This window comes from Chlamydotis macqueenii, chromosome 4 (assembly GCF_036417535.1).
Source record: "Chlamydotis macqueenii isolate bChlMac1 chromosome 4, bChlMac1.mat, whole genome shotgun sequence".
NCBI lineage: Eukaryota > Metazoa > Chordata > Aves > Otidiformes > Otididae > Chlamydotis > Chlamydotis macqueenii.
The window spans coordinates 7,444,116-7,516,204 of NC_141559.1; the positions used below are offsets into that span (position 1 = coordinate 7,444,116).

Genomic DNA, 72,089 nt, shown 5'->3' on the forward strand with positions numbered 1-72,089 from the left:
GATGTGCCAGTACAACTTTGGCTTTCTGTGGCTTATACGTCATGTATATCTGAAAAGCAAAACATCAGTCAGCCCCTAACTTAACCGGAGACTTCAAAAAAGCTCCCATCCTTTACTTGTATTATCAAGATTTCAACACTTAGATGTTGGGTTTGTTTTGTTTTGGTTTGGTTTTTTCCTTCCCCTGCCTTCAAATGGACTGTGAAGCTTTGCATACTTTGGTTCTCAATGTAAGTGCACTGCAGACATTGATCCAAGGCACCATTTTCTGACCTTTTCGTCTGTCACAGCTTGTTTGTTGGTATCATTGACAAATTTGTTGGCACAGGGCATTGGCCACAATTGGTATACTCCACAGCACTTGCTATAGCGGTTGGATACCAATGAAGAATGTTCTATAGCAGTGGCAGTGTTACAGCATCTCAGTGGTTTTTCTTAATGATTGGACACAATCCAGTCACAAACATGTTAGGATACAAATGTAATCCGTGTTCGTGGAAAAATAAGCATCCCAGCTAAGACCTAAGTAAATTCTCCTCCATACTGACTGTGACCAAGGTATGAACCACATCAAGTATGGAGAAGCAAATGCTGTCCTCATACAATGGTTCACGTGAAAGCTGTACTGCATTAAATCTGTAGGTGTTTTACATTTGATTACCAGTTCATGATGCCACCAACTTAAATCTATTAATTACTGCCTTAATTTTTTTTAAGTTGGGACTCTCCTTCCTCACTCTCTCCCAGTAATTGAATTTTGATCCTGTGGAACCAATTTTGGTCTCTGTGAAGCTCTTGGGAGCCCTGTAAAGCTACTGTAGACAAAGGAACTACAGTCGGTCACTTACCACACACAGTGTACTTTTTTCAACAGTTTAATGCAGAGTCAAAATAAAAGCCACATTTTTTAATTTTAGCATGACAAGTCATCTGCACCCGCAAATCATGCTGTTGGCATCAGGGTCTTAAAAAACCATACTTCTTGGAAAAAAAGTAGAGTAATGTAGTTAAACAAAGTACATTACAGGAGAAGGAGAGGAAAATCCACAGAGGTGGAAGGGGAAATCAGTGTACTAGTTATTAGTACCTTTTAAAATCTCTCTTCTGTGCCTTAAATATTTAATAGTGGGCTGGAAAAATGTAGTGTTCCTGCAGGAAAGTATTGCTTCCTTCAGCATAAATATCAACATCTTAAAATGTAGGTTTGTCAGTGTGTGAATTGTACTCTTATTGTGGTGCAAGCAAACGCTTTGTGCTGTTGAAAGAGTTTTCCTTAATAAAATGCAGAGGCTAGAATGGTAAATCTTTTGAAGTTGCTCCGAAACGTAATATTTAGCTTGAGAAGCAATAGCGAGGAAATGAACGTGATAAGAGCTCGTTCAGTAACAGCCCTAAATTGATTATTTCCTTCCTTATGTAAACTTAGCAGTCAGCCCTTTGGGCTCACTTCCGAATACCAGCTCAGCACAAGAGTCTTATCGCGAGGAAATGGAATGTAAAAGCCCTGACAATTTTGATAAGGCACGTACTTTGGTTATGATCCTTTCTCTCCCCTCCTCCCTTTTAAATAATTCATCCCCACTGAAAGGGGAGATGCCCTCCCTCTAACTTTTGTACCATATAAGTTGATGTTGTTATATTCAGACTAAGCCCTGGTTATTTATTCTGCTGGTTTCTCAGAACATTCTTGGGTAAGGAGACTGGACGATATATCGACAATGATAAGCAGCTTTGGAATGGGGTGGCATAGGACTCTGAATACATTAGTTCTGAGTTTTTAGAGACACTCATATGTTTTAGACACAACCTAACGATTCTCAGTAAAGAGAATACCGTAGGAAACTTAAGACTCTCCGGTTTTATTTGTTGCCTATACCCCTTTACCCCATCCATGATGCTGTGGGTCTGGCATCTCCATGTGACGGCAGAACCTGGGCTGAATAAGGATCCAGCAGCTCACAGTACAAAAGCCAAACAAGCAAACCAAAAACTGTACAGATGTACGTATGGCAAAGGAAAACTGATGAGCAAGCTCTACCCGCCAGCCACCACAGCCTAAAACTTCACAGTTCTAGCAGCCAGAAAAACAGCGAAGCAGCCCAAACTACAAATCTAACTTCATTCACTTGTCCCAGTAAAGTAATAATTTTAAAGTGTATGTAACAAGTTTTGTGGTTCATTGCATACCCGGACAGCCAAGCTTGATAAAAGTGCTCAAGTGACAGTACTGTTTTTGTCTGAGATGTGATGACATGCTCCTTAAGCAAATGTTATAGGCAGCAAATCCATGACCCAGTAAAATACACTTCAGACCATCAAAGTCGTTCTGCAGCTTGATGAAATCCACTCGTCTCTAGCAAGAATGACCTAAAACTCTTTACAGGGGAAAAAAAAAAGCGTGGTGGAATTCAGAAAGAATGTTTTTTAAGCAAACAGTGACATACCAAAGTTGAGTGTAGCTTTTCCAGTGAAACCTAAAACTTACCTGATTTATTTTTTCCACAGAACTCAAATCTTGAGTTGTTTTATGCAAATTACGGAAAAGTCGTGACTGAAGCTGGACTGACATATGATTTTGATAGGCTGCTTAGCAAAATCTCCTCTAGGAACACTCATCATCAGGGCAGCAGCACAAATCAAGAGGGGGTTTAATCCTGACAGTGTTCAAGTTCATGGCAAAGAAACCATTGATTTTAATGGGGTTAGTATTTCTTCAACATTTTCATGGTGCTTTGCAGGAGAAAGCCTCTAGACTTCTCCACAAGACATCCTAAATGCTCACTGTTGAAGGTCTGTTGCACATCCCCACCCGGAGGAAAGGAAGGCTTTCTGATGGGAGAGCTGGGGTCAGAGGAGATGGATCTGTCGTGCCTTTGCTGTATCTTTGTGATACAGCAAACTCTTTCCTATGAAATTTCATAATTCTGTGCTTTCTATGCCATACTGATACCACCACACCTGTCCCAAACTGTATGTACCAGCAAGAAAATCTTGTTAATATTTTGGGAAGAAAAAAGATCAGAATTTGAAAAGGACAAGGAAAAACTATGAATTTGCAAAGTTAATGCTAGGTAGTAAAATAAAAGAGGGTGTAAGCGCATTGCCTGTCATTTATTTTTTTGGCAGCAAAGTCCCCAGGGAAAGGAATTACAGTAGGAGATATTATCTTATTTTAGTGCTGTGTTTCCTATCTTAAATTAATAGTGCGTAGGATTTTCATTATAATTGATATAATCGTTCATGAGTCTATTTTGTTACACAAGCGAGTAAAGAGCACTTTGCTGCTCGGTGAAGCCTGGCTTGTTTTATGGAGTTTAAATGAAGGCCTCCAAGATGCCAGTGAGGTGGACAGATACTACTGCCGAGATTTTCAAGCCAGCGACCAAACTGGTGTTCAAAGCAGGCAGCAGGTGGAAGGGCTGGGACTTAACACACATTTCTGTAATGCTGATGTTTGTATTTAACTCCATAGGGAAAAAGTTAGGTGACTTTAGGTACTCTACAGCAGCTGGCTGTATCATGCGTGGGTTTGTGTGGGCTAACAGATGCTCCATTTTCTGTAATGTTGCCACCCTTGAATAGCTGCTGTGAAAGATTTAAGTCTTGAATCAAAAAGCATTTGTTGTATACTGTAGCTGTGGTGCTAGTTATGGATTTATTAGATCTGTGAAGCCGCATCGTACATTGTCACCTGCATTTCCAACTGGCAAATAAGAGGTCAGGTGAGCAACGTATCTTCACTTTGCCGGCCATCAGAAGATTCAAAGGAGTGCGAGTGCTATAACTCCGGAGTGCCTCTGCCAGCTGGTGCGATAAGCCATGAGGTGATGTAGAGGTGGTGCTCTGTGCATGTTGGCCTTTCTATGAGAGCCCTTCTGCTTGTTTGAGACCCAGCTATTTTCTGTCAGCCTAGGGGAATTTAGCTCAGGTTTTTGTTTCTGTGGACATGTAACATAGGTGAGACAATGTGGATCTGATCGCTGTCAATATAAGTGGTAAAAAGAACCTGGTGCAAACCAGATTCTTGTCCATCTCAGGTGGCATCGTGTGATCAGCCAAAGATAGGATCTACAGCGGCTTCACAGGCAAGCTGGAGATAGGCATTAAATTGACCTCTGGCTTAATATGGTTGTTCAGTCTGGGTTTTTTCATGAACCCATGAGTGGCATAACAAAGAACATTGCACACCAGTCTCTGAAGCTGCTGTATTTTAACTGTATGTTAAATTCTCCGATCTATAGAAGCTATACCATGGAGCAGGTACATTTCCTCTTTTGGAGAGTTAATATCATAAATCAGCATTACAACAAAGCCTGAAGAAGCTACCTCCCCTTCCATTTCCTTTTTTTTTTTTTTCTGATGGAAACAAAAAATTTTTCAAAGGAATTGACTGTGCGTAAGATGTGATTCAGGCTCATGGAGAATGGTGATGTGTTTTCATTGAAGGCAATGAAATCGGTAGGACTAAGATAAAAATAATGATTATTTTTAAAAAGGTCGGTAACCTCTGTGTCTCATCCTTATGCACCTGTTCTGATGCCACATAGATGGTTTCTGCATCACGTCTGTTCTATAGAAATGGAACATGCTTTTTAGTTGTCTGAGGGCTTGCTGAGAAATTGGTTTGTTAGGGTTACTGTGAATAAAAGAAGATTTCGGTAGTCAATTATTTCTTTGTCTAAAAGAGGTCATTAAATTTGATGATAGAAGCTGTCAATGTATAAAAATACACAACTGAATGGGAGGTGAGGACGAAGGCTGACGAGTGTCGTGTACAGCCAGAGCTCTTGACAAGTCACAGGAGTGAGCTGAGCAAATGGCTCATAAAGCTCATGTAGCAGGAGGACAGTACAATCCTTCCTGTAAGGTGATTTAGCTTTTTAGTAAGCATTTATATGGAGGCAGGGGTCTACCCTGCTAGATGGGAGCGCTTGGTTTTACTAGGCACGGCAGACAGCACTGCAATATAACTTTAATTTATTATGGCACTAAAACTATTAAACTGTTACAGTCTTTTTTTTTTTTTTTTTTCACTTGAAGTGAGGTTGTCTCTAACCAAAAGGGGATTGGCCATTATTTTCCTTATGCTGGCTGTTGTTTTTGATGGACAGTCACCTCTCTGTCTTTCGTAAAAACATGAGTTCACTTTGTACTACATGACTGTAAGGGAAAATAATACAGTTAATTATAGAGGTTGATCAGTAACTCACAACTACAGTAGCTCCACTTAAAAAGAAAAAGTTAAAACAGTTACTCCATTGTCTGTCTTATCGATTAGCATCATCCAGATGGTAAAAATTAACGATGGAGAGCCACAAGGCTGTCCAGCTTCCTGGGGGACAAGACAAGACCTGTGGTGGGTGCAGAGAGAGCCCAGGTCAGGAGTCCTCCCAGGGGGACAGGGATCTGACCGATGCCCCAAGTAGCAGATAGCTGTGGTGGTTGCTGCAGGACCTGCCCCAGGAGGCAATTCCGTCTTTGGATAGGTGTTGGTGTTGGATACGTGGAATCCCCAGTTCCCTTGTAGTCAAATCTCGATAAGGCAACTGACCATGTTGGACTGAGATGGGCGACTGTCTCGGCAAAAGGCCACCAGACTGCTCCTCAGAAGCAGCAGACCGTCTGTCTGATGTCCTGGCCTGCTTGTGTCCACCACTGGACTAGCAGGTACATTAGGAGAACGTGGCGGGCTTGCATAGAATGTAAGCTCTGCTTCTTAAGCGCATGAGATAGATAATTATTTACTATATTTTGAGAGCACCTGGCTCTAAGTCTGTTGGCTGTGAGGACAACTTAAGTAAAAGTGGTGTTTATCACAGTGCCATGTTAAGTGGGTTTGAGTGCAAAAGAAATAAACAAAACAGCCTCTGGAAAAGTTTCAGGACTTTCAAACTCGTGAGTGTTCTGGTGTTGCAAGCAGCTCAGGTCATTTATTAGGAGCCAAACAGTCAGCACAAATGACAATATGTGGTTTGATATTTGTTGGTTTATTTATTTTTTTTTTTGTTTCCTTGTAGAGAAGGTGGATTTCATACAGCTCTATTAGTGTGCTCTCTCCCCTCTCACTTTAAAAACAATGTCTAGCCTGCCCATCTTGACAGATCCTTCATCTTCGTTCAAATATGTTCCTTTGCTCTCCTCCTCGTAAGGACGCCTTTCCTTTGCTGCTCTACTTTTTCTGATCTGACATGAACATGATAATTCTGGTTTCCTGTAAGTGTCGTAAACCATTTAAATTTCTACCAACCATTGCGATACCCGATATCAGAAGTCACATTTCTAGCCATTTCTTCTAGCCAAATAGCACTTCTTCATTTCAAACGAAGAACATCAAATAATTTCCGAGTTCAGCATGTTAACCAGTTTATCAGACCCAGCAATTTCCAGAAGTGCAAGATGGACATCCAGGACTTTGTTTCCAGGTCAGTGCTAGTGGTGGAGAGTTTGTAAGACATCCCCTTAGCTTCTCCTTTGATCCACTAAAATTTCTAGATGTGGAGTGTGTCTCTACGTTGCCTTAAAGTTCTCTGTTGCAGAATTAAGCACTCTGATGGGAGAAAGCTCATGGAAACATTTTTTTGTCAGCTGTCTCCTGTGACAGTTCCAGTTGTTCTCTCCACATTTGATGTGGGAAGAGGAGTGTGGATAACTAGGAAAAGGTCATAGTAAAAAAACAGTTCTGCCACACTTGTTCCTCCGCTCCCCTGAGATCCCTGGTATACCTTATTCGAGTGGCAGAAAATACTACTGGCCATGGAAAGAATCTATATTCAGGAAAAAAAAATGTTAGAAACAAAAGTAAAAACCACGAGATATGAACAACTTTAGAATGTATTTAAAAAAAAAACCAATGAATTTTTACTATCTTGCCCTCTGTCATTAAAATGTGAATGTTATTATAGTTTTCTTTTTTAATAGTTGAGGATTTTACATTGACGTCTAACAACGTGTTCAGAAGGTTGCTGTTAAATACCTTTTCTCAAAACTTTGCCTGCTATGAATATCATTGCTATCAGAAAAGAAAAAAAAAGTCAGAATTTTCACCTTTTAATAGCATAGTATGAGGCAAAATGTAGTTTGGATTCTTAGCTATTTCTACTTTTTAACGGAAAATTTATTTGCATTCTCCAAATTTGGCTTTGAAGTCCAAGCACGATATTATGCCATGAGAATTTTATTGTCTAAAATACTGCTTTTTCCTGGTAACTGTTTCAGTGCATTTATGCTAGGTAGAGCATCTTTCTGGTCAATGGTGCATTCAGACTATCAATTACAGAATCCTCTAGAGTTTACAAATAGGAAATCTGATGGATTTAGTGTCTCATATGCAGCTAATTGGTAATCTGCAGTAACTTATCAGATAACAATTATCCCCAGTAGTTTTACACAGTATTTCTGGGAATTATCCGTTGACACTTTATTTAGAGCATCTGTCAGCATATATGTTATTAATCTGTTGGACATCACTCAGCAGCCACCATTCCCCTGTCTGCAGAAGGTAAAGAAACCTGCTCAATTATCTGTAGCATAGCTTCTTGAAAGATTCTTGCTTTCTCCTGTCTGTGGTGGTTTTTTGGTTTTTTGTTTTTTGTTTTGTGGTCTTGTCTTTAGTGAAAGTGAAAACACCTAGCATTGCTGGCTGCTTAGCTTTGGTGTTATTCTTGAAATATTTGGTGGTTACAATTAAATTGTTCAAGCGATTAAAGAAGTAAAAGAATTCACTAGACAGGGAATGTACACAAAGACAACCTTAGGATGGAAAGGATCTCCAGAGAATGAGTGTGCAGTCTTCCTGCTCAATCCAGGTCTAGCTAGACCAGGTTGCTCAGGGCTGGTTCAGTCACGTTTTGAGCATCTTCACGGATGGAGATTCCTCAGCCTCTCTGGGCAATGTGTTCCAGTGTTTGATCACCCTTGTGACTAAAAAAAGTTTTCCTTATATCTGGTCTGAACTTCTGGTGTTCCAACTTGTGTTTATCATTTTTCAGTCTATCTTTGTGCTAACCTCTGAGAAGAGTTTAGCTTGGTCTTCTCTGATCAGGTAGCTGCAGATGGCAATGAGGACTCCCCTTGGTCTTCATAAGGCTGACCAAAGCCATTTCTTTCAGCCTGGCAAATACTGAAGCCCTCAGAACCTCTGGGTGGCCTCTGCTGGACTCACTTCAATATGGCAATATCTTTCTTGTACTGAGGGGGCCCCGAACTGGACACAGCAGTCCAGGTAAGGCCTCACGAGGACCCAACAGATAGGAGTAGTCACCTTCCTTGATCTGCTAGCTGCACTCTCATACAGGCCAGGCTGCTGTCGGCTTTCCTTGCCACGAGGGCACACTGCTGGCTCATGTTGCTGCTGTCAGGACCTCCAGATCGTTTCCTGTGAAGGTACTTTGTGTCAGGTAAACCTCCCTGCCTGTACTTCTGTGGCAAGTGTTGTGGTTTTATTTCATTCCAGATGCAGGACTCTGGTTTTGACTTTTTTTAACTTCATGAAGTTCCTGTTAGTCCATTCCTCCAGCCTGTCAAGGGCCCTGAGTAGTAAGTACCTGGGAAGTAAGACAGGTTGGCAGACTGGCAGATCCTTCACAAGAATCTCCAATGACTGTCATCTGCCTCTTCTTGATGCAGGCTCAGGCTCAGCTGGCTCTGATGTATCCCTTGATGGGTCTCATTCCTCCTCAGTTGTTCCTAGGGCACCATACATGTTTTGCAATTGCAGATCTGCAGAGATACAAGATACCTTTCTTCTGTTGCCAGGAGTCACAAGTTTGAAGCATGACTTGTTCCAACAGCTGAGTTAATAACGAAGCTTTTAGCAGTTTCAGTAGCAGAGCAAAGCTGGCGTGGGAGCGGTGCAAGACGAGGATCATGCTGAGGGCATCAGACCTTGCAAGAACTCTAGTGTGTGTTATTGGGCCAGGAAGACAGTGTGGAGAGCATAAGGATGAAGAAGCTTTGCAAATCTGGGGAACTACCAGGTGCACTCATTGAATCCGCTGTGGCTTCTGAAGGGATGGGATGAGTAAATGAATCTGCTTTCAAGCGCTGAGGAAGATCAGAATTAGGATGGGTGTCATAGAAGAAAATAATCTCCAAGCAATCAGTTAAAGCTTTCCTTGCTTATTTCCATACCAGAGAAAGGCAAAATCTCCAAATTTCCCAGGAAATTCCACCCAAATAAGGTCTTATTGAAGAACTTGAGAAAATATAACGCATGATGTTTCATTCTGATTTTGATTACTTTTGTATTTCCCCCTATATGATACATAAAATTAAAATAATTCTGAACAGGAAAAATGAGGAGGAAACCCTTCTTCCTTTCCCTGTATTTGTAGGTAAATACTAACTCAATTTCAAACTGAAATGCAACAGAAAAGGATTTATTTCTACAAAATGTGTTTCTGTTAATGGTCCATATTAGCTGTTGATGAATATCTGGGTAATTGTACTTTAGACTCTCCTCTTGGAAGAGAATGGGATATCTTTACTGGTGTGATGAATATTAAATACTCAGTCTTGAAAGGAGCGTTCTCTGTTCTGCCTTAAGTCCCCACAGGCTCCACGAACACTGTTTACCCTTTTCGATTTCTCTGTTTAAATCCTTTGATGACTGGACTGCATTCTGGTAAATCTATCTGTAATGTTAGTGGCCTAAACCTACTTTTTCTTTTTTTTTCCTTTAACAAATTGTAGTTGATAAGAGCATGGAGAAAAGAGATAGAATTGAAAATGCATGGTGTACTATAAATGTATCCTATGTACTTTACATGCGTATGGTCCTTACGTAGTCAGCACCACTATGAAATATTAGCTTCTATTTTGTATGCTGTAAACCAGCTTCCTAATAATGAGTCTGTGAGATTTCGCACGTTAGAAGCCAAAGCTTCCTAGTGTTTTTCTAAATTGTAAATTTTTTTTTACCTTAAATCACTGAAGATCAAAAAAAGTGTCTGTGCCTGAAGTGTGATGCCACTTGGACACCATGACTTCAATGATACATTGAATTCTTGAATTGCAATGAAGAAGGCTACTTAGAGTGGCTATCTGAAGTCTTGTGTGCTTATAAATTTAAGCAAGAAAACTTTGGATCTTTAAGTAATTTTGGAAGATTTCGTCAGGGCCCTGCTTCAGCAAAGTCCTTAGTCTTATGTTTAACTGTAGAGAAGGGAACTCATCCCTTGTAATGTACGTACTAAAACCTAGCAGTTTGTTGCAAACAGACTGTGTTGTTACAGCAAACTGTTGCGAAAAAAAATCACAGGTGACCCCCTGGTTCATCTGAACCCGTTTCTCACATTTCTGTAGACTTTTCCCAGACAATGAGCCCATGAAAAATGTACGTTGCATTAAAAAAAAAAAAAAAAAAAATCTGACAAAGCATCTAACCAAAGGCAAAGTTACAAAACCAAATCCACCTTAATGGGAAATGAGAAACAAAACCAAAAATCCAAGCCTGGGTCATAATGTTGCTTTTCTGTATCGCAAGCTCATTATGAAGGTAGCTTTTACTTAACCTCTTAGTTCTCACATCACTCATGTTAATGGCCCAGTTTCTGATACCGGTGACATTTATCAACTGATCATCTGTGACTCCATGAGTCACTGTCTCCAGGCTTGACATAAACCACTCCGACTCTGCGCTAGGGTCACCTGGACTTTGTCGCTATTTAACAATTGAAAAGGAGCAGTATTTTCTTAAAGCTTAGGCCAGGCCCTCCCATGATGTAAAAGAGCCCAGGAGAAGCAAAGTCAATAGGAGCACTGACATTTCCCAACGCTCCAAGGCAATTGAGCAAATGGTGAAGCTCTGTTTTCCCTCTGCGCTTTCTTTACTTTTCTGTTCCTTTGCTCTCTTCAGTTAAATCAAACATACCTAGATTCGTGCGGCAGTTGAAAAGCAGCTGTTGGTTTATTGCATCCAAATACTAGGCTGCGCTGACTGTATAATAGATGAAAAATTCCAGGCTTTTCATCTTTTGCTCTGCCTTTAATGTCAATCTAGAAGTAACGACAAAATTATTGGGTTTTCTGCTTTTAAAGAGAAGGTCTTCTGAGTGCAGAGAATGGGTATCTTGATGCTTTTTTACAGAGTATAGAAAGGAAATGCAGCACATAGGGAGGAGGTGCTTTGTTTACCCTGCTTTTTAATATAGTGTTGCACTGGCACAGGTTGCCCAGAGAAGTGGTAGGTGCCCCACCCCTGGAAACATTCAAGGCCAGGTTGGATGAGGCTCTGAGCAACCTGATCTGGTTGGAGATGTCCCTGCTTCTTGCAGGGGGGTTGGACTGGATGACCTTTAAAGGTCCCTTCCAACCCAAACCATTCTATGATTCTATGAAGTCTTTAAAACATTAGACTAGATAAGGAGAGTCTGGCCACTGACTCCACACAGAGAGTTTCTCATTGTCAAAGCACTGTCTGAAACTTCTACTGGGAATTTAGTACTGCTGCTAGTGTGCAGCTGCTGCTTGGTCAAAGGACGTGCTTATCCATGTGTCTCTGCTACTCCACTTCAGTCCTGCCCTGAAACAATGTGTCACAGGATCTCTTTCTGGATCAATGGCAGAAGTCACCAAACAATCCTTTCAAATTATTCTGTTCACCAAACGAAGTCTTCACTCTCCTCCAAAGACAACAAGGCCAATGTAATGTTGAGTGCCGTAATTAGCTCCATATGTTTTGAGGCATTAGCGTAGAGTGAAATGACCAGAAGTATACTAATAAATAAAGACCATATCCTGGTATTGATCTGCATGTGGAACTCACCTCTGAAATCAATAGGGAGCACTGAAAAAAATCAATGGCAGGATATGACCCTTAGATAAGCTAGTTTCAAATCACTCTGTCTCTCCACCACACGAAGACAGGTTACTTTGTGTTATCTAAGCCCTCAAACATCCTCAAGAAGTTTGGGAAATAGGAAAAAGCCACACAGAAGGGAACTGATAAAGATTTACATGACAAAATACTCGTGTTTTGTAAGACCTCAACTAGTCGTCGTGTTTTAATATCAGCTCTCTGGAAGAAACGTTTAAATGGTTTCTTGTAATCGAGACTGAAAGTCTCTGAGAATACCTTGGGGAAGGGTGAGTGAGGCAGTAAAAGGAACCAGTGTTTATGTGCCCTTCCTGCTTGCATTATCGATAACCTTGCCCTGCATTATTACAAGGGGAAAACGCTACAGGAATTAGACCTTCAGGCAATTGCTCTGCAAGAGAAGTCAGCCATGTGTCGAAGAGAAAACGGAGCTGGGAAGCTCAAGGGACACAGCATAACTTCTTTTCTGAGATGGAGTTTTGACAGAAGAGCATGGTATAGTGTGGTTATTTATCCTCTCCTGGATATCAAAAAGGCCTGGTTTTGCAACACATAGGTTATGTTTCCTGGCTGCATTTGCTGTGTTAGTTCAGTGCTGTGTGGGATCTTCTGAAGCACAGACTTCAGGGGCCTCACTGAAGCATGTTACGGCTCCCTTCAGGCTCACAAACTTGATTTCTTTCCTTCAGAAACCAAAGTGAAGGGATGGGCATATGGATGCCTGGATACCTGTCTAATATGGCATCAAGATGCAGCTGAAACTTACTCCCAGACATAAGTGCACCAGTCCTGGCTAACTTTGATGGTCCCATGACTTGAATCAACAAATAGCTTTGAGCTGGCTGCATGGATACTCCTCTCACTAATTCTGTACTACTGATGTGAGTATTCTATAGCTCTTTATTTGCTGGGAGAGAAATCCTCAAGCAAATGTTTCTGGGAGCAAGAAAAACTATTTTTAATACCCCAAAGTTTTCAGATTGGCTTACTCTGATGAACATTGTCCAACTAGCAATTTGGTACAAGGCGTGCTTAATGTCAGCTGAAAAGAATTGCTATAATATGGGGAAAATTGTAGATTTTAACCTGAAAAATACTGAACCAAAGGCATTTACCCAAAGAGTTTCTGTCTTTACTTGCCCTTGCTTGTTTTCTGACTTTTTTAAAAAATTGCATGCACATTTAATGCATGTGAAGCATTTCACGTTGCCAGACATGGTATAAGCCTGCACTCAGAGCCTGGTGGACTTCTTGTTCCCAATACCGGAAGATGTAATCTAGCCAAAATCCCCTCTAGATGGCTCCGATGCTTTCATTACATTACCAATCTTTGCTTAGATCCTTGTCTGACTCTTTTCCCTATCTGTAGCTTTGTTCTCATTTAGAATTGTAAGTCTGAAGGTTCCTATTTCTTTTTATCCATGAAGGAGATCTCTCTCAGTAATACAAGCTTTTGCATGCTGCCCCATTAGTGTCTCATCTTCATCCATGCCTTGAGGGTCGAAATCTAGGGAGGATAGAATAATTCAGTCTCCATACGGATCTTGGACTCTTCTCAGACTGTGCCAACAAGTGTGCCAATTAAAACTGTGTTTTCATGACATTGCAAGCCAGCCCATTGCAGAGAATGTGAGTGAGTAAAATGGATTTATAATTTAGGTTTCAGAAAAAGGATTATTTTTCCCTGCAAAATTATCTGACTTCTATTGTGTCATTGTTCACGATGTAGTCAGAACCTGGAATGCTACCTTCAGATTATGGAAGCTGGCAAAAGGGAAAATATTCACATAACTCTCGGCAAGAAACCAAATCAAGCTATCCTTTTTAATTGCAGGTGAGTAATAGCGCTCTTACATTTCATACAAATAACGTCAGCACTCTCCTGCTCTGTGATTGATGGGATGTTTAAGTGGAGCGCTTTAATTCAGCACAGCTGGATGTCTCTTGTTGGATTCCCCTCCTAGTTTAAGAAATTTTTGGTTTTAGATGTATTGGCAAGAACTTACCCTGTTAAGGCTGAAAAAAATATCCCTCAAGAGAGTAGATGCTGAATTGTCAGCTCTTTGCTTGGTCAATATCTCTGCTAATGAAAATTGGGGATTACTGTTCGGTAATTCACTTGGTCTTCAAGATCTTGTTTGAACTTTTAGATAGAATTGTAATGGTTTATCAGAAGTAATGTGTCTGTAGCCCAAGTGCTTCCTCGTAGTACTTTCACAAGGAGTTTTTCCTTTCCCAGGATCTCTGCCATTTTGTTGTTTCCTGTGGCTAGAATTAAGCAGCTGGCTGCAGACTTAGGAGACCTTAGTGGAATTCCCCACACTCCTTTAACCCAGGTGCATGGCAAGTGGCAGAGGAGGGCTTCTGTGGGGGTCACAGGAAAGCGCTGAGAGGGAAAACCACACATTTAGCTCATGTAGATGCTTGAGAACCTAGCTTAAATCCAGTGTGGACTCGAAGAGGGGATTGTGCAGCACCAGTGTATGGTCCTTCATCCCATGTGCAGACCACGGTGCTTTGCCAAGCCAACAAAGGCTATCTAGAGAAAGAAATCTACTGGGTATTTTGAGAAAGGAGGAAGACTTTAAACCATTTCCATTAAACTTCCAAAAGGGAAGACTTTAACTGTTCAGAAGTGGAGCACAAGGCAGAATTCTTTGAGGATCTTACCAGGCTACCAACTACGGAGTTCGTTTAAGCTAGGCTTATATCCACTTAGTGTATTAAGTTCCCTAGCATCAGGCTCACATGGATTTATTTACAGCCTCTGACTAGAATCAACATGAGCTTTCAGAGCCCTGGAGTACATAATAACAGGAAAATCATGGCTCTAGTTAAACACATCCCCGGGGAAAGCCTGGTAAATGTCCAGGGTAGTGATTAGGAAAGGTTAACTTATGATGTGACAAGGAAAGTAGTACAACTTAGATAACACTAATAAATGACACCGGTGCTGAAAAATGATAGATTATTCTGATGGGTTCTGTTAAAAAAGAAATAAATAAACCAAGAGTTTTTTAGAGGAATATCCTGAATCTGTTGGTGACTAGGTACAGTTAGGGACTATTCTAGCATATCGATTTTGATGTCTATGTCTGGAAAATTTATTACAGGAGGAATTATGTCATATATAAGGAATCATCTGGTGTGCTCCGTGCAGGACAGGACATTATACAAACTTTCAATTTTTGCAGCTGTCATGAGTGAGCACCCGCAATGCCATTTATATTGGAGGAAAATACCAGTAACACAAAACATTTACTGAGTGACTGAAAACAAATTTGCAAGGGAGGGACAATTTGCTCTTTGCTCTGGTTGGTTTTATGCTCTATGCATTGTAATCCTTAGATTACGGAGTTAGTAAATTGAATTGTGGGGAGTTTTTGCCATAAACAAGCAAACCTCTAAACTTCTAACATTAAAAAGCCCTCTTTTTCAAGGATTAGCCATTTCATTATTGTTGATTTTCTTACGTTAGAATTCACACCATCATATTCCTTTCTGCTTTAGTTGTATGAATTATTATTGCTGGGTTTCTGGCAAATACATATTTTTAGACTTTTTTCCTTGTTATGTTGCAAGCTCTCAGCCTTGCGCAGACTTTCAGACAGCTCTCCCTCTTACACAGTGATCTGAAATACACATTGCAGCGGGAGAGCTCATAATGAAAAAAAAATTAGGCAACGCTTTAAAATTTGGAATATCAATAGTTCTGCCTTGCTCAGCAGTTGACTAATTGCTCAATATTTGGGACATCCTGTTGCTCTGATGGACTCAGCACGTCTATCCAGCGCCAAGGACTGTGGTGCGCAGATATCTGATCCGTCTCGGAGAAATCCTGGTTTGTCTGTGCAGTGCTGTCTGGAAATTGCAGAGCTGGTCTCACAACTCAAGAGCTGGATGTCACTGCATTCCGCTCCACTACACCGTGTAGACGTACTCAAGTTGTGTCTTTTAGGGGCGTTGATGGAGACATGGCTTAGCACAATGAAAACCAGGGACTCCAGATCCGGTGGGTATCTGTACAAAGCTCTGTTTCCTCAGGTCTGTTCTTGAAGTCTGAAACAGATGTTACGCTTTCATTGACTCTAAGGAAAAAAAAATAAATCTCTGCACTTCCAGCAGGAAGATGAAGCCTGCTGACAACAAAATTTTTGTTCCAAATAATATAACATGTATTCTAGGGCACATAAAGTAAAAGGTACTCAAACTGCTAACTAGGGAGACGCTTTCCCCACCTCTCCCATAATGGATAAACAACATTTGCCTGGATGATGCTATTATAAATCATACATCTATTATGCAATAATGCCAAAATGTTAAAACTTGAGTGTTTGTATCCGGAGAAAGTTAATGTTCAGCAGAGTCTACAAGACATCTCACTGAAGTGTACGCAGCTGACCACATAGCATGTCCCTGACTCCTTTCCAGATTCCGGCACTTAGTCTAAATTTGGCAGTCAGTGAGATTTAAAGACTTCAACATCTCTGCGCATCAGGCCAGTTCTTCAAGGCTTGCTCAGGCATAACAAGATTTGTATCAGAAATAAGAAGCTGGCTACAGATGTATTTACCAGTCGAGAAGGTCTCCATGTTACGTTAACATAGGTACGTACCTGTGGTTGCTTGCTTTCTGGCGTGGTTTCTTATTGCTGCTCTTACTCTTCTTCTGATACAATGGTAAGGATTTCAGCATGTTTGCCATGTTAATGGTGTTCTCAGTATTGCTGTGCGAAGCATAAATAGGTGCCGAGAGCAGCCGCCAGCCTTGCTAGGACCACAGCCTTTCATGGAAGTGCTGCCATAGAGGCCATGGATCCAGCAACCACGGGAAGCTCCAGGGCAGCTCCTGTCTGAAGTGGCTCTTTGCACAAACCCCAGATCCCATCCCACGTACGGGGAGCTCAGCCAGGTGATGCCTGACTAGGCTGTGGGAAACAAGGGCTTTCCCTGTGGAAGTTTTTCCAAGACAACTCTCAAGGTATCCCCTCGTGCCCAAAGTGCTGCCATTTCTCTTTCTTGAGCTGTGTTGTCTGGGCAGGGAAGCAGTTCCAAACAAACTGGCTTCTTCTCTGGGCTCCAGGAGGCTGATGGTCTACAACACAAGAAGAAAAAGAATAACACGATAAAAAGACATGCTCTTCAGCCAGCTAAAAATGAACATATTTGCCTAACAAAACCTGTTTTTCTGTTTTTACCAGCTTTGTTTGCAGGATGCATGAACAGGCTTCATTTACATAAAAGTGCAAAGTTGAGAATTGAAAAAAAAAATGAATTCTGTATAAACTTGTCAGGAAAAAGATACCTTTTCACTTTTGCTATATGATGACAGAATCACTAAACCTGAGAAAAACACAGAAAAAGGATGTATCAGATCTGGGGACAGTTACTCTAGTGCCCTAGCTTTTCCTTTAATTGATTTAATGAAGATGATGTTTGTAGTGCGTAATATAATTTTTTTTTCTCAATGGACTGTAGTCACAGCTATGACTCTCTATGCAGTGACCTGAAGCTTGAATCCTATGTGGTTCAGCCGGTTACAAATACTAAAATTACATTCTTCTCTCCCGCTCTTCCAAGCTTTTTTTTCTTTGCAGATGGCAGAGGACAATACGCTGGTCTGCAATAACACTGACTCAAAATTCCTTGCTAATTGTAAGATAACTTCCTAAAGATTGCAAGCAAAAGGAAGTCGGAGAACAAAGCAATGTCAAGTATGCACATGTCACAAGACAATGCGCTGATTCCAAGCCTTTGGAAACATGCTGAAAGACATGTCTGGAAAAAAAAACAACAACCCAAACCAACAGGGAAGTGCTTCCACAGTCTTTTAGCATGAAAACAACAGCTGAATGTGCCTGTTCCCACCAGGAAAAAATACCCTGCAATAACAAAAGGTGCTGGAAAGCTAGAAATGAAGTCATCAGATGGTGAGTACGCTCTTTTGTCTGCTCCTAAAATTTACGTAGACTCTACTTCCACTGCACTGGGAATCAAGAGACCAAGCTGGAGCAGTGTTTGACTGCGAGGTGCCAAGAAGACCAAGAAAAATGGAATGTATAAACAGATCTCTCTTACAGCGAAGGCCTAGTGGAAGAAAACAGAAGTAAAGCAAACAAAGGGCCACACTTGCAGATAATGTATCTGCAGGAATGCAAACTCCGTGCATTCCTGATCACTGGGGTAGGTACTGGGGGTACAAAAGACACACTCTTGAGGAGAATGGCACACACAGTGTTTCTTTGTGGAACAGAGTCTGCGTACATTCCCTTCATGACCACAGGTAAATCTTGGCATCGTTGGCGTACTCCAAAGATGTAAGTGTTTTCAATTAGGTCTGTCACTATTGGCTTGCTGAGTCCGATCTTCTGTCATCTTAAGAGCTAGGGGTTGAGTAAATTTGCAGGGGGAAATGATGGGGTCTCAGTGAAAGATGACGAGTACAACACAAATGAAAGATGGCATCACCTGCAAAACCAGAGGGATATCATACGTAAATGCAAATGAAGCAACATTTGGTAATGAAAAATGATGTGACCAGGAGTTTTTCTTTCAAAGCTGACAGAAGGAAATAAAATTATCCCGAGTTTCTGCAGGCATAAACAAATACTGAGATGAAAAGCAAGTGGCCTGACATTGCCTATCAGCTCAGGAATAAATTCTCCATCTTCAGATCCTCAAGTGACTTTATAAAACCGTTCCTTTTCGTTAACTGCCGAGCCCCAAAGAGCGCTTACGACAAACGCACCTGAAAGGCTTATTTTGCATTTGGTGCATCCAGAGATACATGCCATAAAATTACCTCAGAGGCTGATAATATTTCCTACAGCGGCCATTATATGCAGGAAAATGAAAATCCAACCTTACCTTAAGCAAAAGTTATTTAGGTAGATTTTGCCAAAATTTTCCAGAGATATGTTGAAATCTAGCGTACGTGTTTCTGCCAAATATAGAAGAAATGTTTCTGTGATTATAAGGGCTGAACATGTAAGAAGCTGAGAAACCATTTATTTGCCCTGGCTGCAAACTGTAGTATCTCTCTCAAACCTGTCTGTTAGATATTCCTTGTCAGTGTACTTTTTGGGATTCAGGTCTGTCTTGCTGCTTCTAATTTGAACTCCAACTGTATGAAACACCATTTCAATTTAGTGTTCAGCTATCTTCCATGGATTTTCATGCAATTAATAGGTTTCTCCTTCCTTGTGGTTTCTTTTGAACCAACACTATTTTTTTTTATTATTTAGGTAAACAAAAACCTGACCACTTTTCATTTTTGTTGAGACTGCCAGAGGTTTTGAAATAATGTGAAGGAAGAGTCTGTTGTCCCAGGTATGATATTCTAGCAAATAGCTTTTCCAAGACCAAGGAAAATAGTGCCTTTCGTCATAATTTCTCCTCTCAGACTGCTACATAATGAATTGAAAGCTAACTTCAGCAGAAAAAAAAGAAAGGAAAGAGAAAGGTTAAACCCAGACATTATTATACTGTCCAAAAGCACTGAAGAGAGCGTAGCAGGTGGTCCCACCACCTGTGCTTGTCTACTTCCAACTCCAAATAATCTCCTTATCGAATGCAGGGAGGAGCAGACACCCGGGAGGGTCCCACAGGAAGAGCAGGGACTGAAAACCAGTGACTAGCCAGAGAGAGAGGAGCTGCGGTGCAGGGAACACAGAACCTGGGGGAGGAGAAAGAGTGAAAAACACGAGAGACCGATCCTTGTCTCGTTTACCGCATGTGTATCTTCAGGGGCAGCCCTTTGCATTTATGTCATGTTGGGAATGGATGGCAGGTAACAGATCCTGCAATTCAGATGTACAAACGACCACGGCTACAAATGGCTTGCAGAGAAAAAGGGCAATCAAACGATGCTTTTATAATAGCACTGATTTTCTTTATCCTTCCTCAATTGCTGCAGGAAATGCTGTAATTTAATAGAGTGAGCGGATGCATTGCAGGAATTCCAAATGGAACGCTAACAGCGTAACGATCCCTACCCTGCGTGGCAGGGAGGACTGCGGTTTGCTTCTCAGTGGGCTGCACCTACAATAGCTTTTTATGACTGTCAGGCTTTGACTAAAAGAAAACAAAGCGCTGGCTGAAAAAGAAATAACAGTAAAGACCATTCCTGTCATGTCTCTGAATATTTCCCTTTCACTCATTCTTTTCTGTGCCTGAAATTTCTTAGGTAAATACAGCTAGAAGGGGAAAGGGACCTCAAAGGAGCCCGCTGTTGCCAGCGTGCATCCTCTCATTCGAGATCTTTTGAAGTGAAAACGTTCTCAAAGTTGAGGACTTCTGCGTAAAGCTGCCTGCTGGGCATGACACACACCCCGGGGCTGATGGCTCTCCCTTTCCGCGAGCTGTTCTTTAGCAGAGTGAAGATCTTTCTCTTCCTGGGACAGCCAGTATTTCCTTTTCATCAGGTCTGCTCACCGTGGTGCAGCATCGCACCGACTCGGCTAAATGGCTTCTCAGGTACCGCTTTGCCACCTTCCGCTTTGCTCCCAGCAGCGATCCCTGAGTTCCTTGTAAATTTTACATCGAGGCCCAAAGGCTTCCAGAGCTTCCTGACTGCGCTGTGCAGTGCAGGATAATTTGTGATAAGCTCTTACGAGATAGAGTATGCGATTCTTGCTGCTTTTATTCCATCTGTTCCTCACTGACAGGACGTTTTTCTGTCCTGTAAGGATCAGCTTGGGAACAGCCCTGTTACCAGATTTGCTGTTCTGGGAGGTCCAGCTGTTAGTCCTGGACTTTCCTTAATCCCTTCTCTATTTTAGCAACACAAGAGGATACAGGAAAAAAATAAGGCCTGTTGAAACCCATCAGAAAGGTTGACTGGCACCCTGAGTAAGGGTGACAGACCCCAGGATCCACATTTTCCATCGTGATAATTATCCATAAAAATGAGCACCGTAGGAGAGCTAATCCCAAAACATCCAGCGTAACTTTTGCAAGCTGTAGTGGCTTGTCCTGTTGAAGTATTGCTTTGGGTTGTTTTTTCAATGGAGGTACCTTCACTTTGGGTTTGATGCTGTAGTCTCAAAGTAAAGCATTGTTCACCTTGATAGCTGTTTGGCTGGTTCATTTTGAGCAACAGTTTTGAAAGCCTTGAGTGAAATATTCTGTGTTAAAAGAACAGTACTGCAGTTTTCTTTCATGGATCAGAAATATATCTTTCATTTTTTTGCAAGATACTGTCAATACTACAGTGTCCTAATTGCACCTATACCGTTTGCCGCAGTGTTTTGGAGCACACAGTGTTTTGGGAACCACAATATTTTGGAGCAACTTTTGTTACGGAAATATTTCCAAACCTGAGCAGCTCTTTATTTGGTTTAGTTTCTGAAAGTATTTAAAATCTGTAAGTAAATATTTATTCCTGACTAGAAATGACTTGACATTTAAGATCTAGAGCAAGAGGGTTGGTTTGTTTTGTTCTTTTGGTTTTTTTTTGGTTTTTTTTTTTTTGTTCATGTGACTCTCAGAATATGCAGGCTTTGTGCTAACTTTTCAACCAAAAATGCCATGTATGCAGAAGGACTAAGGTTCTAGAAGTGTAAAAGTAGGAAATGCAAAGTGATGACTCTCTGCAACGTATGATGCCTCAGAAAAACAGGACATTTTCTGTTATTCTGTCGGGCTATGACTTTATACCTTCATATACTTACACAGCGTGGCCAATTTTATAGTGACTTTTCGTTCATCGGTTTGGCACTTTTACAGTCTCAGCTAGCATTGCACTTAACATGCTTTTTTAATATTTGATTTCCTTGCCTAAATCCGTAAAACAAAGACGAGAGATTAAAATAACAAGGACTACACTGACCTAAAATTCAGTTCAACGTTTATGCTGGCTTCTGCCAGCTACTTTTAGCAGCAAAGCAAGAAGTTTGTTGGTGAATGAAGTAGCAGAAATGCTTGTGCTTTCCCCTCTTGTGAAAGGCTCGTGTCAGACCAGGACAGGCCCGGAAGGATGTGGTGTGAAGAAGTGGCAGCGGTGTTGGTGGCAGCTTCTCCAGACCTTCTCCTTCCTGGAAGTGTGTAATCTTGTTGATCAGAAGACTCCAGGGCCGTAGCGATTCTTCCCATTTCGGGAAGAGCATCCTTTTCCAGATGACTCCTAATGTTCTTCTTCCTTCGATTCAGGTAAATAGAAAGCTGTTCTGTGGAAATAAAGGCTCAGTAACCACACTAGAATTAATTTTCACCTATATATAAAAGCCATCTGAAGATGTCACCCACCAGAAGTTCTGTGCTAAGGTTGCAAAGCCCAGAACTTAAATGTTAGGAGATGTCTTATTCATAGCTGCCAACAGAACCTTAATTCAGCTCTTTTCTATGTGAAGATATAGTCTTTAATTGCATACTCACATACTATTTTTTCGAAAGGACCTCTGTCTCACTCAGGGCACGGGACCTACAAGAGGGCTGAGTAGAGGTTATGCAGGCACTCATAAATCTGCCACTTCCTAATTTAGCTGTCCTTGACTTTGCAATCTAGATAATTTTGCTTTCATGGAGACACTTTTTTTTTTTTTTTTTTTCTTCTTCTTAAATCATGCTAGAGGAGCATTCTGTAAATGGTTTCCTTTGGTGGGACTTTGCGCATCAGCTTTTGAAGGCTCCTTAAGGAGATGTAGTTAAGAAACATAATCCCGTAAACACAGCCTCCATGCATTTTAAACATGCATAGACTAACACTTCATTTGCTCTCAGTTTGGAGTGTTACGTGGTGTTTCAAGTGCTAAAAGATTTACTATGGTTTATGGCTCAAATATTTCTATCTCAATTTGTCGTTTAGCACCAAACTCCCCTGTCCTGCAGCACACTCAGAGGCTAAAGGGCACTGAGGCATTCTCCTGCCCATGGGTCGGAATAGCTCGCGTGGCCCGTCTATTGCTCTTGGGATCTTTTATGAAATTAATTATTAAAATGCAAAGCCTCAGGTCTATCTGTGATGTAATGCTCAAGGCTTTCAGCACAAAACCAGATTCCCTCAGTCACAGTAATTTTAATAAATTAAACAGTTTCTGCTTGAAAAGAGAGGTCCTTTGGTGTAATTTTGCTTTTTAAATCAACCTTATTACCATTCTGCTCTTCTGCGAAGCAGTATTAAGTGAGTGCATTTCCATTACATTTCAAAGCGTGTCTCGGTCTTTATGACTGGATGTTACTTTTAAAACACGCAAGTTCTGGCAGGTATGACCTCAGGTGCAAACGTAACTTTATTTGCTAAGAATAAGCTATTTGGCGATGTAGCTTTTATTACGGTTCCGTAATTAAAGTGCTTGGACACTACTGCAGTGAATGGGCTGAAGCTACAGGTATAATGAGCAGGAAACAGAAACACAGAAAAGAATGATGATGTTTGAGGAGTAGGTTGTCATATCCAATTCTGCTAACCTCGTAAATGGCAGAACATCTTCCTCAGTCATTTTGAGTCAGCCTTCGGACAGGGAAGTGAGGAGGACGTTACCGCAGTGGAAGACTTGGAAAGAAGAACAAGAAGGTTGAACAGGGAGGATTTTGGGAAATCACAGAATCATAGCATGGTTTGGGTTGGAAGGGAGCATCAAAGGCCATCCAGTCCAACCCCCCTGCAAGGAGCAGGGACATCTCCAACCAGATCAATTTGCTCAGAGCCTCATCCAACAATACCCAACCTTGACTTGCATTGAACGTTAAGCACAACTGAACAGTTATCAGGAAGAATCCTTCAGCCCAAGAGGCTGGCATTTAATAGGTGGCCAAGTCAACCGGTTTATAATTTGTAAAAAGAATTTGCTACAGAATTGCATATCAGTCTATCGGAGCGATAATTATTGAGCGGCAAATGCATTTTAAGGCCTTTTAGCGGCAGGTCCACAACTGATCCTACAGAGATCTGTTACAATCCAGGTTTTTCTGCCTTCAACAAATGCTGGGTCTAAGTAAGAATTCAGCTGTGGAACATTGCAAGCCTTCAATACAGATACATCTCTGGGCTGTATAATAGATGAGCAATCTGAGGCAACACTGAAAGAATCCTTCATTTTTCTCTTTCCAATTTCTTCCCAGCTGGGTTTACTAGATTACCCAACAAATATGAACTAATATTCTAGTCTGCAGAGTTCTCCTCATGTTTGGAGGAGCCAGGGATTTCGTAACAGTTTTATGAGATGAGTTTAGAGTTGCTTTTCGGAAATGTGTTTTTAAACAGAGGATGTGTTTTATCTTTCCTTAGAACATATTTTCTTGATTTAACTGGCAGGGGTTCATATTTTTTGAATAATTTAAGTAGTGTGGATCCAGGGCCCAAATTGTGTTGACTTTAAATATAATCCTGGTGAAGGGAATGTTGAAACAGCGAAGAGAAGTTCAGTTTTGTGTTGAAGACCAGGGTCAGCGAGAAATATTTCAGCTGTTATGCTACCCTGATTGAGAGGGCAAGTGAAAGGCTTCTGTGCATCGTATTGACGTGACATGACTGAATGAATGCAGACACATCATGATCTGAAGTCTGCTAAACTTGTATTTGGAGGGGTGTGAATTTGCAAGAGTCTGTTCCTGGGAGAAGCCAACCTCTGGATCTGGAAAGATCCCAGCAAATCCCAGTGAAGTTATGCAACTAATCTTTATTGCTGTCTTTATTGGGGTACAAAATAAGATGATTTATCAGTTTATTCAGAGTTTCTGGGCACAACAGATGTTGGCGGTTATCACCAGTGTCATGTCAGGAACAGGGCCCAGGAGCTGGCCTGAAGGCTCAGACAAAAGTGGTACAGGCATGCAATTTGTGGCCCACTGTGGGAGGAGCTTTTAATATTATGTTGAATATTTGAATTTTCTGTGAGGCTGCTCCTTATGCAGTAGACGTAACAGAGAAGCATATGACCAAACCCAGGCCTAACCGGGAAGAATAACGACAGTGTCTGGCGGTATCTAAGACCTTATGCTCCTGCAGGACTGGAGATAGTTTCAGGAAAACCAGGTTCCCAGAATCTCAAATCTGTTTTTCTGTTAATTCATCTAGGCAAACATTGAGGTGGTGGCAGCTAACCAGCTGCCTGTTTTCATTCACATTCTGAGACGGCCATTCATTGTCACCATTCATTCATGGGGAGCTTAGGCTTTCACCCCTGTGTACTCTATGCCCAAGAGAGGGGCACCTAAAAGATTTGGCACTGTGTCCCCACGTCTGTAACCTCCCGAGTCCTTAAACAGATGTAGCTATTAGTGTAGAAATTTGTGAAAGCGTAAACATATTGTTGTCTCTCAGATAGTTGCTTGTATAATAGGTGTCGAGCTGTTGTAGTTACTACTGGTCAGAGCCTAAGCAGTAAAACTTCCAGCCCACGGGGATTTAGAGGCAAAATGCCGTAGGTAGATCTACACCCCAGAGCTATGCTTCAGGCCAGCTAGCCATCCCCAGCTTAGGTGGCATTTCTACGTGGTCCAGACATTAACCCAAGCACAGACCCATGCATGAGCATACAAAAATCTGTACCACAACTGTGGTACCACAATAGGACTCGGCACAAATAATGTTTCATTTTTCAAGCTGCTCTGCTGCTTGAAATAAAAATGGATGTAGAGAAATGCTGAGATTTTTTAAAGCGATCTAAAACCAAGCAAGTCCTCTTGGGAAAAAAAAAAAAAATCAATGGAATTTGTTCAGTTCCTTTAGAAACCCAGCCTCCGCCTTCAGAACTTTCTCAACAGTCTGTATTTTTGAGCAAAACAAGGGTAAAGGCTTTCCCAAGGGAAATCTGCTTCAGCCTGTCGCAATGTCTGTGAGGAGCATGGGTGCTGGAGGAGGGTGATACGGGGAGGAACTCTGCTGTCAACAACAGGAAGCTGGTGAAAAACGAGCGGTGCCCCTGGGGAGGTGAACGCGGAGCAGATGGCTCTAATTGTGAGTCACACTGTGACAACTGACAAGAGAAATTCTGCACTCTTGACACTTTAAAGATACCAAAAATACCAGAGAGCACATTCCACAGCTTCTTGAAGACTTCCATATCGAGGGAGCTGGGGGAGGAGAGCTCCAACTCCTCCTGTTTCCATCACTAAACAGCCCATAAAATTTGCCGTTGATAAGCTTCCAAGCAGCCAAGCATTCTAATACTTAGATAAGTCACTAATGTTAATAAAACCACTGAAGAAATAAGAAGGAAGAGGTGCAAAGGGGATTCGTGTGCAGGGCAGCACCAGTTCCTTTAGATACTGATCCTTTCAATTAAGGGCGGTTCTGGATAAGAAAGGGGAAAGTAACATCCTTGTTTATAAGCACTGATAAATTTTGAAATCTCTCTCTCTCTCTTTTTTTTTTTTTAAAATCTGGAATGACTGCAAGCATTTTTCTTGATGTATTTCAATTATTGCCCGGATACAGGGTTGCAGATTTATATTCTGCTGCTTTAGTGGAGTTACAAAAAGTCAAGACTAGAAACCATTCATAGTTGGTTGCCGATATTTTATTTTGGGACGGATGCTTGGCTTGGGTAGGTCTGCAGATGTCAACAGAGCTACCCCTGAAATAAGTTTTATTTGCTTGCTTGATGCAACCGGTTTAGTACCATACTCAGGTAGTTTGTCCCTTGGTTGTTTCACATGCACCCTGATAACATAAATCAGCTCCTTTCCTTGGGAATCTGTGACCATTCTTATCCAGCTCAGGCATTATTGTTATTCTTCTGGTACCATGCAAAAGTTTTCCCCGGATATTTGGGGAGATGCGGGGGAATTTCATAGTGTTACAAATATTTGGGGGAGTGCCTCATTTTGACTGGATTCAGCTATCTGATATTTTGACATTTTCTACCGCTTTTCAAATTGTTGTTTTTTTGGAAAAGTGCACGTAGTCCCTTGGGAAGGCAGCTACGCTGCACAGCTGTTCCTCCTCCAGCTGTGAGGCTGCTGCTTAAAGGTGCAATGTGGAAGTTGCTAGGTGAAGAAGTGCCCACGCACTGAGGTGGTGGGTTTGCTCAGGTAGGTCAGACAGTTCAGCATGTCCAGGTTCATTTTCTTTTGTTATTATTTTTCTTTATGTTGTATCAGTTAGCTGGACTCTGCAATTTTTTTTTTCTGTAGGGTCAGTCTGCTACGTAGAGATACCTGAGGTGAACTGAAGGAAGTTACTACCAGCAGTAGTATAGCCTTAGTGTGGTGCCCTGCTAAGGCCAGCTGATTTGCTCCATTAAGTGTCTCTGTAAATGGCAGTACCTGTGGTAGTCGTGGCATTTGGCGTTGCATCATCTGGAAATCCCACTAAGGAGCACTGCTGGGTTACACCAATGGGCGCTCCTTTTGTCCAGTTCTCTTGTGTCACCGGTGTGGCTTGAGATGAGAATAATTTAAATCCTTGGGCATTTTAGAACAAGAATTTCTCTTTGTAACTGCTGTTGTAGACTGGCATTTAACTTATTTACTAGGAGATATTTTATATAAGGTCAGCTGTTATTGCCACTTTTAGGGTTTTGTTACCTCCATGAAAAGCCCAGGATTTACCACTAACCGGAAAAAATCTACCAAAATACTTGTGTGATCATGTTAGAATTTGTAAGTTGTAAAGCACCAATGTACATGAGGCCACATTTTCTAAAATCATGAACCTTTTTTGTTTCTAGCCCACAAAGAGCTATGCAGATACACACATCCTATGAGGCTCCTAAGACATGCAAAGCCCTGCCATCGTTCTGTGGCATCACCGCTACCAGAGAAGCCTACTGTAATGCAAAGCTACCAAGCGGGACTCAAGAAGCCCCATACTTCCAGGTTTGGTGTGAATTTCAAAGTTTGTCTCTTGCTGATGGTAGTGGAGGGGAAGAGGAGCAAGTACCACGTGATCTTTGGTTCTTGATTCTTTGGCAGGGATTTTGAGACCACAACTCTTCCCTCCTTTGAAATGCTTTTGCTTGTAGAAGTTGTACGATGCGGTGGAATTTCTTTCTTCTTTATATCTGTGTTGGCTAAAGCGAGACAGAGGAGCTTGAAAAGGCTCGCCCTTCTCAAGGAACGCTATCTGATTCGTAAGCATTCCTAGAGGTTAAGGCTGGTGACTATCAAGAAAGCAAATACTTCACGCAAGGGTAAGTCCTCTAATTGTGTTTGTGTTGAATAGCTGCCAGATCCCCATGTCAGGATGTCTGCAGTCACGGCTCTGATCTCGCCATTCCTTCCTCGGCTCTTGCACAATTGTGTTGCATGTTTGTGGTAGGGGAGAAAGTTGGAGAGCTGGGTTATGAAACCATCTCAAGGAAGGAAGCCATGTTTTATTTTAGTTGCTTGGTTTGGATAAAAGCCTGTAGGAGGTTGAATATCATAAAAAAACGATAATGCGGCCCATTCATGGAAACCAAACCTAGTCTTCTCTACAGATATGTGAAATATGAGGTTTAATAGCCAGGGTGGAAAAGGAAATGTCAATGAAAATGTGTTTGCTGGTGAAGTAGAAATCCTAATAAACAGATGTGATAACTCATTACTTGTTCTACCTGGACTTTCACCTGTAGTTGCAGGGTCTGTTGGGCTTAGGCTTGTAGGTGCTATGAGGAAACTTTTGGAAAACTGTTTGTGAATCTGCTCCTCTGATGGATCGCTTCAAGGATCTTTTGTGGCAGATGATGAATAACAAGCTGTGAAAGAGGAAAGAAATCCAGAGATGCTGCAGGCCATGAGCTTAGTGGAGAGAAAAGGAAAGAGTATCATAACTCTTTCTGGCCACAGCAGAAGAGTTTCAGGGACTCTCAGCACATGGAAGGGTTGAAAGCCCACTCTGGTTACACAAACCCTGTATTCCTCAAAGAAGGCAGCAGTTGCCTTAGCCACAGAAATGCTGGTTAAAAGTAATATCCTGATTAGTCTCAGTACCATAAATCTTTCTTGGATGAACAAGTTGTGCATTACTCCTGTTCGGTTAGAACAATGCAAGTTTCACAGAAATCTAATTTTACTCTTGAAAAATAGTTAGAGGTTGGTTTAATCTATGATCATCATATTGTCTCACATAATAAAATGTGGTAAGCTGGTAGCAGTGCTCCAGGAGGATGACAGTTCCACTTCCTAAACCGGGAAGTGGAGAATTATCCAGAGCTTGTACAAATAACACTGGGGAAATCAGAAGTTAATCTGAATACCTGCTCACTCAATCTAATCGGTATGAACAGCTCCCTGCCAACTGCTCCATTACCTGAAACAGGGGTCAGCTGATAAATATCAGTTGGTCCTCTCATTAAAAAAAAAAACCACAACAACAACAACAAAAAACCAAAATAAACCCCCTTCATCTCAGAATCTCAAATTCCATCGTTCCTGATAAGCACTAACCAGTTCCTCCTCTCTCATTTGCAGTTCATATCCTGAGCTACATAGATTTGCTGTGAGATAAGGATATGAAAAAGTGAAGTGATATGAATCCGCGTGTTGTAACCTGTTGGCCTCTCTCGGGCTGCTGTCCCTGACGTCGTAAATCGAGGTGGTCACTGGTCTGCACGGGAACTTGGGCTCTGGCCACACGCCTTTTCTTTAATAATATCAGCCTGGATGAACGTGTTCAGGGACAACAGTACAAGTCATCTGAATGGAGAAATAGATGGTTAAAAATAAAAGGGAGCGAGCAAGGAAGAACGGGGCTGAGAAGGACCCGGCTGTGTGGCTGGGGGCTGCTTCTGGAGCTGGCAGCAAGAATCTCTTAGCTGAAGGGGGAAGAAGGGAAAAGGAGCAGAAACTCCAGGCTTTTGAAAGGTGTCACCCAACTGACATCAAACCATACAAGTCACTGACACAACTATACTTAGTTTTAAAATCTTTTACATTTCATTGTGTAGCAAATAAGCAGAGATTTTTTCCTCAAACCAACCAAGGTTTTCTGAGCTTGCTTTCTTGACTTTAGATTTAGCAAAAAATACTATGAACTGTAATAATCTGAGAATAATATATCTTTTTTTTTTTTACACTCAGATTGTTATTCACTATCACCTTACCTGGGAAGGAAGAAAATAAGGCCTGTTTGAATGAGCCTCAGGTAAATTAAATTTAACTCAATTCCATGACTGAGGGTAGAGATCTTCTGGAGAAAAGCTGCCTGTAGCAGCTATACATATCCTTATGGTTCCAGAAAGTCTACCCCCAAATCAGAAGTAAGTCAAAATTATTTCAGTGAAATGCTTTTCCTTTTAAGGAATGATATTGTCATTTTTGTCAAAGTGAAAGTTAAAGAGAAACCTATTAAACTGAATAATTGAAATCAATATTTGTGGAAAACAGATTTACTGTCTCATGTTATGTTTCTCTGTGAGTTATCACTCATTTTTCTTTCCAAGCTCACACTCTCCTTCCACTATTTACGTTTAATTTCAAAGAGGGAAATGATGGGATGAGGCATTTTGGATTGGTTTTTTTTTTTCATTTGAAATGCCTAGACGGTAATGAAATAAAATATTCTATGCATCCTTAAAAAGCCAGACACCTGCTATTGAGGGGGAAACAATGCCTCCCGCTCAAAAAAAAAAAAAAAAAAAAAAAAACAAAGAAAGAAAAAGAGAACAGGTGCAGTTAATGGGACTAAAGTACCATGGGAGATATTCAAAGCCGCAGATGAATTTAGCTGCAGCACTTCCGAGGAATATAAATGCGTGTTGTTTACTTTGATTTTCTGAAATTTGAAATTATCCTCTTCAATGCAGGCTTTAGGAGGAAGTCCACTTGGAATAAATGTAGACATTTGAAATGAATATGCTACTGCCACCTCGTACGACAAGGCTAAATGCCACTCATACTCTCATTTTCCACAGACAAACAGCGAGGAGGAGGAATAGCCTTGCCTTACATCTCCACTTTTTATCTCATTACTTTTATTTCAAAATTTTCTCCGAGTGGGGAGCAGGCTCTAGGTGTTTGTCCCAGGCAGGCAACATTCTCTTTTTGTTTCCTCTGGTCTAACAGAACCTTAACCCCTGCCTGCGCTCCCTGTGCATTTGGTTATCTGAAACTGTACTGGAAAATTATGAGTTTATAAAAGCATAACACTGTGCCTTGATGCACAAAATCATTATGTTATTAACTAAAATGTCTTTTAATCACACATACCCCTACTCTAAATATATACATACATTGACACACATGCATTGATTCTATTAAGAAACAAGTTTCAGGAATCTTTGGAATGACACAAAAATTAGGTTTTTAATTGTACAGTATTGTCTATCTCACTTATTAATGGATAACTCTTGCTCGTCTCTGAGCTTTATTCACCTTGTGCTGATCAAAACACCAAATTAATTTAGTTAGATGATATCTATAGTCTTATTCTAAAACCTTTCTTCTTTGTAATGTCTACTATTTTGTCGGGTCACTGTGGAAAGACAATGAAAACTATTTATTGAAGTGATTGTGGCTTATTCTGATGTCCGTAATGAGGGAGCTTTTTTTCCCTCATGTATGCAACTCTTAGTAGACCATGATCTTTCTTTATGTTCAGTATTTAAAGTTGTTTTGGGAAAGTGCCTGTGTAGTCAGAAATGCAAACTGCTTTTCTTGGACTGTGTTGTTCTTGTTTTTATTTTCCATGGAATGCCTCTCATGTGTTCTTCCTGTACAGTGACCCACTGCACGTAAATTCAGAGCAATAACCATGTTATTCCTTTTGTTCCGGTGACTCGCTTCAGCGAGGAACAGACTCTGTTGTGTTAGCTGTTACTTCTAAGATAATATCATACGCTGCATTCCAACATAATAATGGATTTTAATTTGAAATTGGAGAAAAAGAGAATGATTGAAAATAACCCATAGGTGATTGAATGAGCTACATGCAGAATTATCCTCAGGTCTGGATTCATCTGTCTGTCTTTTCTACAGATTAGTTTGGGTTTTTTTTTCCTTCTTTTTCTTTTTTTTTTTTTTTCCCCCCTAAGACAGTCCTTAATGCTTGAACAGATCTCTTTTTCTTCCCCTCGGTAATGTGGTTAACTATCTGGAATGTGAGCCACTGGAAATTCTTCCCCACAGAAGAATCTCCATTAAGCTTTCAAACAGAGTTACTTCATCCCCACAGCTGCATGGATAGAAGACTTTCTAGTGCCTAAATACTTACTGTATATGTCATCCTTAAATTTAATTTTTTTTTTTTTTTCCAAGCCAGAGCTTTAGGAGCAGGTGCTAGCCTTTTGCTTCCTTTCTGCTTCCTCTGTGGGGAACGGGCTGGAAAGAGCCAACTAATTAGAAAATTCTACAGGGAAATTAATTCTGCAAACAGCTGAGGAATGGCATTTCAGTATAATGCTCACTTTGTCTGTCAGCAGAGCGCTGGCTGGCTTGGCGAGTGGCAGTTCTCCCAGCTATTACAGATGTTGTGATGAGACCAGAACTGCACCGTATATTACCCATTTACTAAAAGACGTGATGCTCTGGAAGAGTCAATACCCTAAAACTAACCCCAAGGACACGCTGTGTTGCTGTCACAAGGCAAAAGTGTGGTATTTTCACCTATGCTCAATGTGCAGTGATGAACCAAATTGTTTTTAGCGAGTTTAGTTCCAAATGTCGCCTTCGCCTTCATGCAGGCAAGGGGGAGGAGGGGGAAAGAGCCGTACGAAACTATTTGGTGTGAAAGGGCTGGATTGTCAATGTTAGGCTTGCGTACCGTACACATCTGAAAATATATGTGGATCTGTAACGTGTCTGAGCAAAACACTTCTTCTTTAAACAGTTGGCTGGGTACCTGCACGTGAGAACAGTCGGATCTGCATACGCAGGCCGCCCGGTTCAGAGACACTGGGGACTGAAAACTGCAAGGACGGTCTGCTCTGAAGAAGCCTGTTGTGAGACATTTATGGAAACAGCATTGTCTTAGTGAAGATAATGACAGACTGCTCATTTCTCAGAGATCTTGTAAGTACCAGTCTGGTCATCTCAGTACGTCTTATGTATGGTTTAAAACCCCATTTAGCCACTTACCCTAACAGACCTTTGTGACCCTCAAGCCAGGAACAGCATAAAGACCCCAGTCCTCCTCCCAGCCACATTCCTTACATCTTCCCTCCAAAAGCCCCCAGTTTTTCCTCAAGCTATTCATAACATAGGGTAGCCTTCAGTAGCAGGCTTCTCAGGCACAGTGTTCTCAGATTAATTGGCATCCCTTCCTTCTGTCCTGCCAGGAGATGGCCCTGGGCTTTGCTTTAGTGTTCAGCTGTGCGGAAGTGTCCCCCAGACTCCAGATGTCTGGGAATTTGCCCTGGATTTAACACAGAGAGAGAGACTTGCGAGTGCCCGTTGAGTAATATAGAACTGCTTTTCTTATCTTTTTGGTCCAAACACGATGTTGAAGCTCGCGGTGTTACGAATGCCTCTTTGTGTGGCAGCTGGTTAATTTTTTAGATGACTTACTCTCCCTCAGTGGGTCTTGAGATCATTTTTTTTGTACTACTCTTTATCTCTGTCAGGAGTATCTGAATGCTCTTCCTTCCTGTGTCTCCTAAGAACTAATTTGTCATATCTAAGAATATAAAAAAGTAGTAAATTCCTGTAAAGTGCCGTGGAGATGTGTCTCTTTTCTGTAGCTGAAAATTTTCCAATGCATTTTCCTTTTTCTCATATTTGCTCTACTGTAACAGGACTCTCAAATTTCTGCGCCCCCTCCCCCCCATCCCGCACTTCACAAGTGCACTAATATTCTATATTTTGTCTTTGTCAAAAAATCTCATCGCTCCTTATTTCCTTACCAGTCTGTGCTCTCCAGCATAATTACGTTAGTTAACACATTGCACAGTGTTGGATTCAAGGACTGTTTTAGTGGTGAACAATCTATATTCTGTTACCACTTAAGTGGTACCATGCAGAAGTTACTTGCAAATTACTTGGTTATGAACTTTTTTTAACCGAAAAATTTCAAATTTTTGCTATACTCATGCTGAAGTGTGATCGTCTTCCAGCACTAAATACTAAAGGGCTCTGACTTTGAAAGAGTAGTTTTCACAGATGAAAATCGTGCTTGCAGATGAAACTAATAGCGTTCCATTCTTTGTCTTTAAGAAAAAACAAGCCAGTTTCTATACCTCCTAAATTTACTTTGATAGCAATTACAGTTTTCCTAATGTGATGTCATTGCTCAAGAAACCATTGAAATTAAGTCACAGCTAAATATTAACACCTTCCCCTTATCTAATTAATAATTAAAAAATAATAGCTTTGCATATTTTGATTAATGTGTGTAGTTGCATACATTAACAAATTAGAAGGACTGAAAGGCAGTGCATGGACTCTCAAATGTAAGCAACTTGATTCCCAAGGCTCTGTGAGCTAGAGAGCTCCTAACGTCCTCATGCAGAAGATTTATTCTGCAGTCACATTTTCTGAATTAATTGACTTTTTATTTTCGAAGTCCTGAATGCATCACTACTTGGCAGCTTTCCATCGTGACATATCTGATGTGCGTATTGTGGAAATTTGTCAAGGGGTCGATGTTTAACACGAAGGCCTGTTTGCACTTAAAACAAGAACACAATTAAATTGTTAAATATTATTATCACATACTCTTCCCAGAATTACATCTTTTCTTATGGAGTGCTTTCTAATTACAGGAACACTGTCAGCTGAAATTTTTAAAGTGATTGTCAAATGGGAAATAAAATGGAAGGAGTGTGCTATTTATTGCAGGTAAATGTCTAGCCAGATTGCCTTTATATACTACCTAGATAAAAGTTCTCAGTGATTTAATTTTCTACTTATTGTCATCCAGATGTTCAAAACACTGACCCAGCTGGCACGGAAATTTCATTTTTCCAACTCATGATAATGGATTAAATCATAAAAGACGACCCATATTGCATCCATGGAGATTCACTAGGATGATTTGCACTAAATAGATTTTTATGTGGGATACATTTATTTATTTTTTTTTTCCTAAAGAAGTTCAACTAGAGTCAAGATTATATCTGTATGTCTTTAGGAGCCAAAAAGCGTAAGTAAAGGAGAGAGGCACATATTTGTTGTTGAATAATTGCATGTTTGCACTATTTGCTTAATGGTATGAATGATGAATCTTTATGAGGTCTCCTGTGGAGTCAGAGCAGCGTGGACAAGGATGTTTTCATGTGATGTGATGGTCATCAGGGAGACCAGGAGGGGTCACACTAGAAGGAAGAGATATCCTTGTTTTGAGAGTGTGTGGGGACATAAGGATGACAGGGGGTCAGGTGAATTGGGCAGTAATTTAAAAAGAACCTTACAATTAATTAAAATATTTAATCATGTTCTATACACAATGCTCTTTTTCCTTTGGGGTAGAGCAAAATGATTTGTTTTGCCTTTTTGTGCTCAAGAGGACTTAATTTCCATTTTGGTTTCCAGAGCTCTACCCTTTAAAAAAATTAAATTATATTTCAAAATGGCAATACTGGTTTAAGAAATCAAAACTTTTATTTATTTTCTTATTTCCACTTCAAAGCATAGTAGTTAATTACCCCAGTTTCAGGAACAAAGCTACTCACTGAAGCTGATCTGAGTTTGCAAAGGGTTTTAGTATGTCCCAGCCTCAATGTCTCAATTAATTTTGTATTCAACAAGAAATTTCATTCATCTTTAGCTATAATGTTTTGTTTTGCAAGATTTTTTAATTTTTTTGGTATGTGTTTGCCACAGAGTTAATAAATAAAACCAATTTGATTTATGACTTGTGGTGCTTGGACAAGTTTATGAATAGCAATGCTGTATGTGTTTTTAATTAAATTCTTTCTTTCCTCCAAGGATGTCAGTATCCAAAACAATTTGAGAATTTTGTTTAGAAAGTTTACTCACACCTTGTGTTATTATGTATACTCTTGAGACAAACTTGCATCTGGGGTAGATATTTACAAGAACAGTTTCCAAAGTTCAGAATGGAAACTTTGAAACTTCCGTGCTGTCCCTGAGTTTTAATATATGCTTGGCTTAATACTGCATTGCAAATTAACATAAATTCTTTATTTTGCATAGTAGACATGTCTCTGCAAAATGTAAGCCTTTTCTTGATGCATTCTTGCAACAGCTGCAGATAACATTCCTCGTTGGATTTCTAGATTGTTCAGTAAGGTCAAGATTTGTAAAACACTTTATCTACTACACTTTAAACATCTTCCTCTAGCTGCTCTAAAAATATGCGTGTTATTCATTTCTCTGAAGTCCCATCAATGGGTTAGTTGTAGGCATGGCCTGGAAAGGAAGGAAGGGTAAGGAGACAGTGGGAGTGAATCAGTATTTTATTGTAGTGACGCTCTTGCGTTGTTCCAGCTCATCAGTTGTACTTATAACCTTCTGACTACAGTGCTGTCCATCGCGGTTTCTCAAAAACGAAAGGCTACATCTTCCGGGCTGCTAGTTCACGTGATGTGGCACAGATAAGAAAACAGGTAGATATTTAAGGCAGCTTTATTCTCTGACTGAAGGCTTGGACAATTTAAAGCTGTGCCACCTTTCCCAGAGACCAGGCATGTAGGGGGCTGGACCTGTGTACAAGGCAAGACATGCTAACCTTCTTCTTCTGGTGTCTCTCCTCTTCCTCTTGCAGAAATAACGCCTGCTTCTGACACAATGTCTTAGGAGCTCTGCCAACAGGTGGCTTTAGACCTTGGAAATTTTATGAGTTTGCTTGTCTGAGCTACTGAGGAGACTTTTGCAAATGTACCTTCAGACAACACACACACAGATTAAATACCTTCAGAACCTCACTGATCTTTTAAAAACAGGATGAAAGGACACATGTCAGCAGTACAAGGGAATTAGGTGGAAGTTGAAGAGCTAGGCTACCTTCTTCTGAGTCAGGTAAGCAAACGACAGCAAATACCTCACTGTCCTGGCACCGGAAGTGCCTGGTGCTACTACTCTCAATGCACATTTGTTAGCCTCCAGAGCTACCTTTCGATACAAGATTTGGCACTCCTAGCTATTAGAGATACATCTCTAAATGTGAACATGAGCAGATGCCTTAATATTTAAGTAGTGTCTGATAATTAGGTTAAGCAAATGTTCTTTATCTAAGAAGATATAAAACAGAGAACAGAGAAAAGCAAAAAGGTTTTACAGAAGGTTTTTTTTTTTACCTTGCTTACCTGACCACTTAAGATTCTTAAAATTAAGTGGTCATCTAATAATTCCATTGCACTTATCAACAATTTTCAGAAAGACAAGAACTTAATTGTGCTAAGGATTAATGTAAGGATGCTATTTAAACATCTGCACATTGTGGCCAGAAAACCATTCTATTAAACACATCTGAGGGCCTGCTGTTGCTGTAAGAGAAATGTGTTGGGCTGGCTAAGGGTACCAGGTCAGGTCCCTCAGGGCTCAAAGAAATAAAGTCATGGCATGTGGGTAAAAAACAGATTTCCAGAAAGGACCATGACTCTTTTGCCATCAGTAAATAACATTTTTACTGTTGACTCCAACAGAAACAAAATTAGGCCAGTATTGACTACTTCTGAAATCCCACCCTTAATACCAGCCTTCTTAAATATCATCCTGCTTGTCTTCTTTCCAAATGTTGGGAAAACCCCTGAAATCTCTGCCCCTCAGCCCCACTGAAATAAAAATTAAAGAGGTTAGTTGGTGGTTTGGTTTTTTTTTTGGTTTTGTTTTGGTTTTTTTTTTTTTTGGGGGGGGTAGGCCATCTAGAAAAAAAAAATTGAGTGGAAATTAGATGAACATAAAATGATTTCTGATCCATTTGGCAAATGATAGCGTTTTCAAAGTTTGCTCACAAAAACTGTTGTGTAAGCATCCACTTGCTCAGTTTGAGTAAGAGGGTTTCTTGCCAGGAAGAGTAAAAGAAATCACCCGTTAGCAATATTCATCCTTTCCACTCATATTTTCTTTGCCTATGACTCCCAGAGTGTTTGGTGGAAATGGCAATGCACAGGAGATTAAAGTGAAGATGTGAAAACATGAATGCCTGAAAAGTTACATTCCTGGAAAAGAGGGACACAGATGAGCTGACAGAGAAACCTGATGCTGAGAAGTACGCTAAGAACCTTCAGATGCTCAGCATTTATGAAAATCAAACCACTTATTTAGGAGCCTTATTTACACACTAAGTGACTGCCCCAAACTTTCATAACATGCTAGGAAAAGAGCAGGAATAAGAACATAAAATAGTCAGTTTTCTATCCTAACTACTAGACCATATATTATATCCCTTGTCTTTAGTTTTGGGGAAAAAAACCCTTGTGTAGCCTTAATTCTTAGCTTTTTTTTTTAATTAAATTGAAATTTTCAGTGGGTTGTTGCTGAGGAATTAGAAAAAGGTGCGAGTCTCACATTTTGCTTTACACAGTCAGTGTTTCAATGACTGACCCATTACTTATCATTCTGTTCCATTCCTAAGATCATGCCATGTACAGTCATGCAGGTTTGTCCAGAAGCTGACATGTCCTTTCATTGCTAAAAACTTTGGTTTGGAATGGAATGAAGTCAAATACAGGAAGGAAATTATTATGGAAACAGTAAGAATTTGAGACCTCAGCTATCGTCAGACACAACAAAACATTTCCTCCTTTTATTGGAAAGCATGTAATTACTGATCAGACAAAAATTGCCAAGAAATATTTCAAGAAGCTATTTGTCTTCTGAAAGCTAATTCTGCCATCAGAGTACTCACCAGACAGAAGCAGAGCTTCTTGTGATATTTTTTCTTAGATGAAGAGAAGCTAAAAGGGTAAGATTTGGAGCTCAGGTGGTTACTGTCTGTTTCAAGGGATCCTACTTAATGTTTTTAGACTCTCAAAAGCTGCTTTATTAAAAGATAAACTCCAAAGAACATTGGTAAACTAATTATTTTTCATTTAAGTGAATAAGATTGTGATGGATACACCTGATGATGCTATCAAAGTCTAGGAATTTTAAGAGAAACTCACATTCTAGAAAAATTCAAGCTATTGGAAGTCAAAATAATTTTTAAATAAATTATGTGAAAGACAATTAGAGCTACATCTGTGATGCTCATGCAAATAATTGCCCAAGTTAGTTGGAGAAATGTAAGGGTAGTACCGATTGCATGTGTTTAACCGTAATAACAGTGGTGCTTTCAGCTGGAAATGATGAATATAAAACATTTGCATATCTAAAACAGATTCATAAACTAGACCTTAATGAAGCCATTTTCAAAATGTTGTCCTTTTAATTCGAAGTTCAAATAATGTATTTTACACAAGCATATCAAAATAACAATAGCACTCTTGCTAGTGTGACAGAACAGACTCACAAAAGTAAAAATACAGAATATTGACTGCACAAGAGGGAGAAAATATGCTGGGCAGGGATAATAGTTATTCAAAAAATGTTAGCATGGGGGAAACTAAGAAATGTTAAGCATCTCAGCTATTCTTGATGGTGACTTCAGTGGAAACCACCTTTTCTTTTTTTCTAAATACAGCTGCTTCTTATTTGTACCTGCATCTTCCTATCTTAAACTTACCTTAAAGAACATTAAGTGAAAACTAATTCCGATTTTCTACTATTTAATCAGTTAATATTTGAAGGGAGCAGGTTTGCATGGAAGAAGGACAAGGCTAAATCTGCAGAGGATACAGTGGTGGCTAGTGCAACACCTAACTCTAAGGCACCTTGCCAGCAAGCAGGATTTGTGCTCGAGGATTAGGCACATCTCTTCCTCAATGAAGGGGGGGAAGAGCTAAGTCAGCTCGGAGCAATGTCCCTGGAGACCAGCACGCTGAACTCTTCCAGAGGAAAACAGCAAGATGTCAGCTGTATCCCTCAGAGTAAGGCATTTAACTCTACTTATGTTTCTCCACTGTGAATCTGGTCTTTGAATTAAACATCCCCAAACTGGCCAAAGGAAATCTCATTCTGATATGTAAAGCATTCACCTGAGTGGGGACCTGTTTTACAAAAATCCCTTGTGCTTTAGTTTGAAAACATTTCTCTGGCTTACAGGTTCTTTTTTTTTTTTTCACTTAGTATATATTGAGGGATGGGGAGGAGAGTGCAGTTGATCAATCAACTTGATAGTTAGATATTCCTTGGCAGAGGAGAGAATGGTATTCAGGTTCCTGGTGCAACAAAAATTTACTGTATTTATGCAGAGAAGCGCTTCAACGGGAGAGGCTGGTACCTGATAGTCCTAAACTGCCAGGATTACCGAGGGATGGCTGTGTTGATCAAGTACGTCAGTGCAATCAGTATTCAGAATCATATATATATGTGTATATATATATATATATATATGAAACCAGAGATGTATGAATATCAGCTTTCTTCACGTACACCACGAAGAAACTTATCTCAGTATATAGGACAAAACAACAGTAAGTACTTCTGCCTTTTCAGAACCTTTTTTTGTTAAATTCAGAAAAAGCATGGAGTATGCCATTGTCTGATGAGGAAAAAAAAAATTGAAGATGAATAAAAGGAAAGGTAAAACTAGCAAAATCCTTTAGTCTGCATACTTCTTAAAGGAAGCATAGAGAAAGCCAAATGTGCAAAATAGCAAAGAGATGGGATTGTTTTGTCTGTCTCTGCAGTGAGCTGAGCTGTAAGCACCTGGCAGAGTGAGGAATCACTGCTCAACCAAGCACACATCACATGGAGAGGTAGCACTCTCCTGCTATTTCACAACAGAGTAAATAGTTTAATGTTGGTGTGAACGTGTGGCTGGAGGGGCACCCTGTTTATGACAGACTACAGATGTCTCTGGAATGCTGCCCTGGAAGAATTTGCACTATTTCCAGCAGGAAACCCAAATGCTAAGCAGATGTATTTTCTTCCAGACCTAAACTATTGGACTTTTCAGTTTTAGGTTCAAATTGGCAGGATATCTTCACTTAATCCAGTTTAACATTTTTAAGACAACAATTACAAAACAATGACTTTTCAGCCCTATTGACAAAAACTAGAAGCCACTGGGAAGGTCATGCAGATCTGTGTTTCCCTGAGGGCACGCAGACTGCTCATTAAATCTGCTTGATCATCTCAGTTATGCATTGAATGTAAAAAAATCAAAACAAAAAAAGAAACCTAACTCCTAGAAGCAAGTAGCACTCCTGCTCAGAGGATGTTTTAAGGGAGTTATTCAGACTTGATCTTTCTCCCACATACCCTCAATGGGAGGAAATATTTATGGAGGAAACAAAGTGGAAAAAAAAGATCACAAAGATCCTGCTGCATAGTTTTCCTGGTGTTATTCTGTAGAGGAAGAGGCAAAATTTCTTTCCTCAAATTCCTTTCCCTGTGTAAACAGGGGTAAGAATATTGTCTTTTGTTAAAATTTTGTTTTGCTCATTTACCATTATCTTCAAAACATGTTCTGTGAAGATGCAATTTATTAATCATGCCTGTGTAGTGGTCTATAACAAAAATGATCCTTTGGGGCCATATTTGTAATATGTGCTGAAATCGTTTGATAAGTGGCCTTATCTGTAATTCAGAGAATCTTGGGGTGCTTTGGAAGAACATTTGGCAAACTGTGCAAGGAAGTAATTTAGTTATCTGGCTGCATTAAGGATGAAATCAATTTAAGATTAATTAGGACTTCTGAAAAAGTTATATGAAAAAAAAAAACAACCTAAGTTCTTGGCTTTAGAAGAAGTAATTAGCCAGTACTGCAAGAGGCTGGGTAAGCATGCAATGGGATAACCTTTGGTGGATCTAGAGGAGCAATTTAAGTATAGTCCTCAGATTTCCATTCCTACCTCGCAGCTGGTTGTTACTATCTCAAAGTTTAGATGTAGTGTGTGCCCTAGCAGGTGCTTCTAGCCCATTTCAGTGACAAAACCAGATAAATTTAAATCACTGGTTTAGATTATTCAGGGGGCAGAGAGGAAATCACTTACACATGATGTGAGACTTCATTTTAATTTGAGTCCCTGTCTCCTCCTTTCTATGCTCCATGGCCATAGAAATGTTATGGAGGAGATGTTGCAACTCAAGTACCTGAGTGAAGGCAAAGCTCCAGCTGAGATGGACTTCACTTCCAGAAGGTTCAGGTTCATAGCATGAACACAGAGACTGGTTATTGAGAATGCTCTGCTAAGTGAAGGTACAACTCACAAGCGTTTATTTCAAATCATTTGCAATACAGTGATAAATCTGTGCAATTTTATTCCCAGCTCAACAGGACATTGAACATTGCTAAAGTGTTTAATGTAAATAATGTGATACTCTATGATAAAAATGATCCATTAGTGAGCTGAGTGACAAAAAAAAAGCATCTAAAAGAAATCCTTAAGGATAGGCCTAGATAATTTGCATTTACTTTAATGATACCCAAATGGTATTCTAACTAAAGATGTTAATAATTACAATGAGCAATAAAACTCTTTCTAGAGTTAAACTTACTGGCAGGCTCGATTCTGCTGCAGTGTTCTGTTTGACATAATTCCATAACCTCTTCCCTTCAATAAATGTCAACTACTTTGTTTTATTTTTTTTAATTTCTTAAATGTTCTAGCTGTGAAGAGAGACAGAGCATGAAAATTGTCAGGGATATATCACGTTTTGCATTCACATGCTCATGGTTTTTGTTAGGGTGACTGAAAGGCCAGAGAAGACGCTGCAGGAAGACTTTCAAGCAACAATAAATATGGAAGTTCTTTCCAACTCAATGTTTGGAAGTGTTTTAAAAGCTTTAATCAAAAGGCCTTGCTATGATCAACTCTGGTAGAGGAATAAGAGTAATAGTTCCACAATAAATATTATATTCTGATAGTACTTTCTCTAAAAACCACTAATGGAGAAGTGGGGAGATCTGATGACAACTTAAATTTAAAAAATGCTATAAACTTATCTAATGGCAGAAGACGATGACAGTTTTCAAAGATCACCGACCAGTCAAGAACTGCTGCAGGCAGACAAAAAAACTTCATTGCTTTAACTCTGAAGCTCGATTAATTAATGAACAAGTCTGTGTATCTGACACAGGAGACCAGCCTCAAAGGCCTTTGAAGGCCTTTCCTCTCAAATGTCCTTTAGAAGGTAAAATAGCATGTTAAAACAAGATCTTTGTGGTAGCTCCCCATCAGCTGCAGCAACCTCTCTACTCACAACCATTGGCTTTCAGTGCTCCTCTGTGGCTGGTGTGAGATGGTGGGACTGGTCGTGTTTGTGTGGTACTAGAGACACTTTTGCAGGCCATAAGATTTGTAAACATTTTATAATGATCAAATCGTAATCACCTACTAAGAAAACTGACAGACTCCTATATCTTTTCTGGGGCTGAAACTGAAGGGGCTTGTGAACAAGTCAGAGGACAATACACACACCCTGCCTCACAGTGTTTCATAGAAACATGGAATCTTTAAGGTCAGAAGAGAACTCCAAGATCATCAAGTCCAACCATCAACCTAACACCACCATGCCGACTAAACCATGTCCTGAAGTACAGGACAAGTAGAAAAAGGCAAATGAAGAACTTACTTTCATTTCTGTAGGTACTTACACTGTCATTGACACACAACCTCTAGACACAGATTTGGTTTTGGAAAACTGTTTAGTTTGGAGCATAAGATAAAATAAAGAGATAAGATAAAACTGTTAAGTTTGGAGCATATGGCCCTAAGTAATCTCTTACCCTACACATCTTGGAAGAAACTAAGAAAATAATAATGTGCCACTTTGCACAAGCATGAACTGGGGTCCATACAGAGAATGAATAGCAAAGGATGCCCACTGTAATGAGTGAAATCCGGTTAAAGACAAAGGTGTCTTCCTCCTAAGGTCAAGACTGATGGAAATAGGCAATGCTAATAAACTTAATCCTAAACTCAGTTTTAACAGTACCTCCAAATGCTGTTTCAGAAAATATAGACACCTTAGAGAACAGCCAGAAACCCAACCTGCTCAGCCATCTCCAAGTTCTCAGTTGTGTCTTGAAGACATAGTAACCTAAGTTACCCTTGAAATGACTCTATTTCATACTCTCTTCTGAGCTATATTTTTAGAAGACTTCATACTACACTAAGTACAAGAACTTATTCCAGACAAGGACATAGCTTGGGTTTAATGTTAGCATATAATTTGTAAAAGTTTGTAATAAACATGCCTCACTGAGGCTGGCAGAAATTACAGGAAGGAAAACACCACTACTAACTTTGGGCTGCTTGCTTTGATTCAGGCCTCATTGTGTTGTGTTTGTTATGTGAGCTTCAAAACTGCAGAGAAGAGACCAATCGTTGTGTAATTAAGACCAGAATTTCCAAAGCAGCCTCATCTTTTGAGAAATTCTCTTTTGATTAAGGATTTTGACTTCCAATATAAATATTCGCCAGAGGCCTGATGCTTAGATTGGGAGGGGTACTAACAGGCCTTCATTCAGATAGGAAGAAACACGCAACACATAATTCAAAACCTTCGGCCTGCGCTGGCATCCTGTTATACGCCCACTGAAGTCAGTGACATTTTAGGGTGTACAGGAAGTGCCAAATGAAGTCTTACAAATAAACACTTGGTGAATATTTATATAAATATGGTAAACAGAAAAGAAAAATACTGGTATGCATGCTGCTGGTCAGTCTGAAATTACCACTCTTCTCAGGCCAGTTTTTATATCCCTTAATCTAATAGGGCCATCGTTATTTTTCCAATGCGTTTCAACTGGTGGTAAGAGATAGTTTCCCCTCTGTTAGTCACACAAACTAAAAGCAGGTCTGTAATCTCAGCTCAGCTGCATTTGGAAACTAGTCTTGTTTGTAAACGATGAAAGGAAACCAGACAGGAACTTATTTACCAAATTTCTCTGTAGAAACAGTCAGTTTTTCCAAGGTCGCTCTTTTCTCCACACTGGGCAGCTTCTCTGCACTGGATGAGGTTTTTGAATCCTTCAAAATACCAGTTCATCATTGGTACAATTCAGGGGCTTAGAAATTAAAGCACACATCAGTGTCTTCAAAAGTATGTTTTAGAAATGACTGTGTTATTGCACTTTGTGTGTATGTTCTATTTTATTATTTAAGACATGTAGATGTTTTGGTCAAAACTGCTCATGGCATTGTTTGAGACACTGAGCAAGTTCAAAATGGGAGAATCCACTGCTCTGAAACCCAGCACTAAACAATTTAAAGCTATGTTTCTTGTTCTTCCAAAATGAAGCCTACTCTATTACTTAACTGTCCAGGAAGCTACCATTCAAAGGTGATGGACAATCTTGAATTAAATAGAAAAAAAAGGTGTTGGTATAAATTAAATAAATATTTAGTTATATTAAATCATGACATTTTAATAATTAGTGAGAAGTCTGCTGTTTATAGATTTTTCATAACATAGTGTGTCAGTAATGAAAACAAACTGTTGATAATTCAACATTCAAAAGCCAATTTTAGAGGTGTAACAGATGGAGAGCGCCAGAGCCAGGAAAGAATAGATATTTTTTAAAAGCTATGTGATTTCATAATTAAATTGAGTGAATTAAATACGAGAATTCACAGACATTCAGGTGAGTTAAGTTCTGTTCTCATGGACACTGGAGAAAGAATGACATTTCTGTTCCCTATATGTACACACTCTTTGTAAAATCATGTATTAGTGCTGAAGTTAATAGCAGCATGACCATGCATCCGGAAGCCCCAAATTATAACATGGCTTGAATGATGAGTTAACACATAACAAAGTGATTATGGAGGCAAACAGAACAGACTAAAAGTTCTTCCAAACTGCTGAAAGCATTGACAAGTATTACCTTGTTAACATTTGTCTTGTAGGTACGACCAAACCAGTAACAGAGAAGAACAGCAGAAAGGAGAGTGGGAAGAAGAGGGAATGACTGACCTTTTCATGATTACAGCACTTGACAAAGCTGGAAATAGCTCCACCTTCTCCAGTCATAGTTTCAAAAGACTACCTTCTCTCCTTCAAGAAACAAATTCATTTTAAAAATGTTTAGAAACAGCACCAAGGACTGTGTGTATGTACACATATATGTGTTTCTCTGTATGCCAACCAAACTGCTGTTCCTTTGAGGGGTTTCAGCATCCTTGATGCTGGATACGGCTTTCTATTAAATCATGTCCTCCTTGGGTTTTTCAATCAAATAAAGACATGTATTTTTGAAGGTGTTTTCTACTAAATAGAGAGCCAGATGGAGGCAATGTCACCAGCAGAGCAAGTAGACTCCTGCCTAAAGCGTGCAGGGCACACTTTGTACTGGTACTTGCTCTTTGATTTGCATCCTGTAGCTTACTAGATAGAGAAAAAGACCCAGCTGTACTCAGCTTTTCCACTTAAGGCTAAAACAGATAACTTGATAAATTCAGGAAAAATGAAGCAACTCAGAATCACCTGTAGTGTCTTTTCCCATGACAACTATAGTTAGGCTTTCCATTTTCCCACAGATACCATATGTACCTGTTGAACCTGCTGCGCCGATGGAGATAAAGCAGGGAATGGACCAGCTTTATTAATTCCCAAGGTCACACAGTTGCGTGCTTTCCTGTTTTATGGCTGGTACTTTTTTTTTTGCATTACGTTCACATGTAAATGGGGCAACTTTCATCTGATTTTAGAAGTATGTGACTAGCCATGCAGTCTCAAAGAAACTGCCAGTTTTCTTTTTGGTTTATATTTCTATAGGTTTTTATTGGCTTGGGTATCTTCCTCTTTACAAGCACCTTTTGGTCAAAGAAAGGGAAGAGAACTTTCTTACTCCCCAGCCATCCTGCAAAGCCCTGCATGACAGAGTCTCCTGTAGCCCACAGGTCTCATTGCAGTAATTCAGTCAAATGCACAAATTCCACTCTTACTCCTGTGTTTCTGTTGTAGTTTAGCCCCACTCAGGACAAAACTACACAGTCTCTCACGCACTCTCCAGTGGGACAGAGAGGAGAATTGGTAAAGAAGGAAAGAAGGCAAAACTCATGGGTCGAGATAAAAAAAAGTTCAAGAAAGCAACAGAAAAAAAAGAAAACAGAGACTGAAAAACAAACAAAACAATAACAGAAAATACTTAAGCACATAATTAACAGCACAATAGCTCACCAGGGATCCAGATGCCCACCTCCCTCCTAAGTAACAAAACCTGCCTCTCAGCCCCGCTCCCACTTTATACACTGAGCATGAGGTCACATGGTGTGGAGTAGCCCTTTGGCCAATTTGGGTAAGCTGTCCCAGCTGTGTCCCCCAGCTGCAGGTGCCACCAGCTCCAGCTCCTCTCCCAGCTCAGGTGAAAATTATTCTGGCCAGAACCAGGGCAGTTTCTTACACCAGTGCTGACAATCTCTTTGGGGCATGACAGCAAGGAAACTGGATGGCTCAAAATAACTATTGATGGGCTGCTGAAGGTCTGGCTACAGGGTTTTTGTAGATTCGTGAGGCAGTTGACCATGCATTATCTATTAATCTTCTGTTAATTCATCTTGTGGCTGAATCCCACAGCTAACGTTGAAGAGCTGAGCGCGCCATTTAGTGACTTTGGTCAAAGGCAGGCTGGTGGCAACTGAAAGCTGTGACCAGCTGATGGCTGTATCCAAGGGTAGCTTGTGAAAATTGCTTTAGTGGCCTCAGTCTAAATTTTACTGACAAAATGTCAGTATTTAAAAAAAAAAAAAAAAAAAAAAAAAAAATCCTCCAAAATAACTGCTAGCTGAAGGTTCAGGGGCAACCTAAGGTTTAAAGACAAGAAGGGTGAACTTGTCTCTTCCCTAGGAGTGTTCTCTGCACACCAGCAATGAAGTGCAAAGGGGCACATTTACGTTAGCACCACCCAGGCTGTCAATAAAGAACTTCTGTCCTCAGAAATACCAAAGCAAGTTCATACGAATTTCCCACTCTTCCAAAACCACTTTCCCACCAGGCAGAAGAGATCACAAAATGAAACAGCGTTCCCGCCTTCTCACGTCTCTGCAGTTTGTAAGCACTGTGCCTGTCATCGTGTTCCCAGGAGGTTTCCTTAACCATAATGTCGTCTCCTCTCTGCAAGCAGCTGCTTCCTTTTTTTTTTTTTTTTTTTTTTTTTTTTTTTTTTTTTTTTTTTTTTTTTTTGCACAAGAGTTCTTGGAGACTTGCTTCACTTATCAAAACAATTAAACCCCTGAAAAGCTAGTAACTAAATTCTACTGGGAAGATGAAATCCCACTGCAGATGGAGAGATTTGCTTAACCTATAAAATAATTCTGGAATAACTATTGTTTTGGCAAAATTCTAACATGTAACAAAGTTTGATTGTTCTTGGCTTCTCCTAATTTGCTTACTTTGGGGTTATAGCTGCCCCTCAATACGCACATGTTGTTAGTCCCATGGCTGTTGACAAGAGTTAAACACACACATCTCTAGGAGAGGCTTGACCATTTGCTCTCAGTGTTGCAAGGTCAGCGGAAGCCTGGACCTTTTACTTTCTCTATGCTCCGCTAATTGAGAACAAAGCTTATGCAAGACTTCCTTGGGGAACATGGGGTCTGCGGTTTTTACAGTCCACAAGGCTAAAATCAAATACGAGGCACAGCTGTTTGGATTGGAGCCTTGGACATCTTTGTTTTGAACGATAGTGACCTGCTCAGCCTTACCAACATGCGAAATGCTGAAATCAATGCACAGCTAATGGCTGGGATGTGAAAATTGCCGGGACAGCAACCTATTTATGGTGCTCTGGGATCTGCAGGTGGAAGGGCTGTGCCTCCTTTTCCTCTCCCCCCCAGCCTCATCTCTAAACAAACATACAATTTCATGCGTATACATATATGCTTAAGTGCAGATTTGCATCTACGTTCACCATCCAACCAGCTGACCCAACGTTCTTGTTGCAGATGGTGAAGTCCCTCCCTTCTGCCAAGTGCAGGAATTTTTATGAGTCCTTGCTAAGAGGTAAAATAAGAAGGGAAACAGAGCGTGGGATAAACCACTCATTCCGTTTACGTAGTGATAGACCTCCAGTGCCCTAACACTTTAAAATACATTCTGTGTACCTGTGGTAGGGCATGTATTCTGAAGTATATAATACATGTAAAAGTGCCAGTTAAACCTTCCCTTTGATTTAACTGCAATTACACAAATATTTAGAATAGCAGCAATGAGTGATTTTTGCAAGACTGACATGAAATGACGGATAATAATTAATCAGTCCACCTTCCAGTTGGGTGAGGGTCTCAGTGGAGGCTGCTTGGCTGACTCTGTTTTTCTTGAAGTTAATGACAGATTATCTTACACCCACCCTTACACTTAGAATCCAATTCTATTCTTTTCTTTGCAAAAATGATATGTATTCTCTAAAATAATGCCTGATTGCAGCAAGACGAAGCGTATCTTGATCTGGTTTTATTGTCAGACCTTTCACATTGATTTCGCTGTTGCGAAGCACATCCAGTATTATGGAAGGGCTGTGGAAAATATGCAATTCTTTATCTAATGATACAATGAATACCTTTGTGCATCCAAGATAATAGGAATTCCAGCATTCATGCTTACTATAAAATACAGCAAGCAAAGGCTAAGTAAATTCTGTTTGTTTGAATACGGAAATAATTTTGACTGCATCTTTGGCTTTGTACGACATGGAAACTGGTGATTGTTTATGCTTTGCTACTTTTTTTGGTCTGCATTAAAATCCCACATGAGAAACAAATTTTTCTCTAGGAACAAAATGTTACTTTTTTTGGGACTGAGTTCTAATTAGTTGGGTAGTACGTCTGCTTCTTTTCAGTTGGGAAAATGCAATGCATATAAAATCCAGATGGATAGCACATGATGCTGGAACCAGCCCCGGCCAATCAGCCACGTCACTTGATTAAAAGAAACCTATAAGAATTTAAGTAAAAAAAACCAAACCCAACAAGACCACAGTAAGAGCAGCAAACTGGCTGCAATGCGGGATTTCATTGTAGCTCTGAGATTGCTTTGCTTTTGCCGATTGGCCTCCTCACACCTTATTGAAAGTTAACCTGCAGTTCCATTTAAATTAAACTTGTGTGGGACTTGTGATGAAGACCCTAAATGCCAATGGTGGAGGAGATGTGGTAAGCGGGATGGGGAGGAAATTCATCATCAGACTACATCAGGCCACAAGGACCGCAGCTTTAGGGCAGCGGGCTCTCTGAAGGAGCTGGGCTGAGAGAAATGCAACAGAAATCCACGCCGTCACAGACCGTAATACCGCAGACCAATTCTTTTTGTGTGGATTTTGTCTGTGACTGAACAGTCTTTCCGAGAGCAAGTAAGCAGATATTATGGCGACTACGCACAGCCTCGCTGGGTGCAAAAGCTCCTGAATATCCCGGGGTTTCACCAGATTTGAGAGTGAGATTTTCAGAGAGGTCTAACGTGGGCTGAAAGAGAGGCTGGCAGGCCTTGCAGAGGGATGGAGCAGCATCTGGAATCCCTACGGACAACTGCAGGAATGTTTATTATTCTCTGTTTAATATTTTGAGTGTGTGCTCTCTCCCGCTTCCTCTCTTTGTCTCCCTTTGTTATTTGTGTAATAAAATTCCTCTAGGCATATAAAGTCAGTCATCTGGAATTGTGCAATTTCTTCTGCCAGGAAGCTGGAAAAGCCCCTCTCCTGTGAGGAGAGAAAAATACGGACTCATCTCAACCATTGAGAAATTACAGAAATACAGCATTTGTCTTTGGGTTACATTTATATAGCAAAGAGCTGTGGCAAATAATTGTGCTTCTTCCTCTTAAAAATTCTGCTTTTGTCCTGGCCAAGGCGTTATGTTTCTTTAACACTTGAGAAATAATTTGTACCTTTTAAAATAAAGCACGCGAAAGACATTAAAAAGGCTCAGTGTCAAAGTTGGGTTTTGTGCCAGCGGGTGCAGGGAAGGAAAAGGAAACGAGTAAGTAGAGAGGAGCGTCTTTCCAGCCACATGGCTAGTGAAATTTTCTATTTATTCTTTGGGGGAAAAGCAAAGTAGTCGCATAGCTGCCGGTTGGATAGGTGCCGGTACTATTTTTATTGGCAGGCAAGGCTGAGTGGCTGAAAGGTGGTCATTAACACCCCGACACAAAGTGCTGACAGGGCGATTATAAGATTAACACCCAATGTTATATTAACAGTGTCAAAACCTCCCCTTACCTGTCAGGGAGAAATAACGGCATGATGGAAAACATTAGAGGCAGACTGAGATTTCAACATGAAATGCCACACAGCTACTGACTTTTTCCAGTTGGTCGAAATATCTAGATGGTCTACTAAAGTCCAATAATATGAACAAACGTATTTTAAATTATGGTTTCACAGAAATAAGAAATGAACACAAAAGCTAAGCCACCGGGCTCACTTCCTCTCTTGTTGGTGGCTTTTAGACCCGAGCTGCCTGGGAGCAGGCCGTTTACAACTGATGCCACCAGCCTTGGATGAGGCTCTGAGCAACCTGATGTAGTCCAAGATGTCCCTGCTCCTTGCAGGGGGGTTGGACTAGATGACCTTTGAAGGTCCCTTCCAACCCAAACCATTCTATGAATCTATGACTTTTGGTTTGAGATCTTGGAAACTCAGGGATTTCCCTTAGGATTTGACAAATTGGACAACTGAGGACTTGTTACAAATGACTAAAGTGCCATCTGAAAAGTTCAAATGTCTCAGAAGCAGATCCAAGAGAAACATTTAATAACTAAACAAGGATAAAGGGTGGATTTAGGACTGCTGATAGTTTGGGGGCTGTTGGAAGACAATACAAAAAAAAATTAATAAACACTTCCAGAGCTGCTGTGGAATGAACACTGTGCCGGCAGAAAGTGGGATATTTATTATAGCAATTGATGGGAATTGCCAAAGGTAGGGAGTTTCCAATAAAGAGGATTCTAGGTTTAGGAACAACCTGTTACAGCATTTGTTTGTGTAATTTCATGGCAGCATCTGCTTTTTGGCTGAAACCAAAGTCTCCAGGGCAATTCTGAACTTTCAAGTCATCTATAGAAGCATGTGTTTTCATCTACATATCTTTTTTTTACTTCAAAAAATGAAAAATATGACATAATTCAGAGAAAATTATGTTTAGTCATGTCTTAGTAATGGTATTCATGCAGTCTTCCTTGCTGACAAGAGTCCTAGAATATTTTCTGAAATGTTAGAAATGCCTTTAGAGATTTTTGGCATTTCACAATATTTGACTGGTTTGTTGGTTTTTTGTTTTTTTTTCCAAAATGAGGAAGAGCCAAGAAACACTGTCAAGATAGTTGGGTATGCAGTGGTCTAATTTATAATAAAATCAAGTGGCCACTGAAAAGACACTCAAGTAATGAGATCTTGGATATACCAACATTTTCTGGGAATTTAAGTAATATTTAAAGACTTTTTAAACCAAATGAATGGCATTGTATTGCTCTCCACTAACTTTATCTGTAAAATGCTTAGCTTAGTTGTTCAGCAAAGGTAAAGCTCTGCTTTATTGTATCTGTATTAACAGCCCTAAGTGACTTCGTGGGAGCCCTCTGCCCTGTTTATATTTCTCTGACCGTAAGCAAAACTCAGAGAGGTCGGCTGTTGTCCTGTTTTGCAGGAAAGGGAAGATTGTGTCACAGTTCTGGCCCAAGGGCCTCTCTGTCTGCTGGGTGAGACAGAGACGAGCGCTTCGAGCCTTGCTTCTACTGGGAAGTATTAAGAGGGGATTATGGGCTTGGTAGAGCAAAGATTGGCGATCGGTACACGCCACAGATCCGCTTGCTCTGAGCTCTGAATGCGAGCAGAGCAACCGGCTGGATCTGCTAATCCTTATCCCTTTCTTTCCGCACATCTTCTGTGTGACAGGGAGAGATCACGGGTCACCTTCTGCCCCCGCCCCAGCGCTTCTTTCACAGTTGCAAATCAAGACGCGCTTTAGCAAAGCCGGGGTGGCAGTCAACAAAAAAAAAAAGTAGTCACGACACAATGAAAGCCACCAAATAGTTAATAAACTATGAAATCATGTGTAGACATGAAAGTGGAAGGAGAACTACCTAAGACCTTCTTTACAAAGGAGTGAAGACATAAAAGACGACCTTCCATGACCACTGCAGGGATAGCTTCATCAAGAGTGAGTTGTGCTAGAACATGAACAGACTCTTGCTTGTCAATCATCCTGAAGTGCTGGAAACTCTACTGTAGACATTTGCAAGGGGTTTTGAATGAACAAGGTGGAGGTGGCATTCTTTTTGTTTGTTTTGAGTATGATGTTTCTCTCTGATAGGCAGTTTGTGAACACTACTAACTGAATGCTGTAATCCTTAAAATTTAAAATCCTTTTTTTTTTAATAGCCATATAGTGTATCTTTGCCTCAGACAAATTGCTGAGTGACTTAAAACCCACCCACATTAAAACCAAAATTCCTCCTTCTCCAGAAGAAGCATGTCTCCATTGTTGGGTGCACAGAAATCGTGTAAGCCATACACGTTACTTACGTTATTCTTGATGCGAGGTGTACTTTATCAGCTATAATACCTGCCTATTGTCCATGTTCTCCAAAGGGCAGAATATCAAAGGACACAGAAGGTGTTTATTTCCAGCAGGCTGGAACATAAAATGGGGAATATCTTTGATGTGGGCAATTGCCACAGAGTTTTGTATGTGTTGCTTTTCCCTGAATGGCGGCATGTGAGTTTTCAGCGATAGTCCTAGAAGAAATAGGGGGTAAATATTGCTTAGGTGCGGGAAAACAAGGAGAAATCATGTACTCGGTGTAGTAGTATCCATGCATTAGTCTTGATGTATGGTATACTTTATCAGCTAGTTACATATTGTCCAATGAAAGTATTTAATTAATTCTGATTTATTTAATTTTAGAAAGCTAGTAAAAATGCAAAACTTTGTCCTAGGAATGCTGGCACGTGTTGTGCAAGGTCAGGCCTATGTGCATTAAAAAAGCAGCGAAGGAAGTGGAGCAGAGCCCACAGATAAGCCACATTTTAACACCAAAACCTGCTGTCTACCTATGTGTCTCCTCATCTGCATTGCTTTGCCTTCCTAATAATATTCCAAGCAGGAAATCCTGCTTAGAATACTGCAGTTTGGAGAGCAGTCAAAACTGGACAAAGCATCGAACGGCGACTATTGTCAGCAGCTAGCTTTTGCCAAAAGCAGACAACCTCCTGCAGATCCAAACTAACTGGGAAGTTTACATCATCAAAAACATCCGGCAAGCACCGAGGGATGCCATCCAAGCACTGCCCACAGGACTGCCCGGCAGCACGGTGCTGCTGACACCCACCGCATCATCTCAAGGCAACCACGTCCAAAGCCCCGAAGACTTTCCCATCCCCTCTCCGGAAGCTGAAGGCTAGGTTGTAGAGCAGGCAAAATACTTCCATACTTGAGGAAAGGAAGCCGGTAAAGTGGCTATGGTAGCTCAGTTGGCTTCATTGCTATTGTTGCTAGTTGTTTATTATCATTTGTCAAGATTTATGGCTGTTCAGAACAAAACAGGCACTGGTTTTGAAAGGTTGCTTAATGAAAGGAACAAGTTTCAACTTTATTCCCTGCTTTCATGCAATCGGAGGTTATGTTTATTTAGAAAGCTAACATTTATACAGATTATGCTCTCTTAGTGGTCCCATGCCAAAAAATACATGACTAAAATGGGTCTTTCCATCACTCTTTCAGTTTTGACCTATGATTGTTTTTACAGGAACTGGATCTTTTAAGCAATAGCCTCTGGTAGAGCAAGGGGAAAGCACGGCACCTTGTGCAAGAATTTGCAAACGGTGGCTGGAGAAAAAGGAGATGCAAAATGGGTTGGAATCACTCAACTGTTCAGACTACCCCAAATCCTGCTGGATTAGGATAACTGCCCATGAGAGTGGGAAGGGTCATCAAGCAAAGCTGGATGATACGGGGGAAGGTCACCAGTTAAAGAAGTAAAATTTTTATGCAATGTGAGACTCTTGATTGATTAAGCCGTCCAACAAACTTTTTCAAAGTATTAAAGTAAGTGAAGTAAGAAGTATTAGAGATGCCAAGCTGAGCTGGAAAAGTCAGTGAATTCAAGTTGTAAATTTGCTTTTGGTGTACGTGCTCCTCATTATCCTGCTTTTGAAAAAAGTATGAAATATTGCTGGTTTGCCAGTGAGCAGAGTCCTCAGAAAGAAATGTCTGTCTCATGTTTGTATGCAAGTGTTTTTTTGTTTTTTTTTTTCAAATTAACTCACAGCAAAAATGGAAAATTATTATGCTCAGAAGGATCTACCTGGCCACTGTCTTTAGATTATCTGTAGGTGTAATTATCCACAGTCAGTGAGTAGAAATGATGCAGACTCACGTCACTAGAGATTGCTTGAAAACTCTGATTTTTCTCAGTTGAGTCTCATTCCTAGGAGACAATGGTTTTCCTATGGAACCATCCTACAAATGAAGAATGTATGAAAAAAGAAAAGTCTTTCAGCTTTCCAATGTTTTTCCAGCTGAAAAACAGTGACAAAGCTTAAGGATGTGATTTTTTTTTTCTCCCCTCCACATTCTCACACTTTCTAAATGTTTTCCAACTGGCAAAACAGTCGGCGTTACTTCATGTTCTTTCCTGCCTTTAGAAAGAAAGCAAGCTTAAAGTACAGGAAAGCCCTGTTTGAAAACAGTGCTAGTATTTCTCTGTCTAGAACTATTCTTGGAGAAAAGAGTAGAATTGAATTATTTTTCTTTTTGTAACTACGAAATGAAAAATTCTCCAGTTCAGAAAACATTCTCCTCTGAAACACCTCCCCAAGCTTACCAGAAGCATATTTTTAACTCACAGATACTTTTCACTCACCTTTATGCCGCAATCTTTATTTTAGCCAAGTCTATCTTACAGTGTCACTGTCTCCCCACAGATTTTTCATTTTTTTCCCCTTTAAATAGAGATCTGTAGGCTGATTTGCATCAGCCAAGCGTTCATTAGAAAGGATTAAGCACGGTTAAGTGCCACGGCCCCATGAAAGAAAGCGAGGCTAAACACCATGCACCTTGTCTCCATTGACAGTGACAACCCAAGCGTCCTAATTTGGGGGCTCTTTGCCTCCCATACACCAGGAAACCCAAAACTTCCATAATACAGCACAAATTACCACTTCAGCAGGTGAGTAAATAATCACTGTTGACTTCCTCCCTGCACAACATTTGCCTCAGGGTTGTGTGTTGGTGGCGTAAAATGTGCTGCAATGGCAGGGCAGGAGGGCGAGGGTGGCCTCGGCTCTGGAGAGGGCCTCGGCACCAGCCAGCTTTTCCTCCTGGTCAGCCGTTCCTATCTTTCCCCCCATTCCTTCTCAAAGCAAGATTTAAGTGCTTGACTTGCTTTGTCTCATCTCTTTATGAATGGGTGTACATGTTGTGGACCCACAGCTTCTTTTGGTGGCTTGTAGGCATGTAACTCCCTTGGCATGGGGTTTGGGACCGCTGATGGAGGTAGATGTGCTTCTCCCTTGATCCTCCAGACCCGAGCAAGTGGGACTAAAACTTGACCTGGAAAGATAGCAGACGTTCCTTTCCTTTCATCTCCCATGCTTGCATATTTATCGGGGAGGAGGTAGTTGGGCTCATTTCTGTGAACAGGTTCTCCCAATTTCAGAGACAGAAGTAAAAGATGCAAAGTGAGAGCGGGAACTAGAGGCGGGTGAACCTGCTCTGCATCTTTACAGAACATGCACAACTGCCTGAAAGTGAGGAAAATGTTGTGACATGTTTATTTGCTGAGCTGCCCCATTTCATTGCGCAGGGTTACCCCTCTCCACTCTTTCATCTAAGTGCTGCAATTAACTGACATGCTGCTATAAATAAAGATTTACCTTCACACAAAAGAGAGGAGGGGTCTGACTTTCAATATATTTCTGATCACCTACAATTCTACAAAGTTTACTAAAGTGGTTGTAGGGTTCAGTAGCCTTTCATCCTGTAATTACATGTTGTGTCTCAAGAATTACATTAAAGCTAGGGATGGAAGCTTCTCAGAAGACTTAGTAAATAACTGAAATGTGTAAGACTCTCTTTATTCAGAAAATCTGCCTGGAAAGCTCATAAGAAAAGGCTTTCCTGCAAGATTTTCTATACTTCCTACTTGAAGACAGGCTGGAAATCTGAGAAGAATCTTTCCGTTCCAGCTAAAATGGGTAGGTGCCAGGGTTTTAGGAGACTGAGGGAGAGGCGAGGGGAGGAAAAGTGAGTTATGCGTTTTCTTCATAAATTCAGGTTCATCTTGAGTTTTTGGAAGAAGTTAGGATTCAGTTTTGTCTGAACAAATTTCTTCACTTTTATTTTGTCTAAACCATCTGGCTGAAGTACAGCATGGGCTTGGCTTGTCTAAGTCACGTTGAATTAATAGGTCTATTCACAAAGCATAAGTTGAAGCCTGTTTGTAAATCTGTGCAAGAGCTAATGTGCTCTGTCCACCTCTTGCCAGGCACACAGGAACCTCTTCTGCACTGCATGGAAGACCTCTTCAGCCCACATTGTTTGAGATGTGCTCGCACTGGGCTCGACTCAAGTCCAAAGCTGAGCTGTACTTCCAGGATGGTTTTTGGTCCAAGAACATCAGTCAATATGAACTTATTTTGATGTGAGGCGCTACATTTTCCAAAAGAACAGACTTAATTTCTCTCTGTTTGTATTATTTAAGACAACTACAGTTCAGTTTTTAAGTTCTTGAGATAGCCTTCATAACTAATAGCCACTTAGCAGCTTGGAAATGATGATCTGAAATTGGCTAGTTCTTGAATGAGAGATGACCTAAAAATCTTAGAACATAGGTCAAGGATATGCAACGATGATGAGCTCAGAACCACAACGATTTTCTACAGAGAAGGGTCCCATGATCACACAGGGTAAGTGTGGTCACTCAGGACATCTCCCAGAAGCTCCAACCCGTATTCCTTTTGGACTTTGAGACCAGAAAACCAGAGGGATCAACCACACTCACTCAGAGGTAAACAAGGGTTCAAATGCCAGCCCTACAAATGACAGACATGCTTGCCCTCACCCCAAAAAGTGGCATCATAAAACAGCAGGAAAATCATCATTTGTAAGAAGAAAAGTACAAGCTGTCAGATTTTAGTTTGGCTTCAATGTGATGATGGTGTCAATGACACACAAAATGACTTCTACCAGCAATTCGCTGCCACTCGTCTCCAAAACAGTGATGAGCGCTGCCTTTTTTCAGGTGCCTGGCTTGAAATAAGGTAGGGGTTTTGTTGGGGTTTGTTTTTGTTTTTGGTTTGTTTTTTTTTTCTTTCAATCCCCTAAATGCTTCCTCTCTCAAAGCCAGTTCCTGCTAAGGTGTTTCATGTCTGATGGCCACGGCCAAGGCTCTTTCAGTAGAGTAGCTCTGTCCTATACTGTGCTACCAAGAATAAACACTTCATGAGCATAAGTGCCAAAAGAGAAAAAAAAAAAAATCCCTCCCTTTCATTTTTTTTTCTTTCCTTGCAAGGCCAAACATGCTGTCTTTGGACAGATTTCAATCCTGCTTTAATTCATTAAAAAAGTGAAACAAAATCACCATTTACATCCTTGACAGCTGGCAGGTTTTATGTGTTCTTACTGCTCCTGCCAAGTCAAAAAAAAAGTTTTCATTCAGCCCTGTCATGGATCTTTGGAGTGCTAGAAGTGTGAGAGATGTCAAACTGTACTCATAACAATGACATACAGTACCTGAAGGCAGGAACATATTACGCTAATGTACTGGTGTAAAGGAAGTTACAATTCTCCTGTTTATTTAAAAAAAAAAAAAACAACAAAAAATTCCACAACATCAGAAAACATACCAGTCCCGAAAGAGGGAGCATTTTGCTTTGTAGAAAGCTGTCTGACATGTTCCAAGAGCTTTCCATTCATCAGATTGCATTCCAGCATATACAAGAAAAGGGAAAAAGAAGCAAAAATTGACTGTTTTATTAGCATTTCTTGATTCCTATTGCTTCTGTGAGACAAGAAAGGCTGTGCAGTCCAGGGCTGGGAGGTGCCACCGAAGTGCTATGGGCAGATCCTGCTGCTGCTGCAGACCCAGCCGTGGAGAAAGGCACCGGTGCCCTGGAGAGGAATAGTTCGCACTCCTACGTGATTATATTTGCAACATGCTGAACAGAAACATTATAGTGGCTGCAAGGCAGTGATAAACAGTGCCTTGCAGCGACTTCAGTAGAAATAAGGAACGGAAATGGTCTCCAACGTCCATTTTCTGTAGCTCTCCCATCACCCTACTAAGACGGTAACAGAAAGCAAGCCCCTTCCAAATAAAAACCCTCAAGCAGCAGAGCCGAGGCAACCCCCCAATGTTTTACACCACAACGCACGCAGACCGCAGCCTGGATTGCATTGCACAGAACGTGCAACGTGCATGCACACAATCCCACCCTGTGCACCCAAGCGCTACACAATCAACGTATCTCTTTGCCAGAAAGGGGTTGTACAGAAAAGCTTGGCAGCTGTTTGAACTCTGTGGCATTAGGTAAAGCTATCTAGATTACAGCTCAACAAAAATCTTAGTTGCCGCTTGAGTTTTGATGGGGACCACGATAAATTAGAAATCGGACCTGCTGAGATTGCGTTTCCTTGTCTCACTGCCCACCCCAAGGAAATGCAAATGTAAGTTAAATCCACCTAAGCACCAGCGTAGGAGGCGAAACATTCCGTTTCCACCCTGCACAGCTGTTTACATTCGAGAGAAACACTTTAAAAAAAAAAAGAACCCCATGATATAATTACGACCCATGAGCACAGCGCTGCTATCATTTCCAGAGGCATTTGGGAAGGAGCTCCGGCAGCTTTCAGAACTGAACCTGGCTCAGAAAGGACAGATGCCAGATCGTTATTCTTGGCTTTCAGCTAGAAAATAGCTTACGGGCACAAGACGCTCTTTACTGCCTGCAGTACGTTTCAAAGAACAGCTATCTTGTCAGTCATAAACTCTTTGTATTACCTGCCTAGGTCATTTTTAATTTTGCTGTGGTTAGTTATTTTAAAAATCAGTGTTATTCTACGATCAGCTACCCCTTATCGACGGTGGTGAGAATAGCTTGGGGTTGCGACTTAACGACCACAAGTATGACGAGTCTTGGCTCTGAAGCTTTGAGACCCATAGGCACAGTCTTTTCTTACGAAACGCAATCATTACGGCATGCATACAGCCCTAAGCGATTTCACTTATTAAGCCAACAACTGCTTAAAATGGCAAGCTGCTCTTGGAAAAAACCAACTTGCTGCTTTCTGCCTGTACAAGATCCCTTTTGATACACATAAATTTTTAGAAAATTTAAGCCTAGGGCCATTGTCTACCTCTGAGACACAGTTACAAGAGGATAATAAGTAGACTCTCAGTTACATTTCTGTGCTCATCTTTACCTGCAGTATTGTGGATGCAACATGCAGAAATTACTTGTTCTCCACGAGAGTTACTTAAAAAAAAAAACCCCACACCAGTGGAAATGTGGCTTTGTGTGCATATCTGGTGTGAGGGAGATCAAGAGAAACACCAGCCTGAAGGAGCAGGAATAGCATGGCGTCTTTTACCAGAACCGGTTCTGGGAAGTTTGGAAATGCAGATGTCTGAGATGGAGGCACATCAAACCTCATCATCTTTGGTGACTCCTTTTCAGGCACCCTGGCACTCAGTTCACAGCACTCCTTGTGAAGTCCTCACACAAGTGCCTGTGACCATGTTGTGAAGCTGAGGAGATGAAAAGAAGCAACAAAAGGAATGGGCTAAGCTGGAAAAGCAAGGATTGTTGAAATTTAGTTCTCCCTTTCCTTCCATTGCACTTATGAAAATCGTATGTAGCGATAGGAGACTAAGAGAATAACTTGGCTATGAATACGAAACGCCTCAGTGAAAGGAAATCTGAAGTATCCCTATGAATCACTAACATTAATTCTTAATAAAATCAGATCTATGCCAAGCCAAGGCTCACCAAAGACCTTATGACTACACTGTTGCAACCGAACAGACACTATCTACTTTTTGGGTAAGGACTCTAGGGAGTTGCTCCTCTCCTTCAACAGAGTTGCGAAAGTCTGATTTCAAAGAAGGAAAAATAGAGGTGGAAAAATATGATGGCACCGTGTCATGGTGTTGTTCCAGGATGCTGGCTTTGGGACTCTGATCCAACACAGAGGTAGGCAACCTCCTCATTTCTTTTTGTATATTATATTTAAAAAAAAAAAGTATCCTTTGAAGCATAATACATATTTTGATCTCTTACAAGGAAGTGAGTCTTGAAGTAAAACATTTCTTCAGATTTCTTCTGACTGCTTCTAGACTAAGTGACAGGTTGCAGATTTCTGTAGCCCCATCAGGTTATGATCGTGAAGCCAATATTTGGTGTATGTAATGAATAATACAATTGGTGTATACCAATGAACACCCAAAGAGTCTTCGTGTTCATTCAAAGCTCTGAATGCTGATCAACCACCACAAGGTCCACACAGCGCCTCTCCAGTGGCTTGGGCTGCAACAGCACATCATTTCTGAGAAACAGCACTGGTAATAGCCATGCATTTCCTACGTCAAAACTGGCTTTGGGTTCCCCTTCCTCAGCGGGTTGCAGCGCACGCCACCCGGAAGGCTGGCTGTCCTCCACATGGGGAACAGGGTCTTTCACCAGGCTCTGATGTATGGTTGGGCATGTGCTGGCAGTGGTGGAGGCTCTGGAAGCCTTCAAGATAAAAAGCACTTTCTGAAAGTAAGATTACATTTATTACTGAGATGATGTGAAACTCTCTATTTTTATTAGTATCTTTTCAAATCATTTAATGATCATATTAGTTGTTTTCATAGCTTATATTCCAAGGGCGCAATTGTGTGACTGAATGAAAGACTGCCTCCTGCCAACTTCATTGTACAAACAGCCTGGAGCTCTCGCTGCCTTAAATATATATCCAGAAGTGGGCTGAATGTGAGTGGGAAGAGGGGAGAGACCTTGGAAACAAAAGGAGCTCTTACCCAAGTTCTCTTTTTAGGACTTTTGTTCACACACTGGCATTTTCTAAAATAGCTAATGATCCCTTGAAGATTTAAAAAAAAAAAAAAAAAAAAAAAAAAGTAGTAGTTCTGTACTCTACTCAATGCCGGTCAAATGATTTCACAGTTCTTTACCATCAATAAAATTTTGCTTTGGCCATATCAAGGTAAGTATCAAGAATCACAAAATTCTGTGACTGCACATCTGGGAGAGGTCTGCTTTTCCACATTAAAGATAATCCAATATTGGGACTGCCAAAAAGCATATTTCCACACCATATAGATGGTGCAGTTGCAAAAATTGTTAACCTATGGAACGTAAAGCCAGTAGGGTTGCAGAAAAATTCTATAGGAATATAAATGCATTGGTAAGTAGAATTCTTACCATGCATGATTTTTCTTTTTTGCTATGCCAAAATTATTCTCCCTTTGGATTGGGGAGTTAAAAATGTAATGGCACAAAAACTTCAAAATATTTATGAAAACGAAAGAAGCAATCTTTAGAAGATGCAATCCACTACAGGACACCTCTATATGTCAAAATTATATTCCTCCTTTTCCTCCTTCCAAAGAAGAAACCACATTGTTTCATCAGAGTAAGCATTTTGGTCACAATACAATTGCATTTTTCAAAACTGCATTTTCCAGGTGAAATATTCTCCTCACAAGAGGTTTGGCTGATCTTCTCCCTTGTTCCTCATCTGCTGATATATCACCCTGGCAGGAGAAGCATCTCCAGAGTGCTGGAAAAACCTGGGACCACCGCATACTCTGGGCCCTATTCAGAAGGCACCGGAGAGTGTCAGACTTGTGAGCTCCAGCTCCATATTCCCAGCCAGATGTTTGACACAGGGACATGGGGTGTCACCACAACAGCTGGTGACCGTAAAGGACCTGCGTGGAAGCTGCGATGCCTTTCCCAGTGACCACAGCTGCAAAAGCATTGCTGTTTGCTGAGGTACTGAACTCCTCCCCATCCAGCTGTGCTCCGCTGGACACCTCTTAATGAAACGAAGGAGAACTGCTGATAGCATGGTGACACTAATGTTGGCCAGCTGACAACTGAAAGTTGTCTCTACGCATACCCTTGATTGGACTCGATGTCCTTCCTTTGACCCTCAGCTCGTTCCTCTGACTTTGAGTGATGAGTGTAAGCACTCCCAGCTATTTCAATATATCTTCTTCCTATTTTTCTTCCAGCAGGAAGGATATTCCTCCTTCATTACTCATGCTTATATTTGTCTGTCTTCTAAAGAAACAAACACATAGAATCATGGAATCATAGAATGGTTTGGGTTGGAAGGGGCCTTTAAAGGCCATCAAGTCCAACCCCGCTGCAAGGAGCAGGGACATCTCCAACAAGATCAGGTTGCTCAGAGCCCCGTCCAACCTGACCTTGAATGTTTCCAGGGATGGGGCTTCCACCGCCTCTCTGGGCAACCTGTGCCAGTGTTCTACCATCTTGTGGGTGGCTGGTGAATCTAGGCTCATCCACTGGGAAGGGTTCATGAAATACTCAATACCGCTGACGTAGCTTATGATGGCAACCTCCTCACAGTTTGTTGGAGGATTTTCTATCCAATATCTGAATAAAACACACCTAGTGAAAAGCCTGATGCTGTGCCAGGAGTGCCTGCAAACTGTTCTAATATGGGTAGAAGGACACGTTCTCGGGGCTCATCCTCTTGGACGGTACAAAAGAAAAGGGAGGGAAAAACCTCACCAAGCACTGATTTTCCCAGGAGAATACGGCTGAGCTTATCTGCAAATAAGTCACTGTCAGTCACATGTCTCTGTTTGCCTCAGATTCACCCTTCCCAGTCCATCTGTGAGGATTATCCTTCAAGCAGTTGTTTTTAAAATGATGACGGTTTATTACATAACAATTTTTCAGAGACACCATTCTGAGCATCTCCCCATCCTAAAGACTGCTGCCTCTAAAAACCTCAGGCTCAGAATGGGAATGTCAGTGGTGGCGAAAACAGAAGGATTTTTCTCTTCCTTAGTTCCCCACCATGGAAAATATCCACTAATGAACACAAGGAGCAAAGCAACAGCTTGCAAAAATGCAAAGTCAAGCTTACCTGTGGCCCACCTCTACAGCAGTCTTGTTTACCCATCAACACGTCAGGAAGAATTTCTTCTTCATTCACATTCCTCAACAGCAGCCTTTATTATATGGTGTATGACATCCTAGCATTAATTAGCACTTCACAGGCAGGCTGAGTGTCATTTTTCAAAAGGACTGCAATTAACAAAATAAAACAAATCCCTTTTTAGTTCAGGCAGCACTGATTCTTTCCCTCTCTTCAAAGTAATGGTGTCAAATTGTTGCTTTCCTCTCCCAGCTTGCAGTAAACCAGCAACAACGGAAATGTTTTCCAGCGTGCAACGGTTTTCACTTGCCTACCACCTTTCACCTGAATATTTCAAAACCCTCGGAAAAAGCAAAGGATAGGGAAAGATATTGATTTTCTTTGATTTTTCTTCAGTTTATACGGGAGGCTGCAGGCAAAGAGGTGGTAAGTAACTTGCCTCAAGCTACAGAGTGACTCACCAGCAGAGTCAATAATAAAGTTCGCTTTTCTGGACTCACTGATTATTCTCTTCACAAGATAATCCAACAAATGGGATTATTTAATTTCATATCAAAATCTGGTAATCTGTCTTTCTTGGAAAAACGTGTTCTGTTTGTCTTGGGGAAACATCCTGGTTTTATTCATCGCATTGATACAGTAAATCGCCAGCCTTTGAGACGGATGTCAGCGACGGTCTGAATGCACAGCTTGTGAATGACTCTCACACAACCACCAGCTTGAAAGATGTCTAGCAAACTCACAAATGTGAAACGGTAATCCTACAGCAGTCTTAGTCTGCAACAGCTGGGAAACCGTAGAGGTCTTAATGGCAATGCACAGAACATAATCAGTCGAAATGCTCTGTATTTCTTTGGTGGTTTGCAACATGATCTTCCCTCTGGGGAGAAAATCCTTAATGGATGGGGCTTAAAGATTTATTTTCCTATTTTTTGAAACAAATTCAGCACAAAAGAAAATTCTTTGACTCAAAGTTTTGTATATAAAACCAGCTTAGATTTGTTGTTAAAATACCATGGCTGAAAAGTGTCAACAAAACATAAAAATATTGACGGGCAATGGTAATCCAGCTCCCTCCGGGGCAGCCAGAGATCCTCACGGTGCCATGGCCTCTAGGCAGGATTTTCTGGCTAGATTGGCTCTTCTATGGATGGCAACGGCTTCCCCTCGCCAGGGCAATTGCTGGGCTCAGGAAGGAGCACGCAGGTCTGAGACAGGCCCCCCCCAGTGCTCCCACGAAGCCCCATGACAGATTGGCTGGTGCCTTTTGATTTTGCTGGGTGGGCCTTTCGGTTGATGTTATACTCAGAGGCAGAAGAGAAGGCAAGCTTAGAAAAATACAGGATTGCCTCTGGAACATAAATTTCTCATTTGGACAAAATTGTTTATCTCAGGAAAAAAAAAAAAAAAAAGAAAAAAAAAAAAGAAGCTCTCTCCCCCACCTCCAAGTGGTCCTCTTGCTACCAAGGCAGCACCTTCAATGACTTGTCCTCCCAAACCAGTTAAAGGCCTTAAAAGAGATGTCCAAAATCACCCTAAATAACCTCAGAAAGGAAAAGCTAATTTGTTACATTTGGTTCAGCCCTATTTTGTGTGAAACGTGGCAAAGCCAGGCGGCAAGCGGCACTGCGGAGCCCAGCCCATGGCAGCTCCTGACGCCAGCAACATCTGGGCTTTGCAATGAACTTTTAAGGCCTTCATGTGGAAAAGGATGCCGTTGATAAGCACCGTCCCTTCCCTGTTAGATACTCCTGTGCTGGGAGAAACCACGAGCCCTTGCATCTTTTCAGCACCCGGGAAGAAGGGCGATGTTACAGCTCTCTTGAAGATGACACTGGTCTCTTGGGCAGACCTCACTCTGCCCACCTTGGAAACTGTCCTGACTTTTTGGGACCCAGACTTGTACAGCACAGCTGGGATTTAATCAACCCTGACACACAAATCTCTCAGCTGCGTTTCTAGACCAGGAAAAAAAAAAAAAAAAAAAAAAAAAAGGATGTGGAAAAGCCATCACAAAGGGACTGAGAGCTATACTGGAGGTATCTCCCCTGCAGGCATTATTCCTCTGAATAGGCCACAGTTTAGGGCAGGTCAAAAGAAAGCTGCTGATCTGGAAATAATGGTGCATGCCGGAAAGACCCCGCCGCCGCGCCCAGCCCTCCAGCTGTGCACCCCCTCCAGCCAGCACAACAAAAGGAAACACAAACAAAGATTAGCTGCAAAATTATTATTATAGCTCCCTGGAAGTATTATTATTATTACTTTGATTATTATTATTGTACTCGGGTGATTAAAGACTGTAGTTTTGCGTCAGAGAGGTGAAACGGTGGTTTCAGAAATGCTCTTGGAAGGGTAGGGCCCTGCTGTCTCAAACTGCTCACTGTTGCATTGTTTTCCAAAAAGTGTCACTGTAACATAACCTCTGATAACGCATTCTAACAATGTTTGCCATCAAATGTCAAAAATAACTCATGTTTGCAAAAAACCCTACAAATTATACCATCTTACACGGCATGTTTAGATGCTGAACAGCCCAATTGAGATCACCCCAGCTTAGTTTCAGTGTATATTCCCTTCTAATAAGAAACGATAACAAAAAAACCTCCCTTTAATTTGTCTCATTATGTCACTAAGGCTTCGATGTATCCTTTAAAAAAGGATATCCTTTAAAAAAGAGAGAGATGTATCCTTTAAAAAAGGATATCCTTTAAAAAAGAGAGCACGTGTTATGTTTTGGGGTGCATGACGTGGCAGGAGTCGTGTACCAGACTGGTGGAACAAGCTTCTCAACAGGCAGGTTTCTCCTACTGGCTATAAATATTCCCTATCAGCCCTCTACTGACGCCTTAGCAATGCCTCACTGGAGTCTTCCAGCCAAATGGCAGATATGGCCACCAGGTGTAATTCTAACTTTATCAGAAGTAATTTCACATGTATATTCGCCTTTTAAAAAGAACTAGGAAGGTCCAGCGAGAATCCATTTGATTAAACTTCCCGAAACGAGGATCAAAATGCTAGACCAGTTGTATGGGGCTAAGAGAAGGGACCCTACCGTCCTCCTCTATCAGCTGGCTGCTCCAAAGCTCAAAGCGGAGAAGGTTAAGAATGGAAAAACACTGGGTGCTCTCTTGGTTTGACTCATCTCTGTCTTAAACTTTAGGTTTTTGGCCACGTACCTGGTGGGTGTAAAATGTCGGGTAGAGGAAATCAGTGGAGGCAACTGAAGTAACTCAGAGTCCAGAAGCTCAACCAAGTGAGGACCACATGGACAGCAGGCACTGGGAACAGTGCTATTTGCCCCATCCCACTCAGTCATGAGCTGCATCACATTCAAAATCCTCCCATCCTGGGGTCTCTGTTTATCCAAACTCAAATCTTAGATCTCCAAATATATTTCAAGCCTGCTTGTGCCGATACACCTGTACTGTACTGCATGACCTTCTTACCCACCAGCTGTAGACAACAGAATATCAGAAGTGGAAGACCTCCATATAATCTGATGTTAAAAACACTAGTAAAAAGGCACAATAGTCACTTTACAGGAACACTTGCAAGATGACACTTGTAAAGCTCCCAAGGTCTGTGGAAATGGATGAAGAAATAGAGAGAAATACATATAACAGGTGAAAAAAATATCCCATAGTACGCAGCCTGCATCCACCCAGGACAGCCAGGAGACTTAATCTATAAAGTCCTACAAAATGCTAGATTCTCTCCATGGACGAAAGAGGGAGATGATGTGTGTATATTCAGGTGACCCTTTGCATCGCTGAGGGTTTCAATGCGCTGAGTCCATGGGCCTCAGTGGGACACATCTTTGGTGGCAAACCTGGCTAAAGCCATTCCCAGCTACTACCAGATTTCTACTCTTGTTTCCTTAAACTTACATAAGGCCTCAAGAAGAAGAAAAAAACGCAGCCTCATTTCTGCATTGGATGTACATTTAACTGACCGTTACATCGGGAAAGATATCAATTAACTTCTGTCAAATTAACTTGTTGAGCATCACTATTGAGCAAGCCCAGTGATTCCTGTCAAACCTCACGTGTTAATCAGGATAAAATGATATATACTCCTGGTCCTTACCATTTGAAGTTAATTAGAGCACAAGCCTTAAAGGCTAGCGACGCTCCATACACTGCAGCCGTCTCACTAAATCCAACGCTCCTCTGAAACACCCAGTTTAATTTAAAGTTGTGGAGCCACTCCATAGCCGGCAGATGAAACAAGAATGTGAAAGACAGTACTACAACAGTTCTATTTTTCTGAACATTTCCACCCCTTGACATTAACTTGATTTCTTTGATCAGAACAACTCAGAGAGCTCTTCCCCCACCCCAGGTTTGCCTTGTTTTTTCCCTTCACGCTGCTGACCGAGCTTTACTCACTCTCACCGTTTCCTTTCCATTACTCAGCCAGCCCCCCAGGTTGTGTGGGGTTCTCACGTGAGTGTGAGAAAGCAGGCATGAAGAAACCTAGGAAAATACGAATGTAAAACCACAAAAAAAAAAAAAAAAATGGTAGGCATCACCAAGGCCAGGTGCAGGCTCTGAAAGTGTGTGTAACTTAGTTCCAAGTCATCTTAGCGTAAACTTGTGGTTAATATTGTCACTGTGGCGTTGGCAGGCTCATTATGCTCTGAACTCCAGGCATTTTTTTTAAGGTACATCCTAAGAGATTCACGTTCCACCTACCAAAGATATTCAGAAGAAAACAACATTGGGAACCCGAGCGCTGCTTATTGATACACAGAATATATATATTTTAAATCAGTTTTTAAGTTCTTTAAGCAGAATCAAAGGAATTGCATCATTCACTGTAGTTATTGGTGCACAGTTACCCTCACTGTGTCCTCCTTACGCTGCAGAAAAAGCAGACAATTTTCAGGTTTTACCATTTCCTTCTCCCTTTCTGTGACACTTTTTCTCATCAGAGCTCACTGCCCACTCCTCTCCTCCAGCTGACCTTCCTCACAGGATACACGCTATTCCCTACCAGCCCTCTTCTCTCCCATCCTTTTTCTTCCTATCACCCCAAGACATCCTGCCCAAACGCCCCGGGATGAGGACCGCGCCAGCCGCGGCTCCCTCCCCTGCCAACTGAGCTCCGGGACAGGCTTCGGTTCCCTTTTTGAACTCACAGAGGGGAAATTTGTGCCCAGCCACCCGGAGCAGTTGCCAGCAGCGATCCACAGCCCTTTCGTGCCCCCTCCCTCCCTTTTTGCTCCAGCTGCTGGTGCGGTTATCCCTCCTTTCTTCATCCCCCCGGGGCATTCAGGGCCACAGCTGTTTGATCAGGTCATGGTCCCATTCTCTCCCAGGGCTGCCTCTGCAGAGCCAGTGGTAACCAGCGTGTAAAACTGCTGCTGGAGAGATCAGATTTTCCTTTTCATCTCTTTTCCACCAACGGGGAACTCTCCCCTGTTCATCTGAGGGTATGGTGTTCATCAAAGCTGCGTGGTGGCTGCTGGATAGCTTGCTAGGCACACGCCAGCTAAAACCAGTACATCTCAAGCTCTTTTTCCATTTATTTCCCCCTCTCGTTTACCCTTGCAGGCGTACAGAAGGAAGAGCAGGCGAGCAATGCTGCGGAGCACTGGTCACGCTACGGCTCCTTCAGTCACGTAGTGAATTACAAAAGCAGATCACTGATTTAGTGCGAGGTACCAGAAAACTTTTGGATGGCCACTGCTGTGTGATCTCACGCAGACAAACCACCTGTCAGCGGGCTGGAGCGACTGTAAACTGGTCCTGAGGATGCTTGGCTGAAGAACCATCTTCTCTGCTGTCCCTGGAGAGCCAATTTATCTGTATAAAATATCTATTTACTCTGCAGAAATTGCCATTAAAATATTAGCTTAGTAACATTTTCTGTTAGTAATTCCCGAGCTTTCCATGCTCCCATATGTGTGCAGATGTATGTACCTACCTACACACACGCTGCAGTCTGTTGGAAGAAACGCAAGCGTACATAACTCTGAAACATAAATGCCACTGTTACGGTTCAGTGGAGATCATAAAAGGTAGGAAAGGGCAGAATGAATTCTTATTTAAAAAAAACACAGCAACCAGCATCAGGAATAGATAGCAAGGAAAGTTTAAAGTCAGTTGTATACTTGTTTATGATCCCTGTTAAATTCATTTTTTTTTTTCATGGATAACATACATTTTGAAATCTAACTTCCAGAGTTTTGATTTTGATACATCTTTTAAAAAGTTATTAACAGATTCCATAGGGGATCAACAGTTTTATTTTTTTAAGTGCAAAAATGGACTTTATCATAGTCTTTCCTGCTTTATTTTTAATTCTTTATGGATCATATTCAGAAAAGAAGTATTGATGGTTTAACTACTTTATTTTTCCCCCCTCCTTTTCTCCCTTTTTCTCTTTTTTTTTGCCATCACCTGTAACAGAAAATCTAGTAGGCTTGTACCACCTCTTTCCTTTTCCCACTCTGTACTTTCTCTTAATTTCTTCAAGTTTTGAAAAGCCATAGAGATGGGATTTTTCAAAAGTTAGTGAGCTGCAGAATGGCTCAAGGGAAAAAACAGAACCCCACTCTGCCCAGCATGATTCATTTCATAGCAATAAGGAGCAAAAAGAATTGAAGATAAGTAGTAATGACAATGCTGCTGCTGCTGAAGTAATTCCCTTTTGAATATTGTCAAATAAAAATAACTGCAGCGTTTCAGTGACAAAAACACAGGCCAAGAGCCGTGCCAGCCGGAAATGGGAACCCAAAGCACCTCCTGGCCACCAGAAAGGTCTGGTGCTCTCGGAGCATTTCTGTGCCAAAGGAAAAAACACACCTGACCCTCTTCTAGCCCCAACTCCATGCCGGCTCTGCAGATGAGACCTGGTGGTTTTCACAGCTTGGCAAATGGGGAAAGGGAGTGAGTACGTGTGACAGCGAGAGAAAGGGAGTGAGGGGAACGGCCTTTCTGGACCGATGAAACATCTCCATTACAGTGTTCAAAACCAGGAGCCTTTTATTGCACTTCACCTCAAATCTAGCAGAAAACCTCTTCCTCAGACACGGGTCCTGTGCCATTTTTGGGATAGATATTCCATTTTGTGTTGGTTTTGGATGTGAAGTCAATATTGGCCTGATCATGGAAACTGAGTTGCAGCTTTAAATTTGCAGAGGCAATCAGTTCTCCTGGTTGAAACACTTTTGGATGAAAAATGCTCATGCCTGTTTTACCATTAGTTGCTTGGAGTAAGACCGCTGGCTCCAAAAGTCCAGCTAAACCCTGCTAGATACGCAGCTTCGTCTTGAACATCCTTTGCATTACATTAATGCCTTCTTGTATAAATACCTTCTAAAGAAAAGGTATTTATACAAATGGGTCATGGGCCAAGTGGCATTTTCTTTCATTGCAAACAAAGACGCGAGGTTTACATATGCAAAACGCGTAGCTCCGTGTGCCATATCTGTATTTTCAGGCAAAATAACATGCCGGATGCCAAGACTACAAGTTGTTGAACAGAAAATCCAGCTAGCGTTAATGCAGGTATCCATCCTCCAGTGGAAACGGTCTCCACCATAGCAGACAGTCGTGGCTTTTAATGTAATTCCGTGGCAGCTGTTACAAAGCAGCACTTTCACAACCGAAGCGCGGATGAAAAATGACACAGGCCAGGAACATGACAAGTAACAGGCCTGCGGGGTGAAGTTCTGACTGGCTGTAACTGGAAAGCTTGTTTTCTCTCGAGCGCACGCGTTTTCCAACTTCAAATGGCACTTACTATTTTTGGTAAAGTTGTCGCAAGCCCTCACACATGCTTCATCCAGCTCCAGTTCAGCAAATGATAATCATTTGGTATTAAATGCTGGCAGCAGAGCCAGAAGGTTTCCTTCATGCATCCTCCAACCACTGCCAAGGCAATCAAATTAATTCTGTTAACAGCCTGCCAAGTCAACTAGCCCACTAAACTGTCCCGTCTTAAAAATGAAATCGAGACATTCATATCAAACCGTGCCGTTTCCCCGTCGAGTGTGACGGCTGGAGGCCTGCCAGCGGGAATGACTGCTATCATCATACGATGCCATGCGATGGCTCTAATGAGCTGACATTTCCTGTTGCTAAATTGCCACGTCTGAAAGCCAAACCAAATAGTGTTCAACCTCGTTAGAAACCAGACGATGGTTTCTGACTTTTCCTTCTGCCTTCTGTTTCCTTGCTTTCGATGTTTCTCCATCCAAACCTGCCTAGATAAAGAGGTCTGAAGTAAAAAAACTGCTCCTGCACCATATGGAATATATCAGACTGCTCTGCGAAGACGAAGCTGTCTCATGTTGCTTCCCCAGCCTTCGTAGTCTGCTCTGCAAACTGAACCATTCCTGTGTTAGCAGAAAGCGGGAACTGCCATGAGGGAGCATGGTGGGCACAGGCTGCC

The 72,089-nt window shown here is 41.1% G+C and overlaps 1 long non-coding RNA gene across 4 annotated transcripts; it reads left to right on the forward strand.

The window, feature by feature from the left end:
* Positions 1 to 12,531: 12,531 nt before the first annotated feature.
* Positions 12,532 to 50,473, forward strand: LOC147600834 (uncharacterized). 4 transcript variants are annotated; one of them, XR_015258525.1, is made up of 15 exons: positions 12,532 to 12,696; positions 13,545 to 13,649; positions 16,247 to 16,422; positions 17,412 to 17,744; positions 19,059 to 19,143; positions 20,000 to 20,289; positions 21,760 to 21,963; positions 27,426 to 27,573; positions 27,670 to 27,887; positions 29,758 to 29,821; positions 32,504 to 32,685; positions 34,532 to 34,753; positions 36,061 to 36,179; positions 36,338 to 36,591; positions 45,474 to 50,473. It is a non-coding gene; the product is annotated as an uncharacterized LOC147600834 (long non-coding RNA). The 4 variants fall into 4 exon arrangements; XR_015258524.1 differs by having other exon boundaries at positions 27,426 to 27,887; XR_015258527.1 differs by lacking the exon at positions 27,670 to 27,887.
* The last annotated feature ends 21,616 nt before the right edge of the window (positions 50,474 to 72,089 follow it).